We start from the raw sequence: 72,089 nt of genomic DNA on the forward strand, positions 1-72,089 counted from the left end.
AAAGGCTAAAGCAATGATCGTAATCATGATCATTGCAAGCTTTTGAAGGAATCATGATCTAAATCATGATCTCGTCTTCGTTTATCTTTGATTTTAATTCTGATGTTCTTAGATCTATTATATTGATCATATTAGTAGTCAATCGCTGTGTTTTCTTTACATAATCCGTGATCTATCAATCTCTAGTTGTTTCTCTTCTATCATACCATGCTTTCTTCAAGAATCATGACTGATACATCTATGGTAAGTTTTGTTTCCTTATTTAGATTTATGTTCTTAGATCTATTTTCTTGAAGATCTAAGTATGCCTTCCATGATATCTTCATCAAAATCAATGATTCATTCTCCTATTGTTCGTGTCTATGATTTGTATTCTTAATTCATCAAGAACCATGATTAATCTAATTATGGTAACTTTTTGTTTCCTAATTTGTAACTTGAAAACTTGATTCAAATAGTGTTTTGAGGTCCTCTATATGTTAGGATACTACCAATGTAGTTTACCCCTTGTTTAGTACCCTTTTGAACCACCAAATTCGGTTCTTTATTCTTAAAACTCTGATTTTGTAGGCCACTGTCTCCATTGGTTGACTGATTGGTCGATCGGGACAAGAGACCAATCCAATCGACCAATGAGTACAAAGCAACTCGGATTTGGTCTGTTTTGGATGTTTTGATATCTTTTCTTTTAGGGATCTTTCCTAATATGTTGTATACACTTGTCTCGGACCTTCTTCTCAAGTTTGTCAAGATCTTACTTGATTTCTTAAGATTCCTTTGCAAGTTATAAAAGGTAAGGATGGTTACTTCCTTAACAACATAAATTGCATATCTTAGTTTCTATATTTGAATCTTGTTAATTTATTTCTTTAATTAGATTCTTATAATGTTATACTACTGTGGTACTGTCTTGATATCAGTAGCATTACTTGTTTATATTAAATTGACTCATGTATGATTTACTTACCAGTTATACACAAGTTGATTGTAATTATTGATTTCTTTCCATATATGAAGTTACCATATATGTGATGTTATGGATTGATGCTTGTGAATGCTTAAGTATGGTTTGGAAAGGAGAGGTCTTCCTTTTGACACTTCTGTCCTAGGACTACTACGGGAATATTATGGGATGTTTCCGGAGATGCCCTTTGGACACCTTCCTAAACTGTTAGATGACATATTTAGGACTGTCTAGTAGTGTTTGGCTAGGATGTCCTGTTATGTCAGACCCTAATCGGAGGGGTATTGAGACCGAACGACCCGTGGTAGCAATGGGGATTCATGGGCGCTCAAGACCGGTAACCAACCCGTGAGAGGACATGAATCACATTGTGGGGACCATTTATTGGTAGGGTTGCATATGGTTAGACTTGGGCTCACGGGCGCTTAAGACCGGTAACCAACCCGTGAGAGGACGTGAGAGCTTCCCGTTTACCATATGTGGATAACCAATAGGGTTGATGAGTCCGTAGTCAGGGACTATGAGGACTCTAGTGTGAAGGATACCGGAAAGGATCGCCAGGGGCGAGGAATGGACGTATCTGGATCTGACTTGATGTAGCTGAGTAAAAGACTTGCATTTGGCTATGCTTTAACCCTGACATGCGCCGGTACTTAGACCAATGGTGATGTGAGAGAGTGGTGACCTATACCCCAGCCATGGAATATCCTGAGGGATGAAGGACCCATTACCAACTGATGATGAGTGAATGAGACTTTCCTAAAGAAGTACGGTGCTATGACTTAAAGCATGTCTGCCATTAGAGACCAGCATACGTAGAGTTAGATTCATACATTCATTGTTTGTCTCATACCATATTGCAGTTATGTTTGTTTTATAATCCTGCCATTTATGTTATTATGGATTTAACTGCTTTACTGAGTTTCTTTGAAACTCATTCCTTTTGTACAATGTTTGTTAGACTACTCTACAGGTTCTGAGTATCATGACTGCTCGTATGAAGAAGCACAAGGAGAAGAGGCATATCTCCAAGAAAGTGATTGCGGTTACGACAATTACACTGAAGATTCCGCGAGTGGTTATGCTCCGTACGATGCTTAGTCCAACCATAGAGTGGAAGCGCCATTGTGCCATTTATGAGATTTATACTTATAGGGATATTGTCTATAAGATTGAGAACAATTTAGTTACCTATTGTACCGGCTATTTGGATTAGATTTCATTCTGTTTCTTCTCTTTTAGAACTACATTTCCGCTGGTTGTAGAGTGGGATTTCACCTCACTTTGCTTATTTGATTTAGACACTCTGATTATATTTAGTACTCTGATTTATATATGATTCATTCTTTCCTTATTTGGATCTATGGTTTATCTTTCGCACATCGATTATTATTGTTCATGATTATGTTATTGTTTATGTGGGAGGTTGATTACTCGATACCTGATCTTCGGACTGTGGATCACACTCTCGGGTATGCCAGTTAGGGTACCGGCTGGGAGGATGTGACACCAGGCATGCCAAAAAGATGATGATGCAATTTCTTCTTGGATTTGCAATAGTGTGCCAAGGTCTGCAACTAACCCAAGGGAATAGAGAATTTTTAGGTTGTTGTGTGTTCTATCTGCCTCAGCATATCAAGGACTTACGATGCCTTTTAGGAGAAGGCAACTCAAACTAGTGGGGTTCCTTCTTGGCAAACTTGTACCATTACACTAAGGCTATTGAAGTAGAAGAACAAAATCTAATCTAAGATAATAATAATAATAAAAAAGATAAAATTAATAGATATAAGTTGTCATTTGATGTGTAGAGATATCCCTTACAAATGAGTTTACATTGCTGTTTTTAGATTGGGGGAATAACCACCTCCTAAACTACCCAAAATTACCCTTAGGATAATCTCCCAGGGTTTTGGAGACAAGGAAGTTCAAAATTTAAATATATATAATTGGGAATAAGTGCTATAAAACTATCTTGCTTTGGATGAGTTTCGACTTCCTTGGACAAGATCCGATTTCATCGTGGACTAGCATTGATTTGGGCCACTTCTACTTAGTCTGGTTCATTTCAAGACCCAACTTATTGTAACTGTTAGGTTTTGGGAACTAAAAATTACAGAGGGGGTATTTCTTCCTCACTTAACATATATGCATGCACATTTTTTTTTTTGGTAGAATATGCATGCACATGCATACATAATGTATGCACATCTACATGTAAGAGTTTCACACATATGTATATCTAATACTAGTAGGCTTATGTGAATATGGGTTACAATAAATAGGTAACGAAGCATATATTCCAAACTAAACTTGGACATCTTTTTTCTTTTTCTTTTTTAATATATCTTAAGTGTATCTTGATCATTAGTAATTTGTCTTAATTGGCCATTAATAATTTTTCTTTTTTCTTTTTTCTTTTTTCTTTTTTTTTTTTTCTTTTTCTTTCCACCCATAATAGATCATTTGAAATCCTTGACACAAGAGTTGTCCTTTTTAAGCCTCTGTCTTGAGGTACTCATCGGGCAATCAATGCCTGGGGATCCCCGAGTCAATACTGTATCGATTGCCAGCATCATTGGCGGCTCGATGCGCACAATACCCTATTTTTATATCATCCAGGTAGATCTTATTTTGCTCACTCTTTCACCTTCCGCCTCCCTTAGCACCCTTTTGTGTCTCCCATTGTGTTCTAAGCCCTATCCACATCAAATCCATTCTTTTTGGTGTTCAACCTCACTTTTCGATGAGTTCTTCTCATTTTCTTGAACTTGTTTCTCTTCTTCTAGGTTTTTCATTCACATAATGTTAATCTTTTTTGACCATGGGTTTAGCTCTCACTGCCTCCTTTTCTCCTTTATTCTTTGTAGTAGTTAATAACTCCTATTAGTATTTGAACTTCTTCCTATTTTATTTTTGCCTCCTAGGTTATCTCCATTATCATTTTGTTGCTTGCTTCTTGTTCCCCCTTTTTTTTTCTTTTTTGTTCATGTTATGGTTTATTTTGGGTGAAACTTTGTGGTTTAGTCTTTCCCTCACCTCATTTTCACTTGTGCCTGAGGTCTTCAATTGCGGCAAGAGGTGGCAAGTGACTAGGTGATCAAGAGGGTCATGGCGGCCATGGTCTTGGGTATTTGACCCCACTCGGGTACGTAGCCCAAAGGCATTTGACCTTTTCCTTAACACCTTCAGGACTATCTCTATTGAGGGGGGAGGAGGCTGGACCCTTTAAGGTTCAAGAGCACTTCATGGCCATAGGGTGGGAGCCCATGCTCACCATGAAGGATCCTTGTTGCCCCACCCTAGTCTACTAGTTCTATAATAGCATGAGTTGCATATTGAACAAGGACGAGGACTGTGTGACAATGTAGAGTTTTGTGAAGAATATAGTGATTGAGCTCTTAGCCGCAATCCTTAACGTATACCCATTAGGGGAGCGTATGTGGATTACCTGGAGTCTAGATTCTTGGGATTGCCTTTGCTTGGAGGATAGAGCAGGAGAGATTATATCTACACTGACCAATTGCCTTAACCATGTCCATATGTATAGAGGGGCTGAGATGCTACATTTGGCACGATAAATTGGCCATGTATCATATATCAGAACATATTCCCCAAGGCGGGGCACAACAAGGAGGTCTATCACCTACATTGTGTATGTTGGCTTTCCTCTTCACTTGGATTACATCCTGGCAAGGGTGATGGTGGATCACTTCAAGGCTCATGGCAGGGCTCACCTTCCGTTCGGTTGCCACCTTACTTGTGCCTTCCACTTCTTCCATGTAGACTTCGCCGATGAGACCCCCATACCTTCTGCCAATCTTGGCTGCACGATCAGTCAATCTATATTTCAGATGGAGTTTAATGAGTCCAACTTCCCCGAGTTTCAGGGTGATACCAAGGAGGATGCTCTTGCAAATGCATTGATCTAGGTTGAAGCTCTTGCCAAGGTATAGGGGGGTTCATGCAAGTGGCGTAGCTCTAGGAGACCCTGTACCTCCTCCTTTTGATTTCCCTTGCTCCTCTTTTGAGGTTGGCAGCACTTCCCATGGTGCTCCTACTCCTACTTTGTCACCACCCCATGGTGTTCCCATTTTGTCAGACGTGTTGCTTCGGCTCAATAGACTGACCAATGCGGTTGACCGCATAAATGAGTGCCTCAAATATCACTCTAGACTAGAAGGTGGTGGCATGTATATTTCTATTCCTATGTATTGCTAACTTATGGTTTATTGTGTCCATCACAATGTTCTCTTCATTTTGCTCACCTATGACGATGGTTACGTTTCTCGGCTAATGTTTTGTGTTTATCCTCTTTTCCATGCTTATCCTCTTCTTTTTTTCTTTTTCTTTTTTCCTTTTCCTTTAAGTTTTTACTTGTTGCCCACTTAAGTGGGGGTGAAATTCTTAACTACCCACTTTAGTGGGAAATAATACTATTTGCCTACTTTCAACAAATCCTAAAATTACGCATTACCCATAGTCAACTTTTCTATTAATTTAAAATTGAATTGACCATTTTGCCCATAGGGGAGTGTTATGACTAACTTACCCTCCCAGACCCAACCCTTGGGTGGGTGACGGGATCCTGCCTTAACCCATCTTCTACCTAAACCTTGCTAGCCAAAAAATACCTGCCACTACAAGAAATCACCCATTTCCGTCCCCTACCAAATTTGTCTCTCTCATTATAATTATTCACTCGGTTTCCGGGAAATCTTGAGATAACTTCAAAACATAGTAAATGTTGATCTAACTTCCTTGCCTCTCATGCGAGATCAACGCCTTAATGGGCTTTGCTGGTGTCACTGGATTCCAAGATTCTTGGATCTAAAAATTTTTACTTTCATCTTCACAAATTGAAAGGCCTCCTCTACCGAAGTCCATCTTAGGTTGAAGATCCCAAACACACACATCAGCTTTACAATCTTTGAAGCTAATTTGCAGAATCTCATTATTTTATGAATTGATGTGTTCAACTTCTAGCCAAAACGATAACAACCTACTTCAATGACCAGAACCAAAAACTAAAAGAAATTAATTCAAAAAAATCTTCTTTTGACTAGCCATTTGTTCTTCTTGAGGTCCAATATTGTAGAGCTCTTCCGATCCTTCGAATCCATGAATCTAGGTGATGAAATTTGTAAATTTCTTCAGGAGGAGAGAAATTACAACAAATAGTTAGGTGTATCCGCTCAATCGTTGTTGCCAATAGTAGGTGATATTGATGTTCTCCTGAAAAGAAGAAAGTAAATAGAAACCAAAATTAAATCCTCTTTTTTAATTGCAAAAAAGGTAGTTGCATATGTGATACCTAAATTAGTTCAGCAAAAGACACAGCAATTTGATTGGCTTCAAACCAACCATTGGAGGATAGACTAGGCTTTCTTATCTAAGACCAAAGGACTTCCAAATCATATACAAATCATAAACTAATTTCACTACATTAAGAAAAAACTCTCTTCATTTGTCTGAAGAAAACAAACTTTGTTAAGAGAGAAGCATTTAAGCCATTCCTTAGCAAAAAACTTATGTTATTCTTAGGGTTTCCATGTTGTTTGGGATGAAGGTGGGGGGGGGAGTGGTGGTTGCAAACATGTTGTCAATGGTTGTAGGTGAGATTAAAACAAATCCATTTTAGGAACCATAAGAACTTACTAATAAAAAATTTCAGAAGGAATCAAAAAGGCATGATTTAGGGGTTTTGATATTGACGAACACCTAAAATCAGGGTTCCAGTAGGGGGAAGGTGGAGGATGGTTTCCAACAGGGGGAGCAGGGAAGGTGGGGGTAGTGGTCCCCGGTAGGGGAGCGGATGTGGTGTTATTCAGTAGTGGTAGACGGTTTTCGGCGAAGGGCATGGAAGAAGAACCCTTCCCACACCTAAGGTTTAGGTGGGGTAGGGATAGTGTGAGTGATATAGAAGGGGCAGTAACATCAATTTACCACACATAAGGGCAAATCCATCATTTTGCATTCAAACTTAACAAAAAATGGGTTTAAAATTAACAGTGAGTAATGCGTAATGTTTTATTTTGTTGATAGTGGGCAACTAATAATTTTTCCCACTTAAGTGAGCCATCAAGAGTTTCACCCCCACTTAAGTGGGTGACAAGTAAAAACTCTTTTCTTTTGTTATTCTTTTATGTCATATTTCAATTGTCCTAGACGCACCCCACATCTTATATTACTTCCAACGTGGATACTAGAAATGCTTATCGATTAAAGTAGAGTATCATGACTCTAATACCATCTGTCACATCCAGACCCTGGACTGGATCCCCCCGAAAGACAAGATTTCTCACACAAGACCCCCTTAGATCAGCCAGAAATTGTACCACAATCGATGCACATTCAAAGCATCCGATAGAAAATAGCATAAAGTTCACATTGACTAAATAGGTATGCTATTAAGAAAGAAGTAATAGACTACATTAAGCTTTATAGACATCCAAGGTGTAAATGTAAGTCAAATTTCCCAACTCTTTCTCCTCGAGCAAAACCAACCCACTCTGGCCACGAATCCTAGTAGATGTCTAATCCATAAGAACATGTGTAGCAACAGGAGATATCATGAAGAAACACAAATGGCTCCTTCGATTGCACACCACTGGACTCCTCACCTGCACAGCTTCCCCTATAGGCATGAGTTCAAGTCCTGTGTTGACATTTGAAGGGAGAGTCCCCGAAGGGATGAATTCCAACAAATTCGTGAAAAGAAATCAAGCACATTGAAAATGCATATGATGTACCCCTACATACCATCCATTACATACAAGATTGTTGCTCTCTAACTTTGGTAGTGCACCTTGACAAACACTAGTCCTCAGGGATGATTTCTTAATCCATAAAAGGAAGCACACAATTGGAGGCTATAAGGTAAGGGCCACTCTTCACACCATGACCAGGGTGAAGGGACAATTGGTCTGCTCTTATCTCACCATTAATCATCATCACTCCAGAAGAAAAAAATGCATGACTGTTGGTATGGGACTGGTGGGCATTGGGACTGACCTAACCCAATGTGAAGTCTCTATTGTTGGTGCACTCCATGGTTTGGGGATGCCATCATCAAGCATTGCTATCTTGGCTTGGCAACCTTCACCATTCTAAGAGTGTAGATCCTCAAGCACCCACTATCTTGCATATACACCCCCCCCCCCCCAAAAAAAAAAAAAAAAACCCTATACAAACTTCCTTAAGCCCCACTATCTTGGTAGGCCAAGAATACTACACTAGGGTACCCAGTGTCCCCTCACAACTTTCATTTTGTTTGTTGTCAACCACCAATACCACTACTCCATACCAAGAGTCTCCAACTCCTTGCCTTGACCTTCCCCCACTCTTTCCTCCTCCTGTATTGGTCTAAGAGTTCTTGATGAAATGGAGGCTACTTCCCATATTAGGGTTGTCAATAGGGAAATTGCCCTGGGGTTTACATATTTATCTAACCATTTTGCCAACAACTGGCTAGGTCTGGCTATCATGGGTATTGATTGCCAGTATTGACCCGCAGGTCTAATTTCTTGCAAGTGTTTCCCCAGGCCTCTTGTGGGCTCCACATCTATCCCTGTTCATCTCTATAATTCCTCTACCCATTTCTCAGTTTTCCTTCCTATACTAGGTCCCTAAGCCTAATGCTATTCATAGTATAGGCTTTTACAACAAATGACTCCTTTTGAGTTACTAGTTCCCTCTAGTTCATAGGTTAGTCTTACCCTTTCAATAGGCTAAAATTGGGGATTTCACAACGACCCTGGAAATATGGGTCGTTCTAGGGGCTTGGGTACCTTTAGTACCCAAAAAGATTGAAAAAAATCCATCAAGACTAGATGGTCTAGGGACCCTATTATCAAGGCTAGTAACAAGGTCAGATTCTATCAGACTCATGCTCCCCAATCGTCCGAAGAACCCTCCACCTCCCGAACCCCCACTAAGGAATCATGTTATAATGCATGGGAGGTGGTTGGCCTAAATGTTGTCTGGGAAGATATTCCTTAGCTATCCTAGTCTAAACATAGGATCAAGGATATGACGAACTCTAAGCTAGCTAAAGCTAGAGAGGAGCCGTTAACCCCAAAACATGTTGATTTACCTTCAAGTACTCAAGATCAGAATTTTACAACCCCGACTTTGTTAGTTCAACCTTCAATGGATTCGGGAATGTTATAATATCTTGATGATGTCGTCCTTCACATTCCAAGTTGGTTGATTATCCTTGCCCTTCTGAACATGCTTTCTATGTGGATTTCTTCCATGGTGGAGTCTGCTTCCCCCTTCATCCTTTTTATAGTCATAACAAGACATTATGGTTTTTGTCCAAGCATGATTTCGCCCAACAACTGGTATTTTTTTATTGATTTTTGCGGCTTTTGCCAAAGAGCCAGAGTTTTTCCAACCTTGCCCTTGTTTACCTTCTACATTTTCTACTAAAATAAATACAAACAAAAAATGAATAGTGAAGAAATTTAAGAAAATCAAAGACTAAAATGAACAAGAAAAAAAAAGTTACTAATTTTTTTAAATTTCAAGCCTAATCCTCACAAACAAAATGTCACCAAATAGTCAAAAACATATACTCAATCTGTATTTATACCCATTTAGAAGAATTCTATTTAAAAAACAAGTATCCAAATACCATCCTAATACGACTAAATCCGTCCGTAAACCAATAGGATATTATCGGAATTTGTCCGTATATAATCGGATATTGATATGGCATTATCACTATCTAATCTGAATCAAATCCATTTCACACCCCTATATATATATTGGTCAAGAAAAATAGAACTAATCTTATTAAGAAATGAAGAAGCAAGAGGACAACACCATGTGGTTTACAAAACTAGAGTCAGGAAAGAGGAAAGAATCCCACCAAAGGCAAGAAGTTCCAAATCTCAAAGAACCAATTCGCAAGCACATGGGCTTGAGAATTAGATGAACACGAAATAAACTAAAACAAAACATCTTAAGTATCAGGTAATAAGACTTTCATTCCCTTCACAACAATATTGTCCACCCAATCTAGGCTTGATGAGGGTATTCTCAAAGCATATATGACACCTGAACAATTGGAATTGGCAATAATAGATGAGACTCCTAGAGAGGTTGCAAGAAGGAAGATATCATGGACAACTTCAGACTCTTCCTTTTGGCATCAATCGATGTTATTATGTTTTATTCCAAAAAAAGATATTGTTGTTTTTGTACAGGATTATAAACCAGTCAATCTATGTAATGTAGCAAACAAATTTATCTCTAAATTCTTTGCTTAGAGACTTAAACCTTTCCTAGCTGATAATATCTCTCCAATGTAAAGTGCTTGTGTACCCTTTAGACAAATTACTAACAATAACTTCATAGCTCATGAGACACTTCGTTTTATGAATACCACTCGAACTAAGTCTGGTTTTATTGCCCTAAAACTAGATAGTCCAAGGCCTATGACAGAGTGGAATGGAGAATTATCCTTGAGTCCTGTCTTTCTTAGGGTTCAGCTAGAAATGGTGCCACTTAATGGATCACCTAATTTCCTCTACAACTTTCTTGTTAAGTTGTAGGGGATGCCCTACATATGGTTTGTTGGGACTAGGATTGTCCATTGAGCTCCTACCTCTTCCTCCTTGTGATGGAAGTGTACTCTAGCCTCTTAGTGGAACGTAGATCCTTGAACCTATTCAAAGGTATTAAAATTGCAAGACATGCTCTTGATGTGACTCACCCCTTGCTTGTTGATGACTGCTTCTTGTTCTATCAAGCCAATTGTGAGGATGTGCTAGCTGTTCAAGGTGTGATTGATCTCTTTTCTGACCTCACTAGCCAAGGTTATCAATCTGGGAAAGAGTGAGGTATTTTCAGTGGAAATGTAGGCCCTAATGAGAAAAACAAGCTCCTTAGCATTCTAAGGTTTCGGAAGATATAGAAGGATGCCTTTTGTTTGGGCATCCCCTTATTCTCTTCTAGGGATAGACTAAGGATCTACAACCTCTGCTTCCTAAAATGCATAAGAAACTTTCAATGTGAAAATCTAAGTCCCAGTCCCTTGCAGGCAGGGGTGTCTTGCAGCAATCAGTAGTACAATCTCTTCTTGTCTAACATATGAACTATCTTGCTTTTACCAAACTTGTTTGCCAGTAGATGGATAGATTGTGTCGACGCTTCTGGCAATGGGGGGGGGGGGGGGCGGAGCTCCTCAAGAAGTTGAAAGCTGGCTCTTATGTCCTGGGACAAGTGTTGTTGTCCTAAATCACCAGGAGGACAAGGGTTCAAGAAGATGGAAGATTTCAATAAAGCTCTGCTGCTGTGACAGGGACAAACCCCTAAGCTCTTCGGTGCTAGATTCCCAAAGCCAAATGCTTTCCCTCTTCTTCCATATTTGACCTAAGGTTGGTAGTAAGTCTGGTTTGAAAACTTGGAAAAGCTTATAATGTGTGGGGGATGGGAAGAATACATCCTTCTAGTTTGACCTGTGGGTACATTGTATTTTGGATCACATGATTGGTCCCTGAAATTATAATTTCCAACCACAAAGTGCAAACGTTGCAGATGTGGTGGAAAGTTAACATGCTCTGACTTTGGATATAAACTCTTCTTTTGATCTGTTGAATTCTACTAGGAGTTCAATTAGAGTTTGTATAGGAGTTAAATTAGAGTTTATATTCATGTAAAATTCTATTCCTTGTAATAGTGTGTTTTCCAATTAATTATAAATAGAGGGCTTAAGATCATTGATCAATAAGCCATTTACCACAATCGTTTCTTTCAACATGGTATCAGAGCCTAAATTCAATAGAATTTTTTCTTCTCTCTTCTTTCTTTTTTTCTCTCTTTCAAACCCATCGCAAACCATCGCAATTGGGTCACCATCGTTCTTCAGTTACTACCGATGCCTATCTTTTCTGTTGCAAACCTCGAAGACCAGAAGAAAAAAAGAAAAAAAAACCACACTTCATATTACCGCCGATGCTTCTACCTGTTACCACCGTTGCTGCTACCTGTTACCACTGCTGCTACTAACACCACTGCTGCTTCCAGTTACCACCGCTGCTGAGGTACTGCTGTTGCTTCCTATACAATCGACAGAAAAGAAAAAAAAAAGGAGGGGAAATAGAAGACGCAAAGACCCTGCTACTACTGCTGCTGCTTCCTGCGCATAACAGGGCATATTTGTAATTTCCTAAAGTTCAAAAAAAAAAGAAAAGAAAAGAGGACCCATTATTCTTTGGACCGTGTTTGTTTTCTTTTCGGGTATCCTGTAAATGTATATTGGGTGATTAAGTGCATATTTAGGAAAATTTTGTCTAAGGAATCTGGTATTTAAGCGAACCGGTTGTGTCCCTCCAGTCTTTCTTGGAAACTTTCCTGTACTTTGGTTCAACAATATACTAATTGGAGGTAACCTGAGGAGATACTTTTCACGTGTTATCATTACTTATAATTGTCTTGGGTTGTTCGGCTATTGTATTCTGCGATGTTTCAGTTATTTCTGAAAGGGTGAAGACTGAAGAACTGTAGACAATTTTTTCAACATGGCAACTACCGATGGTATTACTGCTCTCATTGGCTCCGAACATTATCCCACTCTTCATCCTCTTTCGGTAACATTTGATGGGATAAATTATTTGATCTGGTCTCGATCTGCTTACCTGACTATTGCTGGAAGAGGACTAGTTGGACACATTACGAGCACCACTATCAAACCTACTACAGCAGGTGTTTTACAGGATAAATGGATATCAAATGACTCTCTTATTATGTCATTCATTTTGAATTCCATGAATCCAACTATTGCCCGGGGTTATCTATTACTTGATAGTGCAGCCCAAATTTGGAAGGCTACTACCGAAACATATTGACAGTTGGGGAATGATGCATAGGTTTATGAGCTACGAAAGAAGCTTCATGAGAGTACCGAAAAGGAACTGATTGTGGCCTAATATTATGCCATGTTGCGATCTCTTTGGCAGGAGTTGGATCATTATAGAGATTATCATCCCACTAACCTAGATGATGTGATTACTTATAGAAAGCACATTGATAAGATTCGTGTATATGACTTCTTGGCAGGTTTGAATGTGGAGTACGATCAGATCAGAGTGCAAGTCTTAAGTTGTTCTCCCTTTCCTACACTAGAACAGTCTTATGCTCTTGTTCAATGTGAGGAAAGTCATCGATTAGCCATGCTTCATACTCCTATTATGGAGAAATCAGCCTTACAGTTCGTTCACACTAAATTTGATCTGGCTAAGGAGATTGTCAAGTGTGAGCACTGTCACAAACCATATTGTTGGAAATTGCATGGGAAGCCTGCTGATTTTGAGCAAAAACGAACACAAAGAAAGGGAAAACCAAAGGCGAATCTTTCTAAGACAGTTTCCACCACACCCTCTGCAGACGTTGGTTTTTCACAGGAGGAGTTCACTACTCAGCGACATATTCTGCAATCTTCTACTACCGATACAGCCTCGACCACTGCTTCTTCTATTACCCATACCAACTCCTACCTTGCTACTTCAGGTAAAACTTTTACAGGCTTTCAAGTTTCTTTAGTTTCTACTCCTTGGATCATTGATACAGGAGCCACAAATCATATGACAGGTTTATCCTCATCTTTCTTACAATATTCTCCATCTTTTGGAAAGGATAAAGTTCAAATTGCTGATGGCTCCTATTCTTCCATTGCTAGAAAAGGGACCATTCAGCATTCTCCATCACTTTCTTTGTCTAAAGTTTTACATGTTCCCTCTTTCTCTACTAACTTGCTCTCTATTAGTAGTCTTACACATGACTTGAATTGTAAAGTGATTTTTTCCCCATCTTACTGTGTCTTCCAGGATCTGGTCACGGGGAAGGAGATTGGACATGGTAAACTAGACAATGGACTTTATTTGCTCGATCCGATTGGAGGATCTGCTTCTGCTTTGACTAAATCTTCTAATCTAGTCCATTCGATAATATCAGACCTTCATCAGTGGCACCGTAGGCTAGGTCACCCCCTATAGGAACTCTTAAGAAAATATTTCATGATTTGGTTTCTTCTTGTAATGAGGGTAATTTTTTTTTTTTTGTGAAGCCTGCATTTTTGCGAAGCAGACTCGTTCTACTTATTTGCCTTCTCTTAATAATAGAAAAACTATTCATTTTATGCTAATTCATACTGATGTGTGGGGTCCCTCCCGATGCGTGTCTATTACTGGCCATAGGTACTTAGTTACTTTTATTGATTGCCACTCTCGTTCAATATGGATTTATCTTTTAAAACAAAAAAAAATGAGGTTTTTCGATGTTTTCGTGATTTTCATAATATGATTAAAACCCAATTCAATGCCACTGTGAAAATTCTGCGCAATGACAATGGCACAAAGTATATTGATGGTGAATTTCAGAGATATATCTCTGACTCTGGCATAATACACCAGACCAGTTGCGGTTGATACGGCTGCCCAAAATGGGGTTGCCGAAAGGAAGAATCGGCATCTCTTAGAGATAGCCCGTTCCATTATGATTTCTATGAATGTACCTGACCAATACTGGAGTGATGGTATACTCACTGCTTCTTACCTTATAAATAGGGATGCCTAGTAGGATACTTGGTTTTAAATGTTCTAATGAGATTCTTTAGGTAGCCTCTTCTTGTGTTATTCCCCCAAAGGCTTTTGGATGCGTGTGTTATGCCAGAATCACAGCCCACCAGAGTAAGCTGACTCCCCGCGGCTTACGCTGCATATTTTTGGGGTATTCTGCTACTCAAAAAGGGTACAAATGTTATCATCCTCCTTCCAGGAAAACCATTGTATCCATGGATGTAATTTTTAATGAGTCTTGCCCTTACTATACACCTCTCCAGGGGGAGAGTCCTAGAGGAGAGGTGTTCTTTTCGACTCTAGATCTTCCTATCACACACCAACACAACTTAAGAGTCCCAGAAGAGTTTCCTGACCAGTTATACCGAGGAATCTAATCCTCCCCCTTCATTTTTTGAACCATGTGAAGAACCTAGCTAGGGGGAGACCACTCCTGTGAGACACACTGTTGGAGTCTTTCAAAACCAGATTGACCAGAATAAGGAGGTGTAGACTTATCAGAGGAAGAATTACAACCGGCTAAGGCAGGTGGAGAAAGGTGATACATTACCACTTCAGTCTCCTGCTCTAGAATCAGATTCTACTGTTCCCCTTAAGGTATTTTCTTCTGATCTTCCTATTGCTATTAGAAAAGGGGTCAGATCTTGTACTCAACATCCCATTGCTAAATATGTTTCTTATAACTCTTTGTCTGATTCCTACCGTGCTTTTATATCCTCTCTGTCATCTGTATATGTTCTTAAAAGTTGGCAGGAAGCCTATGCTGATAAGAGATGGAAGGCAGCTATGGTAGAGGAAATGCAGGCAATGAAGAAAAATGACACTTGGGAGCTGGTTACACTTCCTCCAGGAAAAAATCCAGTGGGCTGCAAATGGGTATTTGTGGTTAAACAAAATATGGATGGATCAGTCAACAAGTTGAAAGCTAGACTAGTTGCAAAGGGGTTTACCCAGACCTATGGGATTGATTATCAGGAGACCTTTGCCCATGTTGCGAAACTAAACACTGTCAGAGTTCTGTTGTCTATAGCTATGAACAAATACTGGAACTTGCACCAACTAGACGTAAAGAATGCCTTCTTACATGGGGAATTAGCAGAAGAACTCTATATGGAAATCCCACATGGTTTCTCCAATGACAATACGGCAGGGAAAGTTTGTCTGTTGAAGATGTCAATTTATGGGTTAAAACAGTCTCCTAGATGCTGGTTTGGACGCCTCCTGAAGGCAATGACTTCTATTGGGTACAAGCAAAACAATGCTAATCATACACTATTTTTCAAGAAGTCAGGTACTAAAATCACACTTCTCATTGTCTATGTAAACGATATTGTCATCACAGGGAATGATGGTGAAGAAATTCAAAAGTTGAAGGACTTTCTTGGCAGAGATTTTGAAATTAAAGATCTAGGTAAGTTACAGTATTTCTTAGGGATTGAGGTGGCTCGATCAAAGAAAGGTATATTCCTATCCCAAAGAAAGTATGTCCTAGATCTATTATCAGAAGTGGGAATGTTGGGGTGTAAAGCAATTGATACCCCTATTGAAGCTGGAGCTAAACTTGAAGAAAAAGAGGGAGAACCAATGGACAAAGGGAGATATCAAAGGCTGGTAGGGAAGCTTATTTACTTGTCCCACACCAGGCCAGACATCGCTTATGCTGTAGGGATAGTGAGCCAATTCATGCATGATCCATATATAGCTCATATGAAGGCTGTTACTAGAATACTACAATATTTGAAGGGAACTCCTGGAAAAGGAATACTTTTGTCACCCACTGATAATCTAAAAGTAGAAGCATACACTGATGCAGACTGGACTGGATCTCTAGACAGGAAGTCAATTTCAGGTAATTGTACCTTTGTTGGAGGTAATCTAGTTACTTGGAGAAGTAAGAAACAGAATGTGATAGCTTTATCTAGTACTGAAGCTGAATATAGAGCTATGGTTCGTGGAGTTTGTGAGCTACTATGGTTGAAAAGCTTGCTGCAAGATATTGGAGTCCAAGTTCCAAATCCTATGATGTTATATTGTGACAACAAGGCTGCTATTAGTATTGCAAATAATCCAGTGAAACATTATCAAACTAAGCACATTGAAAGTGACTGGTTTTTTGTCAAAGGAAAGTTGGAACAAGGGCTTATCTGCATGCCTTTTGTAAAATCTGGAGACCAAGTAATAGATGTTTTCACTAAGGGTTTGAAAGAAAGAGATTTCCTTCCTATTGTAGGCAAGTTGGGCATGATTAATATCTATCACTCAACTTGAGGGGGAGTGTTGGATTCTACTAGGAGTTCAATTAGAGTTTGTATAGGAGTTAAATTAGAGTTTATATTCATGTAAAATTTTATTCCTTGTAATAGTGTGCTTTCCAATTAATTATAAATAGAGGGCTTGAGATTATTGATCAATAAACCATTCATCACAATCGTTTCTTTCAACATGATCCAACAATGGCTAATTTAGTCTTTTCTATCTCATTAAATGTATCTAATGACTATTGGATGCCTACTATCTCCTCTTCTAACATTTTTACTTCTAAGCTGGTTGGGCAAGCTCTTTGTTTACTGAAGCATTCTTCTATTAATTATGAATTTACTTCTTGGTGAAAATTCTTTGGGAAGTTAAATATCCATCCTATGTTTAAAGTCTTCTTTCAATGGCTTCTGAATGCAGGCCTCCCAATCTATTCGACCTTACCGCAATGGATCCAAATTAGACCTACTTGTGTTTGAAGTGGAGGTGGTACCGAGTCCCTATGGCACTTAATTCTATCTTCCTAATGAAGCAAACGTATATGGGCAGTGGGACCTCTTAGTCTGAGGCTGGAGTTCTTCACAGGGAGATCCATTCTTCATTTATGCAACACTATCTACTCTGATCTTGCTCTTGACAAATCCTCTTTTCGATGGATGTTTTCTGTCATTATTAACTTGTTATTTTATATGGAAGGAAAACATTAAAGTGCATTTCAAGAATGATATCCCCAACCTAATCTCTGTTCTAAACAATATTTCATTTTATATTTCTGAACTTAAACTCTCACCCCCAGGTTTTCTAGGGGAGGCCCAGCTGGAGACTCCTTTGAAGCACATCCCTGACTGTCTTTGTAACTTTCCAAGAGATGGAATTGACCGCTCTTAATGAATTCAGTCACTTATAGTCAAAAATTGAAGCAAACAGACTGGTGCTTTGGCATGTACTGGGGATCATAAGTTCCAGTATATTGAGCAGCATACAGGATTGACTAGGAGTTTCTTCCCTGACATGCTTCAATGTATACGAAAGGGCCTCTCACCATACTAGCCTGTGTCCAAGATAAGTGTCTAGTATTGAGGTCAGGATCACTGGATAAAAGATACTCAAGCTGGTCTCTGTAAAAAAGAAGTTGATAAGCCAACATATATGATTTTGTTGGGAGCAGAAAATATGGTAACAAAGAGAGCATCAACCCAGAAAATTGTGAAAACCCACTTAACTTACCTATTGGATCTATGAAGAGGACTTGTGGAAATCCAAGCCATTGCTTTAAACCTGTCATGCAATTCTATTGTTGTTTTGTTTCAAAAGGGAGTAACAAACAATGCCTTATCTGGGAGCACAATTTGCTCAAACACTTGACTGTCAAAGGGTAGCCACACCCTTGATAATTCCACACTAGAAGAGTTATGGCTCCTACGGTGGCTTTTGGGTAGAGCTAACCAAACCCTCAGAGAGTCCCAACCAGAAATTGGGGTTAGGGAGCTGAAGCTGAGAATGATTTTAGTATCTTTGCTTACTCAATCCTTACTCAAACACTTGAGATGAGGTATTTGGGCAAGGGGAGGGTCTAATGTTCTTAGGTTGAGAGGCTGAACCAATACTATACTGAATATCTTACCTTATATTGATCTCATCTTGTATTCATTAATGGGAAAATTTTGCAGATGAAGATTTTAGAAATAATTTACTTAATAAGATAATTTTAAAAAAGGCCTTACTTAAATGGGTCCTTCTTCAAATTCCAAATTTCAAAATAATTTTTCCCACCCAACTAACATTCTACCATGAACTATCCAAATTACCCTCAAATCTTTTATATAAAAACTTGCAAGAAGTGCTTACCATCCCTCAATCTCTTAGCATTTCTAGGGCCGACAACAACCTGTCTTTTGTAGCTCTCAGTCCTCCTTTCATTCGTCAGTTTCATCATTTACATGAAAGACTTGAGGCCAAATTGGGTAGTTCATAGTGGAATATTAATTAAGCAGGAAAAATTATCACAAAATTTAAGATTTGATAATTATTTTCAAAAATAAAATCCATTTGACTACATTTTTTTTTAAATATCTTGTTGAGTAAATCCTTTTTTAAAATCTGACAATCTAGGAAATTTTCCTTCTTTAATTTGGTACAATAATAATGTCTCGCTTATACCATCTAGTATTTAATACATAATTAGTATACAGGACAGACATATTTGATACCGTGCCACTACCATATATCGCCTTGACACCGACACATGATGTTTTGATTAATATAGCTAACACTGCATCAGACAACTTGAAAGAAAGGCTAGTCAATTTGAGGAGTGGAAAGAACAGGATGAAATGGTCATGAGGAGCAGGAAATGAGATGACAGGTATGTAGAGTAATTGAACCTAAAGCAATGCAGAAATGGACACTAAAAAGTCTGTTGTATACAATTGAATGAAAAATATCTCATTGCTCTCAATAAGACAGACCCAATAGCACATTTCATTGCGTGATCAGAAGCAAAATCTCGACCAATTCCAGTACATGAGTGGTCTTCATTGATGGTCACAGATATCAAAAGGTATGTCACAAGACAAGCAAGATACAGTTAGTCAAAAATTAACTGAACAGACTACGTTGAGTAATTTTCATTCCACCCTGAAACTGAAATCATTTATCACTGCACAAGTTGTGACTCACAAACAGAACTATATAACAAGAGATCTAGGACAACACATATCATAATCCTTCAAGATCTGGAATGATCTTTATAATGATTCAGTGGTACTTACTGCATGCTTTGATGTTCATGCAATTTCCACCTGTTTCGCTTCTTGATTGCATTTCTGAACATTGAAGTTCCAATACATTCTCTATCAGTTGTACATGAACCATACTCCTTGCTTTGCTGAAGTATCTTCTTTTTCAAGTATTCGGATGTCTGTACCTGAACTGTTGAATCACCGCACAAAACACAGAAAGTTACCAACTGGATTTAAGGCTCATAAGGTCTGCTGAAAATAAATAAACCACAGTACAAAACTCAAAACTATCAACCAGGAAAATAATAGCAGAACTTTCAGAGAACTCACATATAATCAGTAAGATAAGATTGGACTTTATGTTATCTTTATATTACCTTTTCTAATCAAATAGTGAACATTTTGATAGAAAGAACACATCAGAAGACAATATCTGGCAAACATGATTCTTATAAAGAGAACCAATTAAGCATGAGAATAACAAAAGGCAAAACTGCAGCACAAGCTGAAAATTCAACATGGTATCAGATCATTCACCAGAAGTACCTTAGATAGCACATCTACGTGTACAATCAATCCAGTTGTGCCGGTCAATCAGAGACCACAAGTGACTAGTGTTTAGGAATACGACACATTAAGAGTTTATGGATGTGAATGGCTTCATATACCACTTGTACCCCTCCACCTGACAGCTTTAGCTTTTGGATTGGAAAGTTAAATAGGATTCCACACTTAACTCATATACCAGAAGAATAAAGAGTAATCTCCCAACCTTCCCAAAGACCAAAATTAACAAGGGGCTCGATCTGCCAACAAAACCAAAGTATATGCAATAATATAGTCCAGTCAAACCAAATAGTGTATGGAATTGACATGAAACAATCGTAAAGATAGTTTCCGCAGAAATTTAGGATTCAATGGTAAAATTTGCATTGCATGATTAAAGAGCAAGAAGCAACAGGAAGAATCAGCAGTACAAAAATAAGAGTGAGGCAGTAGTTTCGAGTAACATCAGACACTGCCACATATTCGATGTCCACTTCTCTGCTTACTAGATCATAGCTACAAACGTGGAATAATATATTACAAACAAGAGTTTAGAAAGGAGACTTTGCAAGAGAGAGAGAGAGAGAGAGAGAGAGAGAGAAATTTAATTAATTAAGTTGACTATGATTCCAAGCAATGAATCATTAGTTTTCTATGACCCTCTCTATTTGGGGGGTTTTCCTAGTGGAACACCGCCTGGTGTCCAATATTCCTAGTAGCAATCCTTGTATATATAACAATCTCCACATGGGGATTCCAAATTTCAGATTAGAAAGGCTTGGTGTCTTCTTTTTTTGTGGCGCGGGGGGGGGGTGTGCTAGAAACTCTTCAACTATCTACCTTTGCTCTTTGGGTGTTGATTTCTTTCTGTTAACAAAGAACTAATATCCTTCCATGAGGTCCAGCTCCTCTCCCAGCAACTACGACTCTGTAACTCAACACATGCAGGAGACTACCCTCCTTCATTCCAGTCCTTGTAAATTGAAAACCTCCTCTGCTACAGTAGCCAAGTTCTATAAAATGGGAACAACCTGGAATATGATTCACAATTTATTGTGAAGCAGAAAAGGTTTCAATCCAAAAGAAGTGATGACTATATGTACAACAGTATAAAACGCAATGGAGGGAATTTCAAATGTTATGGTCTCAGATTTGTGAAAACACCTAATGTCTCTAGCAACAAGTTTCGTCTCTATTTGAAATATCATTCATGTTGTTAAAAAAATTCCCCTTCTATTCCTTAAATGAATAAGAAAATTAAAAAAGAGAACATAAAGGAACACAAGTTAAATCTTTGAGACAGACCAGAATCAACAGATAATGGAGGTAAAAATAGGTTTTCTTAGTCGGTTTTGTACTTAATGGGTATTTGGTTGGTCAATCCAGTTGCTACGTTGATTACTCGCAGGTTTAAGTTAATTCTAGTCATATTAGGTGGACTCAAATTTTATAAATCTATATATATTTACGTAAACCAGCCATCAAAGCACAAGATTCCAAGTACAGAAAGCTTGGCTTCAGCCTACATTGTTCTGTGGCAGTATAACTCTCTCTCTCTCTCTCTCTCTCTCTCTCCCCCCCCCCCAAATTCTAGTATGTTTCTTCAATTTTTAAAAAGTTGAATTAACTTTCTGAGATCTAATTTTTCTTACCTGTTATGCATCTGTTACTAATGAATACTCCAGTACATTAAATACTATATTTCTTTTTGGTTGCTTCGAATATGGTTATTGATTTCTAGAATCCTACTTCTGAGTTCTGGCAGGATTATCCTATTGATCCAGCATCTGGGAAAAGCATAGTATGATTCTGGATTATCTTGGATTTTCTCAAACTTATTCCCTTAGGCTTCTCGAAATAAACCTCCCCCCCCACCCAAAAAAAAGGGAAACATCACCATCTTCTGCAACCTAGTTAACTCATTTGACAATCATTGGCCTACCTGTTAAGTCACCAAGGGACAAGAAGAAACAGTTCCACAACATAAATATTTTGATTCTTCTTAAATGTGGTAACGGCAAAGGAGGGCATACTGGAATTTGATGGACCTAATGCAAAAGCAGCATCCTTCAGCTTCTTGATTTGATTGATAGCTTGCAGATCTGCAAAGACGCAAGAGTTGGGATCAACAATGCCACTTGGCTGCAGGCATAAGAGTGCATGTTCACATCCCTGCAAAATCAAGAGATAAAATGATGATAAACACAAAAAGTGCAGAAGTCATCAACCCTAGTATCATGATACAACATATGAAGTCCAAACTACAAAAGAAGAAAACTGTGATAAACACAAGACAACATAGATCTAAACTTTCCCTGAGCTCTTTAGGATCTCCAATAAGTTTATTTAATACTAAAGGCTATAATCCATGCAAAAATTGATTATTCACACCCCTTTTCGAATATACAGAATAACAGGACATCATGCCTTTTAGCAAGTCAGACAGATGACGACAAAGTTTTGTGTTAGAAAACAAGCTTTAAACAATCAAAATAGCAGTTGAACTTGAACAAAGAAAAGAGAGAAGAAGAAGAAGAGAAGAGAGATGAAGAACTAGTAGAAAAGACCTGTGATTCTTAGCTAAAGAGTCTAGAATCACAGAGCACTTTTATTTATAGCTTCTAATGAATCTAATACAACTTGAGAGACAAGTAATTGTCCTCTAGAACAAAGAAACAAAATATTACAGCTTTAGTAACTTCCTAACTCCTAAAATAGAAAGTTCTGAAAATAGAAACTACCACCAAAATAGAAACTATGCTTTCTAAAAAACTCCCAAAACTTATGTAGCAAGATTCCCACATTAGAAATAGAAAATATAATCAAAACAACAGCAAAATACTGTCCACGTAAACAGTAAAAACACTGTTCACGTGAACAGTAACGTGAACAGTAAACTCCAAATTTACGTATACTTCAACACTCCCCCTCAAGCTGGAGCATACAAATCTCCCATGCCCAGCTTGCAACAGATAGACTAAAAACTTGGTCTGAGCAGAGCTTTGGTGAACAAATCAGCTAGTTGGTCAGTAGAGCTCACAAAAGGAGTTGCTATAAGCTTCTTATTCACTGCATCACGCACAAAGTGACAATCTACCTCTATATGCTTCGTTCTCTCATGGAACACTGGATTACTAGCAATGTAAGTGGCTGCCTGATTATCACAAAACATTTTCATAGGGGCAGAAACCGGAAATCCTATTTCCTCTAACAATGAACCAGAAGCCACATCAATTCAGCAGTGTGTGGGCCATAGCCCTATACTCAAAGCATCAGCACTAGATCGAGCAATGGTGGACTGTTTCTTACTCTTCCAAGTCACAAGATTTCCACCAAGAAAAGTACAATAACCTGTGGTTGACCGGCGATCAATGACGGATGCAGCCCAATCTGCATCAGAAAAGCAACCAAGTCCATACTCCGATTTGGTCGATAGATGAGCCCTTTTCCAGCGCACTCTTGAGGTACCGAAGCACTCCCATCGTTGCATCCCAATGAGTCTTCCTAGGAGACTGCATAAACTGACTCAACACACCAACAGAATAAGAAATATCAGGACGAGTAACAGTAAGATAAATAAGTTTCCCAATAAGACTCTGTAACGATGGACATCATCTAACAAGTCACCAACATCACGTCCTAACTTCAACCGAGGATCTATGGGAATGTCACTAGGTTTAGAAGCAAGCATGCCGGGTCTCACTCAAAAGATCTAACACATACTTTCTTTGTGACAAACTTACTCCTTTTTTACTGCGGATCACTTCAATCCCCAAGAAATATTGTAGATCACCTAATCTTTGGTTTGGAAAGATTTTTGTAAATGTGCCTTAACTGTATGGATTGCATCAACATCATTGCCTGAAAGGACAATATCATCAACATAAACTGACAACACAATCACCCTGCCGTCTAACAAACATAGAGTGATCAGAATAACATTGTACAAAACCAAAAGACTCAACACTCTTGCTAAATTTCTCAAACCAAGCCCGTGGAGACTGTTTGAGTCCATAAATCGCTTTATGAAGACCCCTGAGCAACATACCCTGGAGGTTGCTCCATGTAAACTTCTTCATAAAGATCACCATATAAGAATGCATTTTTTATGTCAAGCTGAAAAAGAGTCCAATCATAATTCACAACCAAAGATATCAAGACACTGACACGAATATTAAGTCTTGCCACAGAGAAAAAGTCTCAAAATAATCTACACCATATGTTTGTGTATAGCCCTTAGCCACCAAGCGGGCCTTAAGCCTTCCAACCGTACCATCAGAATGATACTTAATTGTATACACCCACCGACAGCGGACCACATCTTTCCCAGGAGGTAAATTGACTAAAGACCATGTATGACGAGAATGTAAAGCATCCATTTCCACATCCATAGCGGCTTTCCAGCCAGGAATTTTAAGAGCTTCGGTATGATGGGTTGGAATATGAACGGCAGACATAGACAAAGCAAGGCAACGAAAGCTAGGAGGGAGATGAGAGGTAGAAACAAAATTGGAAATAGGATAAACAATGTTAGAGTGTAAAGTGCAAGTACAAGTACCTTACCTTAAAGCAATTGGTAAGTCATCTGAAGGCAGAGTGGGATCTCCACTAGAAGAATCCGCCGGTGGAGAGGATGAAGAAGGAACATCCGTAGGGCCAGCTTCAGGCTCCACTAAAGGAGAGCCGCTAATATTGTTAGGAGGAGCTCTACTATCCACAATATGTTCTGGCAACTTATGTCTTCGCTGATAAACCTGTAGAGGAACATTGCTAGTGGAAGGAACTAAAGAGGGAATAGGAGGAGTATCATCCAAAACATTTTCAACGAATACGATTGACTTAGATAATAAGGAGTGTCTTCAAAAAGGTCACATCCACACTTGTAAATTGTTTGCGAAGAACCGGATCATAACAACGAAAACCTTTTTGAGTGCGTGAGTACCCAAGAAAAATACACTTAATAGAACGGGGGGAGAGTTTATCCAAAGGATGTGGTATGTGAACAAAACACACAACCAAAAATTTTGGGTGGAACTGAAAACAGTTCTCTATTGGGAAAAACAATTGAAAAAGGAGATTTTTCAGAAAGCAAAGGCATAGGCATGCGGTTAATTAAATGACCAGCAGTCAAAATTGCATCACACCAAGAAACTCTTTGGAACATTCATCCGAATCAAAATAGCGCGTGCAACCTCCAAGACGTGACGATTTTTGCGTTCAGCCACTCCATTTTGTTGGGGAGTGAATGAACAACTGGTTTGATGAATCATTCCAAGAGAATCACACAAGGTAGATATATCATGTTGCACATATTCTAAAGCATTATCAAACCGAAAAATTTTAATAGGAAGAGAAAATTGAGTCCAAATTTCATGAATAAAACTTTTAAATGTAGTTAAGAACTTTGTCCAATCCTTTAAAAGATACAACCATGTAAGACGGGAGAAATCTTCCACAAAAGTAACAAAATATCGAAAACCATGCCTATTACTAATTCTACAAGGGCCCCAAATATCGGAATGAACAAGAGAAAATAAGGACTCACTAAGAGATGATGAGCGTGGAGGATAGGTGGCACGATGATGCTTCCCTAACTCACACGCTTCACAATTTAATCTGGACACTCGATTTAAAAGAAGGAAATAAAATTTTTAATCTAGGTAAAGACAGATGGCCTAAACGACAGTGCCACTGGAGAGCATCTACACAATCATCAGAAAGAGCCGCAATAGGGGTAGCATAGTCCAGATAGTAGAGTCCGTTCCTTTCACACCCTCCACCAATCGTCTTCCTCGTGTGAAGGTCCTGGAAAACACAATAAGTGGGAGTAAAAGTCACATAACAGTTTAGTGCTTCAGTTAATTGACTAACAGATAATAAGTTAAAAGGAAAGTTAGCAACATGAAGTACGAATGATAAAATAAGAGAAGGTATAGGAGAAACACTTCCAGAGCCTAGAATAGGTGTGGAAGTCCCATTAGTTATGACAACAGAATTTTTAGTGGTAGATTTAGAAAAAGAGCTAAAAAGTGATGACTTACCAGTCATATGGGAAGAGGCCCCTGAATCGATGATCCAAGGGGTGGGAGTAGAAGTGAGAAGTGTTGTGTTACCTGCATGAGAAAGTGTGGCAGCAGAAGTACTAGTGGATGTGGAAGCGCCAGTTACAATAGTTTGCAATCGGCGAAGGATTTGGCTTACATCATCTCTTAGAGTCTTAGACAAGTCCCCTGAAGAAGATCCAGAACCACTATCGTTGTTTGCTACAGTATCAGTACCACCATCAGAAACGGCATGATTGGCAAGGTGCTTGGCCCACTCTGGTTTTCCATGTTTGGCCCAACAAGCTTCCACTAAGTGCCCTGTTTTACCGCAATGAGTACAAAGTCGAGATGTCTTATCAGACAGTTGAACACCACGACCTCCAAAAGACCTACTAACTCCCCCTGAACCACGACCACGTCCCCTTCCATAAGAGGTAGTGAAGGCTAAATTTTCTCCTTTAGAACTTTTGTGTGGAGAACTCCCTTCAGGCAAGGCAATACGTTGAAGTCTAGAATATGCTTCACTAAGATTAGGGACATGCTCACCAGCAAGAAGATGTCCTTTGACAGATTTCAGTTCAGGGTTCAATCCTGCAAAAAACTTAGATACAAAAAATTCATTCCGTTAGGCCTTTAGCTTCTCTATATCAGTGGTGAGAGGTTGAAAGACATTCAACTCCTCCATCATGCCTTTAAAGGAGTTGTAATAATCCTGCAGAGACTTGTTAGCTTGCTGAAATTGAAATAGCTTTTCATAAATACTAAAAATCCGAGTCATATTTTTAGCTTGGGAATGAGTCTCTTGCAAATCATCCCATATTCCCTTTGTAGTCTTATGGAACATAACATTCGCTACAATATCAGGTGTCATACTATTCCACATCCAAATTTTGATGATTGCATCATCTTAGATCCAACTAAAATAGGATTTGTCAGTCTCAGCAGGATGAACTTAAGCTTACCTTTTGCAAGTATGTACACCCGTACCGCTTGTGACCACAACAAGTAATTAGAACTACCTTTGAGCTTGATAGATGTAATTTGAACGTTTACATGATCTCCTTGAGATCCTTTTGATTCAGCCGTACTCATGATTGAGTCACGTGTAAGTGAAGACATTAAACTGAAGTAGATAGCACTCAAATCAGTTTTCCAAAACTTGAAGTAGAATGAGCAGAAAAAAAAAATATTTGCAACCTTAGGACAGAATAGGAGAAAAAAAAGAGAGAGGTAACAAAGGTATCCAAGTTCTGGAACATGTAAGAGTAAGGTAATAGGTAGAGAAGATCAGTTCACATGAATATCTGATCTAACAGTCCATAATATACAGCATTAGGTGGCTGCACACCAAGGAAACAGGAAAAAAAAAAAAAGAATTTCAGAAGAGAATATTGAGAACAACACTATTTTGATTCAAAAAAGCTCTGATGCCATGTTAGAAAACAAGCTTTAAACAATCAAAATAGCAGTTGAACTTGAACAAATAAAAGAGAGAAGAAGAAGAGAAGAGAGATGAAGAACTAGTAGAAAAGACCTGTGATTCTTAGCTAAAGAGTCTAGAATCACAGAGCACTTTTATTTATAGCTTCTAATGAATCTAATACAACTTGAGAGACAAGTAATTATCCTCTAGAATAAGGAAACAAAATATTACAGCTTTAGTAACTTCCTAACTCCTAAAATAGAAAGTTCTGAAAATAGAAACTACCACCAAAATAGAAACTATGCTTTCTAAAAACTCCCAAAACTTATGTAGCAAGATTCCCACATTAGAAATAGAAAATATAAGCAAAACAACAGCAAAATACTGTTCACGTGAACAATAAAAGCTGTTTTTACTGTTCACGTGAACAGTAAACTCCAAATTTACGTATACTTCAACATTTTGCAACAGATATTTCTATACTTTTTCTCTGCTGCTACTTCAACAATTTCCAAAAGTTTCACGTATATCAGTTTATGCAACTACATGCACTCCCATTACATTAAATATATGGGAAAACATATTAAAAAAATCTTAAGTGAACTTTGATGACATCTTTGCATCAAGTATTCCATGAATGCAAGGAAACAAAAGAAAAGATGAAAGTACGAGGTTGAAGAAGAACAGAAAATGGTGCAAGGTTGTTTTTTTGGAGTATCGTCTCCAAGACACCCATATTACTCACTAATAATATATGAAAGGAATTACATAATAAAGCAGCCTAGGGAGGTAAAAGAAGAAATGAAGAAAATATAACCAAAGGTGTAATTAACAATCTAGTTTCTAAAGCATAGTTGAATATTTCGTTTCGTTTTGCCATTTTGCCCTTGGGCGAAATGGGCAAAACACTGAAATTTCACCAAGAGGAATTTTGGCTAAATTTCAGAAATTTTTCTTCAAATTCCGATGCCATATTTCGTTGGGTTTATGGGACTTTTTTTGGCATGGTTTTCAGTGTCCAGCCTAATTTGAGGTCAACAAATACCATGGAATTGTTATTTTTGCCTAAAACCTAACCCAAAGTAAAGCTTTGATCGGCGCATGTAAAGGTGTATGTGGGCAAAATTGGAAGTTTGGAACATGAATTCAACAAATGTAAATATAAATATTATGCAAGAGAACACTAAAATTTTCACTAAAATGGAACAAAAAATACAACAACTAGAATTCAATATACAAGTGAAGTATAGTGTAGAATGCAGTAGTCAGTATATGGTTAAAACAGTATTAACAGTAAATGAAGAATTAAAAATTACAATATATGAGGAAGATACATATAAGAATTAAGAAGTCCACAATTATAATACACATTAGACCTACTTTAACCCAATAACAGCTGTTGTGGCAGGCTAGGTCCATCCTTAGCCCCGAACCCATGGAGCTCTGCGTATACTAGACATAGTGAGGGCATGACATAGTATGCCTACAATTGTCCCTGAAGTCAGTTGTTGCCCTTCTATAGGTAACATCATTCAAATAAAGTAGCCATCCCATCCTAAGCCATGTGTCATAAGGAAAATGACTCGGGTACTATGGCTTTGGTCATAGAGGTGGCTATGGTACAATATAACCAAAAATGGACTCCACAAACTATGCGGATCCATCCTCAAACCCATGTAGCAGACCGGTGTGATCCCATATGTAGCAACACCACCCATATCAACAAATGAGCCACCATATGCCCCACCATATACTCTACCATATGCTCCCCCCCCCCATATCCATATCTATATCTGTAGCTAGGCCCATAAGCCTCACATAGTGGAGACCACTCTCCCCGGCATCCAAGCTTATGGATCCTATCGAGTCTGCCAAGCTACTCAAGTTTGCATCCATCTGCCCCGGTGGGTGGAACCAACCATGGCCGTCTATAGAACCCCTAGATGTTGAGCCCCTGGTCCTATAAAGAGGTACGCCACTATGGTGGTCATCTTGGGTGGCATGCATGAACTGTGACTCTCAAGTGAATCTAATGGCGCTCAGTTGTGTCTTTGATAGTGGAACCACCATACACTCTAGAACTCCTCCACCACCACCAACATTATCATCATCATCATCATCACCACCACCATAATCATCATCCTTAGCCTAACAAGGAGGTTGGGTCTTGTCCAAATTCTGCGCACATGTGGATGGCACAAGGGCATTAACCAATCCTTGTCTGCAATAGTAGCACCAGCTGTCTTATATGCATGTACTCAACCCTTGTCAGTCATGAACTCATCTGTCCACTTGGTGAGTAACATGAGGGTCAAGCCTCCCTCTATACTGGTCCAATACTAGCTCACCCTTGTCCTTACCCAATAAACGAGGGGTCCTCATCATCTAAAGTCACCTGGAAGATATTTGCAAGATCCATGACGTCTGCTACACTTAACCCTCTACCTGAGTCCGTACGTGTTGGAGCTTCAATCTCATGTTTCAGTAGACGAAGACAAGGTCATTTAGGGACTCAAACACAATATGTTCCTGATGTAGGATAACCAATATGGAACCAAGACAAAGTGAACCAGCAATTGACCAGGCCAACTCAAGCCAACCAATTCAGTTTAGATGGTCTTCTAAAAGGCCAAAAAAGTATTCCACGTGAACAGCATCACAACCCATTATTTGGCTTGTCAGGAATTTTGCATAGAGGATTTGAGGGCCTAAGATCATATTACATGAAGATTTTATTCTTGGGAGATTTAAAACGTTAGTGTTGGGAAATGCCATGTCAACATTGCCACATCAGCCTCTATTAGTTTTGATTATAACAAACACAAATTACTAATGTCTACATTAAGTTGTGATTGTCCAGCTCATTACTAAAACAAGTGGACCGAATTCAACTCATTAGACCAAACTCACCGGATGTTCAAGCCCAAGTCAAGATCAAGTAATCTTAGACAAGGAATCAAGTCAAGATGAGCATCAAGTTCAAAGCACAAGAAGATGCGAAGATCAAGTCAAGTTCAAGACTTAGATGATTTTAGGACTTAGGACACCTCCATATGCACTCACATATAATTGTATTAAATTATGAGCATATCATGTCACTAAATTGACCTAAGACATATTAGGAGTGTATGAAGCTTAAGTTTGGCTAGAAATACCAAAAACCCAATCAAGTCCAAGTCTCAACTTGCTTGTGCACTCTATGTTGCGGATGTCTGTCTGGCTATAATAAGCAAAACGGACATCTATCTGGTCCTAACTTAGCCTAACTGCTATTTTTTAACGGCTACAATTTGAAATAGATCTCCGTCTAGACTGAAATTTCACAAAAAAATTCTATCCGTTGGGAGGTTGGGCCAAGCAATTGAATGCCATCTTTATAAGCCCAACCATCCCCATTTGAGAGTCTCTACCTTGCTTATTGAGCATTTACTATTTCACAACTCTCAAAGCTCTCAAATTGGTGAACAAGCATTGATCACTTGCCTTCCAACTTCACTCAACTTTGAAGAACATTCCAAAGTTATCGAGCATACTCATTGGAGTAAAGATTGGATTGATTAAAGGCGATTGGGACTTCATTAGTGGTGCATCTCTTCAATTGAGCATTCATATCATTGCATCATACTCACACAAGGGGTAATGTGTCACACCCCTTGTTAGGTACTATGTTCCAATTCTTTAAATTATATTGATTGTTCAATTCTCGTCTAGGTTGATTAAAATTGGTAGAGGGTGCTCTTGCCCTACTTAGGACAAAGATTGTAAAGGGTGCTCTTGCCCTATTGAACATAGATTGTAAAGGATTTGATCTCTACCCATTATATTGAAAGAGAATCACTAGTGGCCAAGAGGGTGCTCTTGCCCTACTTAGGACAAATATTGTAAAGGGTGCTCTTGCCCTATTGAACATAGATTGTAAAGGGTTTGATCTCTACCCATTGTATTGAAAGAGAATCACTAGTGGAATTCTCTATTAAGGCCAAGAGAGGAGTGGACGTACACTTGCAAAGTCGAACCACTATAAAATACTTGTCTTATGGATTGATTGCATTACTTAATTATCATTGAAAATCTACAATTTACTTTGTATTTGCAATTAAACCGAAAAATTAAGCAAGTCCACTAGTTGCAACCAATGAACTAAATATCGGCACATTTCAGGGTTTCGTTGGCTGGCAAAACCAGCGAAACCCCGAAATATCGACGATATTTCGTCGATAATTTCAAAGATCATTTTAGACTCTCGATCAATTCACTGGAACGTAACTCACCTTTTCAGAGTTCATTTTAAGAATTCACGTGAAGGCTATTGATGTATTATAAAAAATAATATAAAATAAAGTATGAAAAGGGATTTGTGGTGTTCACGCTCTCCACACATTAGAGTGACGACATGATGATGTAAGCAGCATTTATTGATTGAATGCAATTTCTAGACATTTCTCAAAGGGTTCCACGCTTCCACACATGATGATGTAAGCAGCATTCATTAATTCATTTTATTTCAATTCATTTGAATCGTTTCTAAACCTTTCTCCTGAGTTCACAGAGTTCGTCGGTTCAAAATAGAGAGTTCACTGATTTTGTCCGTGCTACAGTCTACAGAGTTCGTCGGTTCAAAACATAGAGTTCACAGAGGTCGTCCGTGCTAGAGAGATAATTCCACTTCAGGTGGTGGTTCTTCACTTCCTTTGCGTTTGGGATAATCGAATTTCAGCGGTGATTCCTAGTTCCTCTATGCGGTGGTGAAACCTCACTTCCTCTGTGTGAGGTTCTTCTGTGCCTGGTTCCTCTGTGTATGTTAAACAATTTATATTATTCACATCTTCGCCAGTTCACACTTCACTGAGATTTTAAAGAAATAAAAAGAGGAGAACCAGAGTGTGGTTCCAGCATTAATTTCTATTTCAACAATGGCTTCAATGATTCCAGCGTTGAGAGAAGAGAAGAAGTGAACAACAAGTGAACGATGAGGCATATTTCGCATCTTCTTCTTCTTCTTTAGTCTTCTACTGTCAATTTTGGTCAATTTTCCGGCGATATTGAGCGATTTTTGGGCGATTTTATGTAATTTCGATTTCGGTGTAGGTTTTGGTTCGGTACTCACTGCACTGGGCGAAATTCGCCAAAATTTCGGCGAATTTTGCCGAAATGTTTTTCCATGGTTGCAACCTATTCACCCCCCCCCCTCCCCCTCTAGATTGCCTTAACGGTTAGTTTAGTTTATATTTTCGTAGTTTCCATTTTAGTTATTTATGCATATGGCTAAAATATTAAAGCCTAATAGTTTCTAATTTTAATTGGTTTGTATCCATAAGATTTTATTATCACTAGCTACTAGGATATTAGTTTCTATTTCCAGTCCATAAAAGAAAATTCGACCGAAATTGTCTAAATTTCAATCAAAATGTCTGCATTTTTCAAAAACGAAACGAAATTCCAGTTATTTCAAAAAAGTGTCAAATTTCGACTGAAATTTCAAAGATTTCGACCATTTCAAAGGTTTCGACCGAAATTTTGACAATTTCAACATTCCAACTTGTTTTCCTTAGTTTTTGTTGAGTTCTATCCCATTTTCACCCAATTTCCACGACTCCTTTGCCTTCAAACACCTCTTTTGCTCATTTTTGCCTCCAAACACCTAAGCCACAACAACTACAAAGGAAACTCCGGCAACAATAGAATGTGAAGCATGAGTCATACCCAATAGTTCCAAATTTCCCCCTTTTTTTATTTTTGTTTTGTCCATGCCTTAAATGATCTTGTATTGCCTTGAAATTAATAAATGTTTAGCCTATGACTATGATCTATAATTGTGTTTTGTTAAACTTATCTTTTTATTATTTGCAACCATTTTTTCATTTTCTTATTTTAATAATTATTTTCTAAAATTATGTATTTTATATTATGTATATATGATATATAGGCTTCAACTTAATATATGTGAGACACCATCACTTGATCTAGTCGGTCATTTTATTTTGTTGACTTGTTGTATATGTAACCATTCTACCAAACAATTCATGTATGCTGATGAATCTATACCTGTATGCAATACAGTTTGCACTTGTCGGAACCAGTCATTTGTTAGTATACTTGAATGATAAATTTTCAATGATTGTTTTTTTACAAAATACTAGTTCCATTGTGTTTATTATGCTTGAAATAGGTAGTACGCAAGAATTCAAATCATTTTGAGTCCATATGAGGCCTGAAATTGAAGTTTTAATTTTTATAAAAAAGTGTCCAATTTCAACCGAAATTTCGGCCTTTTGCAAGGTCAAAATTTCTATTTCGGTTGAATTTTCTTCCTTGTTCCAGTCTACTAAAAGTTTCTACTTCTTATAAAGCATTACCAAAGCTATACATAACCCTTTAAATTGCAATAAGAAAAAAAAGACTTTGAAAAAGAAAGAGAGAGAGAGAGAAAAAAAAAAGATGAATTTAGTTTTAGCATTGGGCATTTGCAGCCCCCCTTTTTCTCTCTCTATCCTCTTCTCTTCTCCATCTTATTAGCGCTCTTCTCCTTCTTCCCCTACTTCAAGTCTAATTCTTTTCAGATTTCCCCTTCTTTCCCCTATCTTTTTTATCCTTCTTTCTTCTCTATTTTGTCCCTCATTAATTGGTATTAGAGCCCAAAACTAGGTAACTCTTAACTATTGGATTCTTCGCTCTCTTAAGCTTGCTCTCGATTTTTTTCCTTGCTAAGTTTGTTCTTTTTATGTTCTATCTCCCCTACTAAATCTTCTTCTCTTTGATTTGTCTTCTCTATTTTTTTCTTCTTTCTGTGATCTTCCTCTTCATTATTTCTCCACTTATTCACTTCCACTTTGATTAATATCCCCATTTTTTTCTTCCTTCATTATACAAATATAGAAGTAGCCAAGTACAACTGTACAACTATACAAGTGTAGAATATGAAATAGGAATAACCTAAGCTATATTGCTGCCTAATGTGCTATGGTGGCTCCATCATCTCAATGCCAAGTATTGTGCCTTGGTGAATCCATCCCCTGTCTCAGGACCAAGCGTGCCACTATGATCCTCTCCTCCAACAACAATACATAGTCATCCCATGACATGTTTTGTTGAAGGTTGTCAATGTAGTCGCAAACTGCAACTCTATATGTTGCGTCATCCATAAGAGTGAGACACCTGACTGAGGGAATGTAGAATAGGGATAAAGAATAAAAGATGACTTTGGTCAGTGTAGTGGTGCTGGTGGTGGTAGACCCCGTCCAAAAATGGACTCTGCAACTAACTTTACCCTTAAGCCCAACCAATAATCACTGTAATCGCCACCAGAAGGGATACTCATACCGTAATGTCCATAACCAGTAGGGACATCATAAGGACTATAACCGCAAGCCCCATAAGTAGATGTGGAGACTCTGGATTCATTCAAGTTCATGGATCCCACTGAGCCTATCAAGCTGGTCACATTCATAGGATGGTAAAAAGACCCATATGATGAGGTGTCATCCTCATAGCCATGTCTATGCTGCTTTCCCCTCCCCTTTCAATTGTAGGTTAGAGGATAACCACCATGCGCTTCCCCACCATGATCCGCATCTTGTGTGGCATGTGTGAATTGACTCTCCCCGGTGTATCTCTGGGGGGTAACTGTGTCTCTAGTAATAGAACCGGTATACGCTCTCAAAGTCCTCCACCACCATGATTGTCATCGTCATCATCACCATCATCACCTCATAACCTGCAGTCTCACCGTCATCCCCACTATCCCCCTCATCACCACCATCATCATCATAAGTCTGACTTGAAGCAAGAGCGTCATCTAGATCTACCAGACTTAGCACCGAAGGCATAAACTCACCATCGTGCGCTCCAGGGGCCATCATCCAATCCTCATCCACAATACCAGCTGCCTCCTATGTGTGTGCCTGCCCATCCCGAGATGCCATGAATACATCAACATCAGCCTCCACAACTCAAGCAATCTCTGGGTCAAGCCTCCCTCCAGGCTTGTACAACGCAAGCTCACCCCTGTCCCTTACCCAATCAATGAGGGGATAGTCACCAGCTTATTCCACCTCAAAGATATCGGCGAGGTCGATGAAATCTTGCTGCCCCCACCCTCCTCCTAGTCCCTGGTGTGTTGTAGCTTCAACCTAAGATTGTAGTGGATGAAGACCAAATCATTATGGCGCTACTCCCCAATCTACTCCTCTTCGAGTGGATCAAATTGAATGTACTCCAATTCCTTTGGAAACCAAAGGTGGAGCAAGTCAAGGAGAGGACCCTAATAGCCAATTTCCTAAGGTATAATGCACTTGAACCATATAGAATCCACCACTCAGCTGCATTATGACAAAAATATTAAGTTAACACTTAACAAATAATCTATTAATCTATAAAATGTAATAATAATAATAATAACGCATCTAACCTGGATTGGAGTTAATCCATCTCCTCACAGCACCATTTGAACCAAAGGACCAAAATGTGTCCCTTAGAATCTTTATCTACAATCATTTGTAATGATAGTTAGCTAAATTATTTCAAAAATCAAATGCAAGTCCTAAGTCATAATGCCTACTATCTTCACCTCGTTGTTACAGAATGAATGGAGCATCGAGTTTGGGTCCAACTTTGCAATCAACTGCATCACGGCCTCAAGTAGGTCTATGTCCAACCCCAAAAGTCCGTTGTATTGGTTGTTGGGTTAAGATAATAGGCTGCGTAATTCACAAACTCACAATTAGATTTAAGATTTTCATTAATATAAGAGCGAATGGATTACCAACAAGGCAAGAACCCAGGATATTTAGTTACCAGCCTTATGCAGAAGATGCACAAGATGTTGGTCCATCGTTTATCGACAATGTTTAGGAAACCCTTGTAGCATTTTAGGTTTGCTTTCTTTATAGCAATCTTCATGAGCTGAATGGCTACATACAGGTGAGGCATAGTGGGGCCCTTCAAAGAGGAGTCATCCATATGCAGGACCTTTATAATGGGCTATATGGTCTGCAAAACTCACCTATCTCCATAAATCATCCGATGGAATGTTGTGCCGTACAGACGTGCAGCACGCCAATAGTGCTCCTGACTTTTGACAAAAATATTAAGTTAGTACTAAATAGATAGTGTAGTAACTTGTATTATGAAATAATTGAATAAAATTCACTTATCTAACTTGGATCCACTCCAATCAAACCACTCCTGGGATGCAAACATTGATCTCAGGCCCATCCTCTTCTCTATGATACTATTGAGGGCAATGTAATTTGTCGCAAATCTTGTAGGACCAAGTTGTACTCAGTCACCACCACATGATCTCCTCATCATGTCAAGAGCGTAGACATTATTATACATGAGATTCGTCACCTGTATAGCCTTCTCTACTATGCCCTCAACAATGCGGATCTTCCCAATATCCTTCAAAGTGAGGTCGATATAGTGGGCCATGCAGGGTGTCCAAAATTGATGATACTTAGCTGACATCATCATCATCTCACCCGCTTTCTTAAAGTTGGAGCCGTTTTCAATGACGATCTACACAACATTCTCCAGCCCCACCTCCTCCACCACGTTCTATAGGAGTCCAAAGATATAGTTGTGGTATTTCACAACACCATTAGCATCCACATATCTCAAGAAGACAGTCCTCCTATCACAATACACTATGATGTTGGTAATGGATCTTTTTGTTGGACCGATTCATCCATCAGACATAATAGTGCATCCGTACATCTACCAGAAGGGTCTTATACCCCGAATCTATGCCTCCAACCCATTCTGTTGTGTCAGGTAAGCGGTCATAACCTTTTTAAGGGTGACGCCAGCATATCCAAGACATGCCGATGCAATAGTGTCTATCATCTTCTTATAGTACAGTCCCTATGTTGAGTTCGCTAGAATGGTGTCGTGCAACATCCACTTTCCACTGCTTCTTTAACCTTCCCCTTCATGTTCTTCCATGCACCTATGATCTTGGGCTGCTTCGTTCCCTCCTGAAAACATCAAGATCCTACTCTAGGATTGGGTCTTAACGTTGTGAATAATCAACTGCAAATGGAGGGGCCTTTGACATTGTGACCGACTGAAGATGCTAAACATACCACCCCTTGCCCCTGACCAAAATGCTCTAATCCCAAATCCAAATGCTTTAGCCCCTACAGCCTTGGAGGGACCAACTCTTGTAGCTCCAGCTCTGGCCCTCTCCTACTCCTGCCAATACGATGCCCTGCTCTTTGCCATCGCACGCCTCATCTCCCTCTCCTTCTACTCTCTGCCCACATTAACGGGGTCAATATACTTCTAAGTATCGAATCAACTTTATACGCCAAAGACTGCCTCATCGAGTGCTCTATCCACTCTCCTCTTGTCAGTTTTCTTTTAACCCTGCCCTGTCTCTATTGCCTTCACTACCTCTGCTAAAGCCTTCGTGCATGTGACCACATCATTCTAACTCACGGTGATGTGTGCCTTAAACCTATTAATACCACCTCCCAAAAACCTCCTACCACAGAAATTTCACTATCTTGATTTTGTTTTCATCCACTGCCAAGCAATAGTGTCATACAAGTTAACCCTTCCTCCTACTCTTTGTGCTTGTGCCTCACCCTCCCATGCATCTGTGGCTGTTGTACAGCCTCACCGTGCCTCTATTGTGCCTATGAACCACGCGCCTCCTATGATCCACCTTGCCTCTAACTCCCACTCCCAGACACAATCACTACCACATACAAAATGATGTGTAAGCCACTTAAGAACACCAAAATAATTTTCTCCAACCAAAGAAAAAATCGTGTACCTAGTTAGTAATTTTCCCTTAACTATGTATTTTTTTCTTCAATATAAAATAAACTTTAAAAAAATTTTGGCAAGAAAATAGGCTGCCCATACCAAAATCAGCATTGAAACCTTATAGATAACACTTCAAAAACACAAAGAGCCATTACATTTTTTTATATAATTTCCAAAACCTTTTTTCCTATTTTTCCATAATTATTTATGTATAATTTTTAGTAAATAAACTAATTAGTTATTGGGTGGAAAAATATTTGACTCTGTGAGATCGTAGATCTGCCCATAGAGTTCAACATATATCAAATCCATACTCAAACAAGGCATATATCATGTATATCTTTTTCATTTTAGTATAAGAAAACAAATTTCTTTTATACCTAAAAATAAATAAATATATTACTTTGAGGAAAAAAAATTTCAACACCGTGAGCTTGTAAATCGGCCCACGATGTTCAACATATATTAAATCCATACCGTCAAGCAACATTCTATCATAAATTTTGTAAAAATCAAGTTTGGAGAAGTGTGGTAATATCTGAGATGAAAGTATACAAGATTCAAGTGAAATGCTATTTGATCGAAGTGATGCAAGCGTTCACGGCAAGAATCATGCAAAAACTATCCCCAGATGTTGAAGATCGACTCAAAATTGGCAAGAATCAAGCTAAAACAAGAGAGAGAACCTCTGGAACCCAAATTGAAATTTCGCTCAGAGGTGGCAAAATTTCGATTCTGGTTTGCCTTTTAAAATCGAAATCTTGGCAATATATTGCCGAGAAATTGACCTTATCACGATATTATCACTCCGCGGTCGAAATTTCGCTGAGATTTCAACCATTGGGCAATATATCAACAATATTTTGGCAAAATTTTCAACTTACCATTTTCAAAGCTGTTTTCATTTCGCCAAGTAGTGAAACAGCGAAATTTAGCCGAAATATAATACTATGCTGGATGTTGTCCCATGTCCTAGAACAACGCTTCCTCTTAAGGTTCTTTTGGGTTTTACCTCCTTTATAGTCCCAATTAAGGTGTTTGGGTGTGTTGCCCTTGCTCAAAACCTCACATTCATGGTAAATTTGATCCTCGAGATTTACGGTGTATCTTCCTTGGGTATTCTGCCACTCAAAAAGGGTTAAAGTGTTATCATCCACCTTCTCGATGGTTTTTGTTTACATGAATTTGGTTTTCCAGGAGAACATTCCCTATTTTTCACCTACACCTCTTCAGGGGGAGAATGAGTCTAGTGAAGAGGTTCCAGTTCTTATTACCCCAATAGCAATCCCTTTCAATATTCCTACTGATGATACCCATTTAGAAGATGGAGTAACCAAACAGGAATAATGGTTGATGGACAAGGATAGTGATGTGCATGGGGAGCAACAACTTACATTGCAATCTTCTTTAAAATCTTATTAAAGAACAGCAGTGATAGAAGCTCCCTCTATGGTGCCTAGCATGTCAGATGTACCACCTCCTGGGCCAGCAGAGAGTAGCCCTGGTAAGTTGATTCCTACGTCAGTTTCTAATCCCTAATTAGACTTACCAATTGCACTTAGAAAATAACCATGAGCATGCACTTAGCACCCTATCTTTAACATTGTGTCATATTAGTCACTATCCCAGCTTTCCAATGCTTTCTTTCTTCCCTATCCACTACTCCTATTCCTAGCACCTGACAAGAATCATTAACTCATTCACACTAGAAAGAAGCCATAGATGAAGAGATGTGAGCATTAGGAAGGGGGAAAAGAATTTTAAAAATAAAAATAAAAACTAAACAAGGGATCTGGTGAAAAGGACTTCAAAGTGTAAATGGATGTTTGTCACAAAACACAAAGTTGACAGTATTGTAGAAAGATATAAAGCCAGATTGGTCGCCAAAGGGTTCACTCAAACCTGTGGGTTTGATTATTAAGAAACATTTGCTCCAGTTGCATAAATGAACACAATCCATGTGGTGCTCTCATGTGCAGTGAATTAGGGTTGGTTTCTTCAGCTACTTGATGTGAAGAATGCCTAACTCTATGGGCAAATTCAAGAGGAGGCATACATGTATTTACCACCAGGGTATACATCCACTGAGACTCATGGGAAGGTATGCAAACTTAAACATGCTCTGTATGGGTTGAGAAAGTCCCCAAGAGCATGGTTTAACGAATTTCACAAAGCCGGTGTCCATCGGTTATAGGCAGAGTAATGTTGACCATACCTTACTTATTAAGAAGATTGGTGCTCACATAATACTATAATAGTACTCTAAGTTTATATGGATGACATTGTCATCACAGGCAATAGTGGAGTAGACATTTCAACCTAAAGGCATTCATGGGGGCTGAATTTGAAATCAAAGTCATGGGAAAACACATATTTTTGGGGCATTGAACTGGCATACTCGGCTAATGGTCTCTCTCTTTCTCAGATGAAATATACTCTAGATTTACTGACAAAACAGGGATGTTAAGATGCAAGGCTACTGAGACTCCCATTGAGCCTAACTTACACTTGAAGGCTAAAGACGGGAAATTTGTTGAAAAGGCCAGTTATCAAAGATTGGTTAGGAAGCTGATTTACTTGTCTCATTCTAGGCCAAACATCACTTTCGTTCTTAGCTTGGTGAGTTAGTACATGCATGATCCTCATTTCGCACATCTAGTGCTATCTACCGGATTCTAAGATATCAAAAGGCAGACCCAAGGAAAGGAATTATGACCTCTCCTCATGGGAACTTGAACATCGAAGCATACACAGATGCGGATTGCACAGAATGCCCAAATGACAGGAAATCTACCTCTGGGTACTACACCCATGTGGGAGGAAACTTAGTGACTTGGAGGAGTAAGAAACAGGTAGTTGTTGCCAAGTCCAGTGCCGAAGCAGAGGTAGAGCAATGGCACAGGGGATCTGTGAAGTATTGTCGTTAAAAGGGCTTCTTCAGATCTGAGTGTAGAGTCAAAAGCTCCAATACAGTTGTTTTCAGATAGCAAGTCAGCAATCAGAATAGCCCATAATCCGGATCACATGACAGCGGCAAACATGTAGAGATTGATAGACAATTTATTAAGGAGAAGATCAAGTCTGGACTGATTGACATTTCCTTTGTCTCATCTAAGAACCAAAAGGCTGATATCTTCACTAAGAGACCAAAACCTAGAGCTTTTGGAAATATTTCTAGCAAGTTGGCCATAATAGATATCTATGCACCAACAAGAGGGCAGTGTTGTAATTCTAACAAATAAAGGGTAGACTTGTCAATAGGGAATTATTTGTCATAGTCCCACATCAGAAATTTTCTTTCTTATTACAAATAAAGACTGAATGTGTCTCATTGACACAAGCCAGAAGTTCTCAGACCATTCAACAGTATATTTACTCTCTATGCTCCATCTTGAGGGAGAGTGGTCGAAGGGCATTATTGGAAGAATAGGTCATGGAGGATCTGGAGTTGGTGCTACACTGATTCGAGAATCCAAGTTACCTTTTTGGTTGATTTCCTATGCTAGATGTAATTGTTAGACTTTCCTATAAATAAAGGTATTGGCTATAGGAGGCTTACACATGATGAGTCAGGCATCCTAGAATCTTCTCTGGTTTTCATCTTCCTCCTCTCGCCATTCTGTTTTCCCTTTCGTTTTTCACTAAACTACAATTCAAAAAGTCAATAATTTTCACAAATTTCGTTAAGACGTTTAAAACAAATCTTAAATGGAACACTTGTGCCTGTATTGACTAAATGTTATTTGTTAAAGTTGTTCCTGAACCTGGGCTCTTTCCATCAGCTTCAACACTTATAATTAAACCATGTGTGAACATATGCATCAGAGGATAACCAGTTACCTTAACTGCGATAGTGTAAAATCCATTATCAAATGAACATTCAGCAAATGATAGCCACTCCTTGTATGAAACATGAAGCCAGAGATGAGTTGTGGAATTACATTCCCGAAGAATTAAGGCCTCATACCTTAACATCAAGCAACTCTGGAACACAGGATGTACAAATCACTATGGACCATCAATTCATAATGGATAAAGCAAAAAATACCTAAACAATTTTAGTTCATGGAAAGTAACATGCCAAAAATTTGAAATTCTGATAGAATTACATACATAAACTGGAAATAGATGATGAATCTAAGCGTTACATCCACCACCATTACCACAGATCATTCTTTTCTGCTTAATATACCAGCAGTAGGAACGTGGTAACTAAAAACGGAATACATAGTACTAAGAGAGTTAATGCATTAAGTATGCAAACAAATCAGTCATAAGCAATAGTCACAAAGTTTGCAAGTAACCACAAATTTATGGAATTGATTTCCAATGGAGGTGAGATTATAATTTAGAAGAGTGTCCCTCTGTAAACAAAACAAAGTCACCCAACCATCACACATAGACTGATAATTACACAAATGGATCAGACATCAAGTGCCAGTATTTTGTGGTAGCTTGTTTTCTCAAAAATCTTGGGTTAGGACTTCACATCCATTCATACTTCTGCAATATGAAGTTCAGATACTAAGGAATAAGTTTTAAATTTTACAACTGAAGGAGAACTAGATAATAACAGCAAACAAGAGGAAAGAGAATTATGGAAGTCTCAAGACTCAAGCTACTGAGGCAATGTACAGTTCATTAATGTGGTCAATTTTGCAACATTATCCAATGATAATGTCTTTGCACAGTTCTGAGGTGGCCAGTGAAGAGGTTCCAACGTCCATGCAGGAGTTTGATAACAGTTTAGTGAACTTGGCAGTTTATGTATAGACAATTTACAGGCTTAGCTGGCAGCAGTTGACATCATCTGCAGTAATTTGGTGGCTCAAGGGAATCTTGGTGCAGTTGAAAATCTGTTGAAATGGTCAGTAAGTGAGGTGATCTGAAACTTGTGCCCAATATGGGCCCAATAGTTCGTTGGTGATGAGTTAGTGCTGCCAAGTGGTAGGTGAGATGGCAGGCCAGGAGAGAGGTGGAAGGAAAGGTGGGCCAGATGGCACTAAGGCGGGCTGTAGCCAGATTGTGCCGCTGGACAGCATGCAACCAGTTGCTGGTCTTCTGGTCACAGCTGCAATAGCTGCAGCTAGGTTGCAACCCCAGCAGAAGCATAGACAACCTGTTTGGGCAAAGCAGTATGCTGGTAGAGCTCCCTGTGCATATAAGCTGGCAAGGACAAGGATAAGAATGCTGCAGATATAGATAATGAAAATAGGCAGCAGCATCGTTCCTGGGTGTTGCATGGCAGTATAAAGAACAGTCATCTACTCCAGTGTAGCCATAGGTACATCGGAGTCATGCTTGGATGCCATTGTATGCAACATGAGAAGGTTGACTGTATACTGCATGATGCAGTTCAGGCCTCCCTACACCTGCTGCTAAATGGTGGGCATGGTAAGGAACTCTAAATGCATATCTGGTTCCCGAACTCACTAGTTTTGCACAAAATGCATTTGGCTTTGAACAAGAGGAATGCTTCTGCCGCTGGCCTGGCCTTTCTTAAATTTAGGTGGGAGTGCACATGAAATGCTTGTAGCTGGGAAAATCAGATCACTCCAGCCAATAGAATTTTCACTACAGTTCTCCAAGTTCAGAAAAGATGATATAGCTTGTCTGTCAAACTTGCTCACTGACAGTAAGAGACCATGACTAGCATTGGAATCAGTCCACATTCACAACAGTTCAGTCTAAATCATCAGTGCCAGGGTAGAGAACAACCTACTGGAGAACAAATATGGATGGAAGATGAGTTTGCAGGTTATCATATTGGTAGAGTCCTTTGGTTTGATGAGAAGCACAGCCCCTGATGAATATAGCCCCTATTGTATAGCCTTTCTCTATCCTATTTTGCTTATTGGGTCAATGTAATTCTACATGGATCAACTGGAGTTGATCCATAATTCCTTCATGGATTGGAGTGCACGTTGATGGAGTTCTTCTTATAGTATAGCCAAATGGATTTGTTTGGGTTTATTTGAGTTCAATCCGGATTTAAGCAGTCATTTAGGTTTTAGTTTGACCCATACATTTTAATCAGCCCATGGATAGTCTTTACTCATGCACTTTCTGAATTTCCAGAGTGAGCCTTAGTTATTAGGATATCACAATTGAAGAAAGGAATGAATTAGAAGAAAAAAAATTGAAGAAAGCAATGAATTAGAGGAGAAAGAGAGAGAGAGTGAAATCCCACCTAACCCTAATCCGGAAATCTATATTGTAGGTCCGAATACCCGAAGTGAAGGAAGAAGACAGTTGTGAGCCATCCCAATTTGAACCCTTTAGGTCTAACCTAGAACCCTTGGAGGTAGATGATGATGATCCCAGTATGGAAACCCCGAGTGAGTTTGGAAGATTATGTGATTAGAATGAAGATTGACTAGAAAGGCGGACCAAGAATACAGTGATGACACCTTTGGAAGGTCCTATAAAGTCAGGTAAGACCCTTTCTTAAGTTGGTGAAGGACCCAAGTGGAGCTTGTGGCTTTCGGAGACCAATAATCTTATTTTTGGCCTTACTGTCAAGCTTGTTCGCTTACCCTTGGTTGCTTTAAGCGACCAACCCTCCCAGGGACAGTTTGGTCACTTTTTGGAAAATTAGGTTTTTGAAGCCCTATATATTCCAATTTCGTTCTAATTCGTCCCATAATGTTCTAAAGCCTCTAGAGAACGTGAGAAGAACCTTAGCGCCTCCTCTTTGAAGCCAAGGAAGATCCTCAAGCATCTGTCGAAGTTTTTATCCGTCGATTCTTCTTCTACAAGGTTAGTAATCGATCTGTTTCTCGTTAGATCTTCCTCTCTCTTCTGTTTCTACCCAATTTCATGATTGTGAGGAAGATCTAATGCTACTGTAATGACCTAATCTCTAATCCTTAGTCTTAAAGTGAATCCCCATTCACTCTATTCTTTCCGTAGTCAATACGGTGTGATTTCGGTGTTTAACCTAGCCTGAGACCATAATCTATTCTTACTGTGGTTATTTAGTTCTAATATATTCCTAGGTTGTTTTCTATGCATGATCTACTGTTTTCTTATCTCTAAAATGAATCCCCATTCATTCTAGTCTTTTTGTGAAATCTACGGATCGATCCGCGGATTAAGCCTATTATGTGATCCGATAGATTTCTATTCCAAAGGCCTTGTTAAATGCTTAGATCTTGCTAGATAGTCTTTTTTACAGTTATTGATCTTCCCTTTTAATTTCTAAGTGTTCCAATCTCAAACCAAAAGTTTCCGACCAATTTTAGGGTTTTATGTTCGTACAGCAGAAGGTTGGTCGCTTGACCCTGTTTGCTTTAAGCCACCAACGGAGTCAGTGACACCAACTTTTCTCTGGTTTTGCTTCGTTTTGTCTCCGATCATTAGGGTTTGTTCCTTATGTTCTATACATGTTTTTTTAGAGTATTTTGGTGATTTAGGACTTGCCCTTTGATCCCTTTCTCAAAGTTTACGAAGTCAAATATAAGGTGAGTACGTTCACTCACAATTGACATCATTATGTGCTATACTATGATAAGATTTGTATGCATATGTTAGCTATTGTTTTAGAACTTTTTCTTTATTGTTATACTTTTGTAATTACAGTATACTATCCATGATGTGAATTACATGTTGGTTTTGAATATGAATGATTGGACTGTGAATGGATATTGCTTTGACATATGTATGGAATCATAATGTAATGTGATTGCCTAAGTTGTGATCAGGGAATGAGGAATGCCCTTTTGGCATTTCTGACTTGGGATACCAATGGAGTAGAGTGCGATATCTCGGTGAAGTTCGCCGGTTCGCCAAGGAACAAGCGAATTTCAACAACTTGTCACCAATATTTCAAGTGGGGAGTTCAAGCATATCGCCGGCAACCGAGGCGGAGCTGAGATGGCCGGTAATGAAGGCGAAGCTAAAGAAGCAGAATCGTAGAGATAGATTTCTTGGATTGACTCTGTGTAAGCTTCTCTTATACATTTACTAGAAAATAATCATTTTCAACCGAAGCAAACCAACGATATTACAGGAAAATAGATTTAGTAATCATTTTTCCAGCAACAGAAGGAGTTGCAGAGAATCGGAGGTTTTTCTCTCGTTCTTTGGCTGTCGAACCTGCGAGGCTGCTGGAAAATAGTGTATTTTGCTAAAGCTTTAAATTTTGCAATATTTTTCACTTCCTTTTTTAAATCGCCCTCTGTCGAACTCGACGAATATTGCTGAAATTTCAGCGAAATTCGCCGATATGTTTTACCTTACAATGGAGGTGGTATGAGACGCTTTCCTATGGTGCCCCTTGGTGCTTTCCCTGATTACTGGTTGACATACTTAAGACATGTCTAGCAATGTTTGGCTAGGAGAAACCCTGTCATATCCGACCCTATCAGAAAGGGTATTGAGGCCGAGTGACCCGTGGTAGGAGTGGGGATTTGTGGGCGCTCAAGACCGGTAACCAACCCGTGAGAGGACGCAAATCACATTATGGGGGCCATTCATTGGTAGGGTCGCACTTAATAAACTACTGCTCATGAGCGCTCAAGACCGGTTGTGAAATCCAGCCCAAACCTAGCCAGGTCACCCTATTTGTTTTGGGATAAAGAAAGGCTTGTTTAATGTTAGACCTTGAAGTCGGACCTTGATTTCAATGTTGCTATCTTTGAAAGCCTTAGAAGGTCATGTCCGACCTTTTCCTTAGGGTAGATCCAATGTCCCGAAGTGAAGGAAGAAGTCCTTGTGGGCCCTCTTTATAGAAGACATGGTGTTTGACCCAAAACCCATGGAAATTGACGATGATGCCCCTTACTTAAGTACATTGTCAGTGTTTAGTGAAATTCTGCGCATCGAAGAGGGGTGAACTAGTTGAAGTACCTAATGAACTCCCGTGCACAATCCTAAGGTATTTCCTGAAACTAGACTTCTTGATTGACTTGCAGAAGAAAACCCCACTTAATTTGACCCTGTATAGCCCTCCAAATCCCTGTCCGAAGTTGCTGAACTATTGCTGATTTTTCTGCTAAACTATGCTTGGTTGATCCTGTTTGGTCAATCCCATCAACCAAGGAGCATCAACCAAGGCTGCCCAGATTCGAGTTAATGGTTCCTTTGGAATATTCCACACCCTATTTAGCCTAGCCTCATGTTTTGAACCCTATTCTAATCATTGCAACACCTGAGAACGTGGAGAAGGTTCCCCAAAGCTCCTCCTTGATATTGGTGAAGGATATTCTACTCTAATCATTGCAAATCACTCTCTCTTGCCTCCATTATCAACTCCTAAGGTATGACTCTCTCTCTTGCTCTCTATCCTACTCACTCCTCTTCTTCTTCTTATTGTTGAGACCATGGCCAAGGTGCTGCAACCTTGCAAACACCTTATCAAGAGTGTCTCCTCCCATTTACATTGATTTCCCTTCATTCTTGCTATACCTCACTTTCATTTTGATATGCCTTAACATGATTCCTTGCTTAACAACTTGATTTCTTGTCCTAAACTAAAATGTGGAGTATAATTAGTCTAATTAATAGCTTGCAAATGATTGTAATCTTGTTCCTAACCCATTCCCCAACTAATTCCCTTGCTTCCCTTTCAATTACATTGATTTCTCATTTATGCTATGATTCTTGTCTCTATAACTTAGTATTCCAATTTGGGGCTTTCTAATTAAACCATTAGATGATGTTAATTATTTGCTTAGATGTGTTCTTACATTGTTATTAATCATCCCTCCAAGTTTCGGATCGATCAGAGCCCCGGAAGACCGATTTCGGACCAAATCACCAAAATACACTATGCAGCCCCGAGACTGTCCTTGGTCGATCCCATCAACCAAAGAGCATCGACCAAGCATGCTGCTGAATTGTGTTCTTGGCCGTTTTGACCCGTTCGACCCCGATTTTCCCGATTTCTTCTTTAATCTTTCATTTATGTTTGTCTAGGGTCTTAATACCATCATTGGATCATTCTTTTGTGACCTTTGGATCATCATCATCACAACTTAAGGTAAGGATGGTTATCGCCATATAACATAGACTGTATGACTTTTACACTATTGTTGGCAACTTAGTAAGCTTAGTTTATTAGTTGATTTTAGACACCATATGACTACTGTAGTTACCTTATGACAGTAGCACCATGCTTAATTACTTTGTTTATCAAGTTTATTTATTCTTATCATTTACTTATACACTTGATCATGTAATGTTATGACATATCTTTCAATATGATGGTATCGTTGATATATGTTATGATGGAAATAAGCATGTGATTGCTTAGGTATAAATTAGGATTTGGGAGTGTCCTATTGACGCTTCTATCCTTGGACATCGGAGGGAATAGTATGGGATGTTCTCCAAAAATGCCCATCGACGCTTTCCCAGATTATTGGATGACATACATAGGACTTGTCTAGTAGTGTGGCTAGGATGTCCTTGTCGTGTCAGACACGAATCGGAAGGGTATTGAGACCGAACGACTCGTGGTAGCAGTGGGGATTTGTGGGCACTCAAAACCGGTGAAATGATCCGTGAGAGGTCATGAATCACATTATGGGAGCCATTTATTGGTAGGATTGTAAATAGCTAAACTTGGGCTCACGGGCACTCAAGACCAGTGAAATGATCCATGAGGGGACGTGAGAGCTTCCCGTCTACTATTTGTGGATGACCAATAGGGTTGATGAGTCCGGTGGGTATATCCGTGACTCTAGTGTGAAGGATACCGGAAAGGATCCCAAGATATCTTAAATGGTTGAGGAGGAATGGAAGTTTCCGGATTGAGTTGACATGACTGAGTAGATGACTTGCATTGGGCTAGGCTTTATCGTGACATGCGTCAATACTTATACCAAATGGTGGTGTGAGAGAGTGGTGACAAAATCCCCAGCCAAGGAATGTCCCAGAGGGATGCAGGACCCATTACCAACCGGCTGCTCAAGATATCTTAAATGGTTGAGCGAACCCAAGATATCTTAAATGGTTGAGGGTGTGAGCGGACCTACCCAAAGAAGTATGGTGCTATGACTTAAAGAATGTCTACCTTAGAGACTAGCATTCATAGAGTTAGAATCATACTTGCATCATGTGTTTCATATCATATTGCATCATGTTATGGCTTGTATTCATATGGCTTATGTTTTATGGAATAACTGCCTTGCTGAGTTCTTTTGAACTCACTCCTTTTGCAACACATTCTGTTAGACTTTTCTACAGGTACTACTACTATTGACTATGATGGTCAACACTATGAAGACCAAATTGATGACTCACACAATACTGATCATGGTGACTACGTCGATGAAGACTATCAGTTCGAGACTGATATTTGTCAGGAGCAGATTCAGCTTGGTCTAGTTTCTTATGATTATCTTATTGAGGAAACATTGTATAAGTTAGAAGAAACTGTAACTTAGTTAATTACCTTTTTCTTTCCCTTCTTTTGAGAACCGGTTGTAACCTTTACTTTTACTCGATCTACCTTCCGTTGTTATTGTAGAGTGGGGTTCCCCCTTCATTCCGCTTTTTGACTATGTATTTTATTGGTATCTTTTCCGCACTCTGATGTTCTTTTGTGATCCTTCTGAGGTCTTTTCTTGACTTTTGTTATTAAAGTAATTGAATACAAAGATTTGTTCTTGCTTTTGATTATTGTGCTAAGTGGCTATAATCGTTCCTAAACTTGATCGGCGGGACCGTAAATCACTCCCCCGGGTAATCCAGATAGGGTACCCCTTGGAGGATTTAGGGTGGATGTGACACCAGTAACCAACCCATGAGAGGACGTGAAAGCACCCCGTTTATTATTTGTCGATGACCAATAGGGTTAAAAGTCTATGTAGCCGAGAGGGAGACGGTGACTTTAGGGGGAAGGATACCGAAAAGGATCGCAAGAGGCAAGGAATGGAAGCGTCCGACCCTAAGTAGATGTGACTTAGTAGATGACTTGCATTGGGCTAAGTATAACCCTGACACGTGCCAATACTCATGCCAATGGTGGTGAGCTATAATGTTGACCTAAACCCCAACCATAGAAAGTCCAAGAGGGATGCCCTAACCCAACTACCGCCGAGAACCCAATAGACCTAGAGGGTTAAGGGGAAAGTGACTGAGACCTACCCAGAGGAGTATGGTGTTTCATCTTAATGTGTGTCTACCAATAAAGACCAGCATATATAGAGTTAGAAGCATACTTGCATATTGTTTCATATCATTTGCATTTCATGCCTTGTTCTTGTTCTTAAGATTATGATTGTTGTAGTTGTTTATTGTGTTTGAACTGCTCGCTGAGTTCTTTTAAGCTCACCCTTTGGGAAACATGTTTTATTAGATTGTGTTGCAGGTACCGATGACTGCGAGATTCCAAACTATGAGGCCACTGCTTGTGACTCGTTTGGTTTCCAAGATATTGGTGACTACGAGAAATACAGTGAAGCATACCCGCATGATGATTGAGCATACCAGAATTAGCCAGATCTTGGAGCTAGAGTGTTATGTGTGATGACGAAGACATCTAAGTCTAGATTTTGTTTGATGGATATAGATACTCGTTTTGTTTAGCTTTAGAATGATTCTTAGTTTCTTTATTTCTTTCAGTTGTAATACCTTAGAGTTTCGATCTACCTTCCTCTTTGGTTTATAGAGTTAATTTCAACTACACTCTACAATTATCTCTTTGATTGGTATATTTTATTCCGCACTCTGATATTTTTTTGTGACCCTTCTGAGATCCTACTTGATTGTTTCTTAAATTACTTGAATACAATGATTTGTGCTTGCTCTTGATTATATTATTGTGCTATGTGGGTATATAATCGCCCTAAACTTGATTTTCGAGACTGTGGATCACACCACCGGGTATTCCAGATAAGGGTACTGGCGTGGGGATGTGACAGAGAGAGAGATCTTTATTGGGATCTCTCTCTCATTACATGAAAAGGCTTCCACCTCCTCTATGATATTTCCTTTCTCTCCTCCTATTCTCTCTTGTTCGAAGCAAGCCACCACCACCACCACCACCATACACACACACACACCCCAAAACCCCCCTGTTCGATAGTCCTCTACCGTTATTTTTTATTTTTTTCTACCACAGTAATCCTATTTTCCTGCCCCTTCTTCTGTGAAGGTAAACCAACATCTGGCCACCTCCTTTCCCCCCCCCCCTCTCCCCGGCAAACCAAAAAAAAGGGAAGAACATTTTTGTGTTTCTCCCTTCCCCCTTATATATTGTGCTTCTCTTTTTTCTTTTTTCTTTATTATTTATTTATTTCACCCATTGCTGCTGTGCAGCCATCCCATGAAAGTGGTTTTAGGTATGCTATGTTTTAACTCTTTATCCATTAACTCAGTTTATTCTCAATTCTTTCTATGGTAGGATGAAATTTCCGTTACAAAGTAATGATTATTTTTTGTCATTTACTGATTGTTCTCTATCATTAGCTGCATTAAAAACCAGGGTAGCATTTGTTATTTTCAAAACTTTTAATAGGCTTGCATTCGATATGTGTTATGCTTCACATAGCCATGATCCCAACACCCTCATATTTTCCAATTAAAATTCTGTTTAGTCTTTGCATATTAGCTTAGGATTATGTTGAGCATTGTTTTATTTATCATGAAAAACATGCATGTTTGCAATTATATGCAGTCACCCCACCCCCACATTCATTTAATGTTTCCCTTTAGGACATTAGTCCCACCAAGAGTACACCTAACCGCCTTTGTAGGATCCATAATCCCTAGAGTTCCCCCATCCCTAGAGTTCCCCCACATCAATTGGTCAACAAATTGGATATTGAAAGTAATCAAGAACCAATTTATAAAGAGGACCAGGGAAAGGAGTTCATGGTACCCCAAAACTTTATACTATGTTAAATATGTAAAATAAAAATAAATAAATAAATAAATTTAGAAAATGGAGGGAAGGAAACACGGCAATTTAGCCAAAGAATGGCACTCTCCTACTGAGTGGTGAACATGCTTGTTAAGAATGCTCTCCTTTAGGACATTACTCTCACCAAGACACCCAACCAGCCCTTGTAGGATCCATAGAGTTCCCCAACATCAGTTGGTCAACAAATTGGACATTGAAATGGTTATTGAAAGTAATCAAGAACCAATTTATAAGCAGGGGCAAGGCAAGGAGTTCATGCCTTCATGGTAACCCCAAAACTTTATACTATGTTCGAAAGAAAAGAAAATAAATAAAATTACAAAACAAAATAAGAAAATGGAGTGAAGAAAACATGGCAATTTAGCCAAAGAATGGACACCCTCCTTATAAGTGGTAAACATGCTTCTTAAGAGTTTATCTAATGAAGGTGCTGGTGTAGATTGACAACCAATTTGGGCTTTTTCTCAGTTGACTAAGCCAGGGGATGCTGGTGGGGCTGTAAGGCACTGCCAAGCCCTTTGGGCCCTCATTAGGTGGTGCAAACAGTTTACATCAACTGCAGTGACATAGGGATTTAATGAACTCAGTAGCTTTTTATGGAGGTCTAATAATGCATGAAGGGAGAGATCAACTCTGGCTTTTGCAGGTAAAGGAAAACAGCTTTAAGTATTAGCTATAGAAATGAAAGCAATCTATGAAGGCTTGGGTATTCGATCTAATCCAAGTTGGCATTAGACATTATTAATGGAAGCTTCCAAGGTAATGGGAAGTCCATCCTTTGAAAGGGAAAATAAGATAAAAGTCAGCTATCCTTCATGCAAAGGATTTGTGTATGTTTGGAGGGAGCAAAACCAGCCAGCTGATTTCATGGCATTCAGTCGACACAGCGCCAGGTCTCGCGATTCTCTAGAGGAGCTAGTCGACCTTATTCAGAAGGATGTAGAAGCTCAGATGTACTTCAGATTGTAATTGTATTTGGGTATACTTTCCTGTTTGGGAACTTGGGCAGAAGTGAATGCCCTCTTTTGATGAAATCTCTATTGAAAGAATTGTGAAATCCTAACTTGTGTCTGAAGGACAAAGCAGGAGCTTTATTTATACTAATAACTTTCCAAAAATACAACCAATTAAATCTCCCAGTGTGGGAATATTACGAGAAAGAGAAAACTCTATAAGATCCTAACAAAACCGAATAAGCAAAATAAAGTAAAAAAACAACATGAGGATTTGGAGATATCCAAATTTTTCTTATTTTGGAGGGAAAATAGGGTGACAATAATAACAAGGATGGACAGATGAAGGTTTTGGTTGGTCCGTTTAGGGCTGAAATTGGGATGGAAGGTTACTGAGGTTGAGGGGATGATGATGAATATTAGGTCTCTAGAGAAGTCCAGATATTCATTAAAAGGGTTATAGGGTTAGAACCATGGGTTTTGGCTGGTATTTTGATATATACTCTTGACTGGAAGAAGGGGATGACAGGTATAGGCTATGGGGTGGATTTCTCATTGATTCTAATGGCTAGTTTCAGCTGGAGATAGGTTTTGATGCCTAGAGTTTAAGGAAAACAAAAATAGAAAGAACAGGGAGATTGGGGATCGGAGTAGAGGACAAGAAGAAAAAGAAGTCACTGTTATTGAAGAACAGCACAGGTGATGCTTGAATCAACCGTTGAACTTTCAGAATTTTCTACAAGCTTGAAGCTTCTTTACTGGACATTGATTGGGACAGCATAGGGGAATCATAGGAGAGAGATAGGGGATTAGTAACACTAACTCACAAAGCAACAATGCTCAAAATAATCTTCTACTAATAAAATCGTAGGCTCAACTGAGCTATCACATCAATATATATTGCCACATTGGCTAACATATGACTTAGACTCAAAGTAGGACTCAATTAGGACCAGAGTTACTATTCATGGTTACTGTTTCACGCAAACAGTAACTTCAGCTTCCTAATGGAATTACAATTTTAAGACTCAAGTAAAACAGTTAATAGGATAATTAAAAATGAAAATATATTAAACATAACCCACGATTTTTGCTGCTGATGTAGGGGAACCCAACACCTAATGGTGCTGGTGTAGGCAGGATTGCAGGAATGCTTACACCTGAGGCAGTTTTTAGACAACCAAACTGCATCAAGCCCTTTGAGCTCAACCAGGCTAACGAGAAAGTCTTTGCCCCCATACATCAGTTAGAAATGAAGTTTGAACTCAAGGAGAATTCGATTCTTTTGTTGGCCCACATAATTAAGCTCTTTTTATTGCACATAACAATATTGTAGATTTATCCGTACTCACTTGCTTTCATTTATTTAGCAGCTCTTCCAATTCCAATGATTAGCTCTAGCCTGCTACACCCGTTCCTCAGTATTGTGCATTCTCCGATGATATTGCCATCTACAGGAAAACTTTAGAGGAGCACATACAACACTTGCAAGGTATTAAGGGACAACTAACAATAGAGTTCCAAACCTTTGACAAGGAGGTTTTAACTTCCTTGGCCACTAGGTTATGAGTGGAACATGTTGAACAGATGAAAACAAGGTGCAGGCTATCCAAGAGTGGGAAGCATCTACCAAGGTACCGAGCTAAGTACCCTTGGAGAAATTGGACTTGTTTGGCATACCTTTAATTTAACTTCTTTTAGGCAGTCAAGTATTTTAAGGTAAAGTGATCATGGAATAACAAAAGTTCTTGCATTAAGAAATAATGGTGCCAACAGTGCAAGGCCTAGACAACTACATAGAATTCCTTTGTCATGTAAGGAATTTCGTTGCTTCTAAAATAAGGAGTAGAATGTCTTTCTAGACTTAGGACACCACCAATTCCAACACTAGATGCATCATAGTTTACTTTGAAGACTTTCAAAAAGTCTAAAAGACAAAGGGCTAGAGCATCCATCATCAACTTCTTGATCTCTCTAAAGGCCTTCTCAGCACTTTAATCCATTTAAACTCCTTCCTTTTAATGCAATCAGTGATAGGCAATGCACTAGAACTGACCAGTAATAAACCTCCTATAAAAGATACTCAAGCTACAGGAGCTTCACACCTTATAGATATTAGTCAGGTTAGCCACTCAACAATAGCTCTCACATTCTCGGGATCAGCAGATTCTTCCTTGCGCTAAAATATTAAACTCAATGAAAATTACTTGTAACCAATATAAAGGTTTTCTTTGTAAAACACTTGAAAGACTTGGAGTAATTGGTCCAAGAGGGAAGATGAGGATGTCATCAAACTAAACCACCAAAAACTTGTCATTGGATGGACGTAGCACTTCATTTGTTACTCTCATGGAAGCACCATGTAAGGCATGACTAACCATTCAAAGAAGCCATTCTTTATGCTGAAGGCTGTCTTCCATTCATCCCCAAGTCTACCCTAATTTGGTGATACCACTGCTGAGTATCAATCTTAAAAAGAAATTGCCAACCATCATATCCATATCATCAAGTTTAGGTATAGGAAACAAATACTTTTGGCTTCAATATCAACTCACATTTTTTAAGTGACATTCCTTCGGACAGGGGCTAACACTCTCTTGTACACAACCCTTTAGAATTAAGTCATCTACTTGCTACTTTGATTCAGCATGATCTTTGGGATACATATGGTAATGGGGGTCGTTTAGCAATGAGGAACCAAGAATTAAGTCAATTGGGTGATGGATTTGCATGAGTGATAATTCATTTGTTAGTTTTATGTCACCAGGAAGTACCCTGCCCTTTTTCCCTGCAGCCCTCCATGAAGGCCGAACTCGACCAGGGACATATTGGTCATTTTGCCCTCTCTTTTGGGACCTAATGGGTCTTATTGGATGCAGAGTATTGTTAGAGCCCATATCTATTTTTATTATGGATGAGTCCCAGTCAAGTTAGAAGTCCCAATTAGAGAAGGATTACCTTAGTTGCGGTCACTTTCTACAAGGAGTCCAGATCTACTTTCTTTTTTGAGTTTGTCTCCATGGTTAGCAAGTTATGATAGAGTCCTCATCTAATTAGGAGTCCCAGTTGGAATCCTGTTTTCAATTTATTTTCCTTCTTAAAGTAGGAAGTTTTAATTTTGCAAGTCTTTTCTAGAAGTTCATAATTAGAAGTCCTCTTCTAGTTGAGTTGCTTCAGTAGAATTTTAGGGTGAGAAGGAATTCCACTTCAAATTGAATCCTTATTGAGAGTTGAAACCTAAGTGGTCTTTTATTTTGTTGAGTCCTAATCAAATTGCCTTCGTGCAAGAGTCTATAAATAAAGCCCCACTTAGCTGCAACCGATAAGACTTGATAATTAATTGGATGAATTGAGATTCAAAGGAAGAGTAGGAATTGCAGGTTCCAAAGAGGAATCCGCAAGCTGTGATGGTTATTTCTGAAAATTCAAACTTCATTCCCACTTCTTCAAGCTCGTGGCAGCCTAGAGATAGTCAAGTTCCAGCAGCCTTCAAGTGAACTTCCATCCTAATGAAGTAAATTCAATCACCACCCCACCCTAACTCCCTTCCCAGTCCTTAAGCAACACTCCCTTCCCCTTCTTCCTTGTGGCAGCAGCAGCCCTAACCCCAACCATAAAACCCTAATTCACCTACCCCTCCTCTCTATTACCTCCCTTAGGATCGCAGCTACCTTTCCCCTACAATTAACCTTCAAACCTCATCACAGTCCCTATCATTCATTAGATTACTAAAACCCTGGAATTCATGTTCTTCCTTCAAACCCTAGAAATCCTAAAACACTAAAAACCTAACGACTCTTCAACCAATCACCCAAAACCAACCCCCTTTTGGATTTAACAACCCAAGACAGAGCCTACCTATACTCAACTCTAACCCTAACCCTAACCCTTACCCTATCCCAAAAACTCAGAAATTACAAAACGCTAAATTTCTTACCCTAGCTTGAGGAATAAATCTGTTGAAAAATCTGTTGAAAAAGAATTATTTTCTTCTAGTTCCAACACTAATTCAGCCTGGCCAAACTGTAACTTCCCCTCCAAAACCACTCCCCTCTTAGCCCTACAACCCCTAACCCTAGCCGCAGGAGTTGGAAGTCAAAACCCCCTAGCCGCAGGGTATAATTGATTATATCAAGCTGCTGTCCACCTGTGATTTGTCCTACACAGCAAGGTAAAAACCCTAAATTACTGTTGGTCCTCTAAAAGAGGATCTTGAAGATTGACCATGACCTAGGATTACATCAGAATTCCTCGAGAAAAAAATTGCTCAAACTCCTCTTAAAAGGGTTGTGCTTCTCTAAGAACCTCAATGAATTTGGCAACTAAGCATAAGCAAGTCCTAACTCCTTGCACTCATCTTCAAATTATTATTGACCTAATACTTTTTGCATTTCAGATTGCTTTGAGGTATTACCCCTATATACTCTACGACCTTAGGTTATTTTAAGACCACTAAACTCAATCTAATCTTCCTTAAATTCAAAGAATAAATGTTAGATCTACCATAACTGACCACAACTTTGTCATATAACTATAGCCTCCCAGAAATAATGTGAGCAACATCCATCTCCAGAACATTAAATCACACTCTCTCCTCATAGCCTGCAAAGTGAAAGGGAATAACTAAGCACCTAAAAGTGATTGGGATGGTAGACTAATCTACCTAAATAACCTTGTATATTATGGAATGAGCCTTTAGTTTGAGTTCCAATTTGGTAAAGCCACTTCAGGTAACTACATCCATGAAGCTATCCTTAATGGCAACATGATAGTTCTTACCCTAATGGCAGGCGTAAGTGACGAGAATATTGATCTGTTACCAATCATTGTTCTCCTTAGGTTCTAAAGCTATACACTGCATAACTCAAAGCTTAGAACCATTAACCACATCAAGTTGCTCATCTAACATGTTCTCATCTGGTTCATGGTCCTCGTACAAAGGTTTCTAAGTATCATCTTACTCAAGATTTCCATGGTAAAGACTTCTATTGGGACATTCTATAGCAACATGTCCAAATCCCTAGCATTTAACAGATTGGTGTTGGACAATTTTTCGTGGGGGCAGCAACCAAGATGCCTTTACCCTTGCTGGTGTCAAATTGACATTTGGATTAATAAGATTCCCAAATTGATTGTATTAGGGATTGACCTTCAATAGTTAGATTCCCTAGGCTAGAAGCTCTTCTTTTGGGGTGAACTCCCTGTAGATGTCTCAAATTCAAGAGCTACCTGAAAGGTTTAAGGGGCATCTTGCTCCTAGTGAAGTGCTAGTCATGACAAGATGTCGGAGTTGAGCCCAGTAAGGAGTCTGAATAGTGTTTGCTCAACATCCTCGCGAGTATAGCTCCTAAGTTATAGTTAATTACATTTGGCCATGTACTCAGTCACTAACAACTTACCTTGCTTCAGGGTGTTCATGTCATTTAACAAATTCAGCCCCACAGGTGAAAAGCAAAATACCCTTTTAAAGCCTTTCATGCATCTGAATCCAATGACCACTAATCCACATTCTCATGAACTTTAAGGAAGATACTAATACAGCTTTCTTCACTGCATGATATAAGAAGACTTTCTACAACATTATTTGGTGACTCTCAAAATCTAAATCATTGGCTAACATAAGGTATGCTTTCTTAAAGTGCACACCTAGAGGGATATTGAAGTGGAATTCCCTATGTTGTCACTTGGTAAATTACTTTTGCTTAAAATGTGTGGACACATTAACGATTCAACCCAAAAGAGTTCATATGGCACAATAAATATATCACCTTTTGAGTATAGTTTACACAACTAATTATATGTGGGAAAGGGTAATTCCTGGATCCTCTCCTAGTTATAAGCATTATAGAATATCCAAACCAGATTAAAATTGAAATAGGCTAGAAGAGTCTGCCAGTAGCAATTCTAGATTCTTCACCAGAAATGATTTTTCAAATGGAAATAGTTTGACAGTGATTAATCTTTACAAAAGGTTAACTCAAATATAGAGTTAGCAAACTGAAATCAACGAAAAAATATGATTTATGATGAATTCATTTCTAAATTGCTCCAAGTATCGTTAGTCAACTCAAAGTATCCAGCCAAAAAAGCAGGGAGTTAAATCCACTCCAAAAGAATAGTAAAATCTCAATTCACCTAAAATAGAAAACTAAACTGCAAAGTACGAGGGGAAAGGAGAACGAAATAAGTTCGCAAAACCATGAAAAATTTCACGGACGGAAAGAACACTTGCCTCCACATCGCCTGCAAGAGCGAAGGTACGAATGAAGAATTCAAGGACGGAAAGCTTATGTTCGACGGATTTCTCAGCGATCTCTTGAAGAATACAAGCAAGTTCACAGTTTATAAATTTTAACAAGCCGGATCGAATTTCAAGCAAGGACTTGACATCTTTCGATGTCAAAACAGACTCCAGAATTCGAAGAGTTCCGTCGTTTAACCTGCGAAATAATCCGCAGAGATTTATAAAGACGAAGTAAACGAAGAATTTGAATGGGAACCTCGAATAATGATGTGAAGGTACAGACAATAATTGGAGATTCGAAGCAAAAGAAAGAGACCTTCGGTCTTCAATTTGGGAACGAAAGAAGGATGTTCTGTCCGCGACGGTTCCTGACATTTGAAAAGTGTCGAGAGGGAATTGAACTTTGCCGCTTTTTCGCTTTCCATTTAAATCAGTCGGCTGGTCATGGGGAGTCTGATCACCGCCACGTCAGGGAAGGGAAGGGCAATGTGCTCTTTGGGCGCGTTCGGTAATCGTTCTTAAAAAATGTTTTTGGCATTCTTCTTCTGCTCTTTGAGAACGGAAGAGTGGTGTAAAGATGTTAGTTAAAACGGTTCGTTCTTCTGATCTTTAAGAACAGACCGATCAGAAAAGTATTATAAGTAACACAATTTGCAAAAACATAAAAAACGGAGGTGATGTTTTTACCAAAGAACAAAAGAGGAGATGATAAAATTGGTTCAAATTATCAAAAGCCAACTTATTCTAATAGTGTGCTGAAAATATTTTTAGAACGGATTTATCAAACGCCTATTTTTAAGCAAATAATAGTATTTTAGCACAGAAAGATCAAAAAATGGTTTTGCATAAGAGTTGGTCTCTCAAAACGGAAACATTATTAAACGCATACTTCCTCACCCTACAAAAGTGGTGGAGCACACCTGCAAATATTGGAAGAAAAAAATCAAAAGTAAAAATTTCATTTCAGGTCATCTGTGGGGCCCACCCCCTACTATGTGGTTTAAAAGCATCAAGCGAGCGTATTGTTCTCCCCTAACGGACCTAATCCAGTCTCATTATTGGGTTCCTCTACCTATGAAGGTAGAAGACTACGTTCCTCTTAAATTGGGATCCTCCATCTCATGGTGCTCCCTGAATATCATTCTCCATATATTTAAAAGGGAGTTCACATTTGAGCATTAATAGAGTGAACCACAAATGCTCAGAAACAACCTTTCTACCTGAGTGTGAGGGAAGTACAATTTTCTACCCATGGAGTTAGAATATCTTGACTCCTTCCCTCATACTTCTCTATTACATATTTATGAGCACGGCACCAGTAATCCATCTTGTCAATATTTAAAAGTAGACTTCCTCCTAAATATGTATAAAAATTAAAATTACCTTCTAATATTAATGTCATTTTAAGATACAAGTTTTCTAATTAAGGTGATTGGGATTATCCCAAATATATATATATATATATATATATATATATATATATATATATATATATATATATATATATATATATATATATATATATATATATATATATATATATATATATATATATATATATATATATATATATATATATTTGATTATTATGAAATAAAAATTTTATCAAAAAAATTACTTTGATAAGGACTTAAATTACTTTGATAAAGATTTAAATAATGAGACTTTAATAATAAGTATTTTGTTGGCAACAACTGCCCAAATAAAGATACGGTATCGAAACCTTGTGGATGCAAAAATCCCCGCTGGGAGACTCACCCACCACAGCCAGGTGTGCGACCCGGGTCAAACACCTGATTAGTCAGGGCAAAGCCTTGGAAACCGGGGTTGGCAAACCAATATATATATATATATTATATGATATACCAGAAGAAAATGTAGGAATAACCAAATACAAAGCTCCAGGAGTCCCAGATACAGTTATCATAGTTCAGAATAATATTGAACTAGAGATGCTCAAGACTATCATAGAAAAGCTTGATAGGATAGAATCCAGGATTAGCCAACCAAGTATTGTTTCAAGTGCTGAAATTGACAACTTGAATTCGTCCTTGGATAGGTTAAAGGTTACTGAGAATATTATAAAACCTAAGGGAGATTTTATTAAGTATTCTCAAGATAAGACCTTTAGATTTGGTCCATATTTCTCAAAATGAGTATTAGACCATTTATGGGAAGATCCAATTCTGTAAAAAGATCAGGATATGAGTCAAGTGGCTCAAACAGTTCTGAGACTACCATAGGAAGAATATTCAGAAGATTTAGATCTTCTAGCAGTCAAAGTCTTGCACTAGAAGAAGTCATAGATATTGACCAGAATATAGAAAGTTTTAGAAACAATAGATTGAGTTTATTAAAACCAGAATAGTTGTATGCTCGGAATGGTTTTCTTAAAGATTCTGGCTTAGTAAGAGCTTACCAAGAACAACCCATGAATGTCACTGGTAGCCAAACTGGAGTAATCCAGGTTCTATCCGATGAAACATTGGGGAAGTTAAGATTGAACAAGAAGATGAACTTGTTACATCTTGGTGTCATAGTTATTGGCATCAAAGGACTAACAAGAAAGAATTTAGGTACCAAAGTGTTGGTAGCCCTGACAGATGACGGATGGCAAAATCCCGCAGAATCCATTATAGCAGTTACAGAAGTAGATATGAATAACAATATAGGATTGTTCTATATTGCTCCAGATTTTATGAAAGATATAAAGGATGCTCGCCAGATAAGATTAAAGATTATGACAAAAGGCTATGAGAGTTACGTTGGACATAACCTTTTGGCATGCGTAGGATTTATGGGGAAAACCTCCAATAATTCTACAATTAAGTTTAACGTGCAGATAGATGATGTTATCCAAGGAATAGCATCAAAACATATAGCTTTACAAAAACCAGCCATGATTGACCCGATAAGATTGGCAGGATTAGAATGGGATGTCACACAACTCATCCACCAAAAGGATAATAAGGTAATTACTCCAACAGAGAATACCTTATACCAAGATTCGCAAGGTAATACTTTGCTTAGATTCCATAATTATTTAGAAACTCAACAAAGAGTATCTACAGATAGGAGAGATGAAGATAGTAGTAGCATAAGATCAGAATTTGAGTAGACTTTGATGGACAGAGAAACCAGAAAACTCTGTGAAATTAGAGAAAGAGCTATAAAAAGAAGAGATGAAAGAATGAGGTTGATGGCAGAAGATGTTCTCAGAAGACAAGGAATCATATTTGAAGATAATACCTATCTGAGAAGCTGCTTGAGATTGAATCCAAATTTTTGGCAAAAATAGATGATGAGCCTACCGAAAAAGATGAGATAAGGTCAATCCCTGAATCGACCAATGACAGCATAAGAATTAGAATGGATAAGCAGGATGAAGATTTGAATCAGATTCCTTCTGATTTGGAAGATGTTGGTGAAGAATTAGACAAAGAAAATTTTGTAGGAATGAACATGCAAGGAGCTCCATATGACCCTAGTAAGCCATATGGACCAGGTAATTCAGATATGAGGTTTGGGGACAGGCCTAGATTAAAGATAGAAAAATTAGATTATGATGTTGAACAAATTGGACCAGGAGATATAATCAGGCCTCGAGGAAGAGAAATGCCTGTAGAGCCTCCGATTAGATTAGGATTAGATACTATCACGGAACAGGAAGATTATCGAACCTAGGACACCATGATCCTCAAAGGTGGGACAGTGTCATAGATGTTTGGAAAGCAGAATGTCGTTAACGAATTCTTTAAAGAAACTCGTAATTGGACGGCGAGAAGAGATGTACGAGATATTTGGAAACCTTTTTAGGGGAATCCATGAAAGCTAATTGGGAAAGGTATAAAACAGAATACCCACAGTCATATACGTTACTTGTAAGTCTAGGAGTAAATCCCTATAATTTTACAAGTTTTATCCATATGTTATGTACTGGACAAGATCCCAATAGTGCACAAACAAAGGTTCAAGCTATGGCTTTAACTAATCTTGAACAGTTAAGCCTTCAGAGTTATAGATACATAAAGCCATTCCTTAAGTTGTATTACTATTATACTAGTATAAGTGGTAATATTTTTACTAAGGAGATAATGGACAAGTTATTTAAGAAGTTACCAGGACCCCTTGGAACAAAGATTAAAGATAGCTGGATCCCAGTAGAAGGTGACCCTGCAAAAGATAATGTGTGTATACGAATCACACATATTATTACAAAACTAGTTGAAGAATGTACTTTTATACAGATACAAAGACAGTTTCAAAGTACAGATTTTGGATTTTGTAAAGATATTTTCACCACACAAGCATTTGGTGAAAGAAATCAAGATCACAAACCAAGGAGAAAACCTAGATACTTCCAAGCACCTAGGAAACCTCAAATAGGTTATTATGAAAGACCTAGAAAAAGATCCTACCAGGAAAGGAGAAATTGGTATTTAAGAAGATCCACTAGGAGGAAGCCCTTCTTAGATCCCCAGAAACATGCTAGGAGATATAACCCAAATAGGAATTATAAGACTAGATTGGCATGTTATAATTGTGGAGATACCAGTCATCTGGTAAAAGAATGTCCCAAATTAGTCAATACAGATAGCAAAAGAGCAATGGTGGTACAAAATACCAATGAATGCTTGATTGCAGTAGATCGAGAGATGTCGGATCAAGAATCGGTATATAGTGTTATATCGGTAGAAATACCGGATATCCAAGAAGAAGATCTTTGAACCATACCCAGTTTGATTAACCGGTTGGTTAACCCTACTGATTTGTATATCAGGATGGTTAAGAACCAATGTGAAAAAGATAAACATCTGTGGAAACACAAAGGTGGTAGATACCATATTGCTTGTTCAGGTTGTAGAAAATACCCTGGATTAGATCTAAGATACCAATGCAGAAACTGCCTTGACGAAAGATGTGTTTTTTGCCTAGATAATTCAGTAATACTTGTTGAAGAAAGGGAAAGTAAAATTACTATCCCGGAATTACAAGAAAAAAGAGATTCCACTAAGTTAGAACTTTTACAAGATGAGTTAGCAATTATCAATGCTAAAATAGATGAAGATCCAGGACCCTGATATCAGATGGTTTTCTGAGGTAGCTTTGCATCCTCGAAAATCCACAAAATATAGCTTAGGATATGACATATTTATCCCATATGATTGTATCCTAGAACCCCAGAAGTTAACTATCATTGATACGTTTGTTACTTATACAATCAGTAATAAGTTCGGAATGATAGTCAAAGACAGATCTTATTACGCATCACAAGGTTTGCAAATCCTTGGAGGTGTGTTAGATGCAGATTATACAGATTCCATAAAGATTTGTATGATGAACCACAATAACAAAGAGATAGTTATCTCCGAAGGAGAAAAGATTGCCCAGATCATAATTGTACCAAATTATGGTATTGGCCCTGAAATTAAGAGGAAAGGAGGATTTGGTTCTACCAATCAACCAAGTACCTCATCTCAGATTTCCGAAGAACTACAGATACCCCTTTGCCAAACAAAAGATGATTTGAAATCTATTGAGGTAGAATGTCAAGTCAAAGTTGGTACTAAGATAGTTTCTTTAACCGGAATAATAGATACGGGTTGTACCATTAGTACATTGAATCCTAAATGGTTCAATGATCCTAAGTTTTTAGTAGCTATACCACCCACTATCAGTAGAGGAATAGATGGTATACCCCATACAATAGATAAGATGCTGAAAAATCCATTAATTAGTTTCAAAACTAATTGTGGCCAAAGTCAGTGGTTCCAGATGGGTAAAGTTTGTCCAAGACCAACCCCGTGGGATAACCTCCTAATAGGACTAAACTTTATTTTAAGCTTTAACGGTGCCTTACAAATTAACAAGCACTATGTCCAGATTAATAGACAGAGTATTATGATTCCCACTCTTCCCTACTCCAGCCCTCAGAGTAGCGAGCGAAACGTGGTGGATAAGATAAGAAAAATTCCTGATCCTGATTGCAAATGCAAAATACCAGGTTCTTGTAAGATTGCCTTAGATATTGAAGAAGATGAAAATTTTGAGTTCAGAATAGAACAAGAATTATTAGAAGAAGAATATGAGTTTAATTCTTGTTATGAGATTGAAACAGATTATTTAGATTTTAGAAGATTTGAATCTAATTTTCATGAACTTACAATTCAAAAGGTTCTAGAAAAACTAGAAACATCAAAGATTATACAGGATAAAAATCCGTTAGAATTACGGCATATAGATAAGCCAATGATTGAGCTAAAGATAAAAAACCAGGATATGAGGATTATTACGAGAAACCTAAGTATAATCCCAAAGATGATGAAGAGTTCGATAGCATCTTAAAGAGCTCAAAGAACTTAGATTAGTACAAGATTCAAATAGCCCCCATAGGTCAGCTGCTTTCATCGTAATGAAAGAATCAGAAAAGAAAAGAGGTAAAAGTAGAATGGTGATAAACTACAAAAGATTGAATGACAATACTGAAGATGATGCATACAACATCCCCAAGTAGAGATTTCCTTGTCTCACTAATAGACAAAGCAAAGATATTCACAAGTTTGATCTTAAATCTGGTTTCCACCGATAAAGGTCCACAAAGATTCAATTCCATGGACTGCTTTTACAACAAGCGAGAGGACATTACGAATGGAGCGTAATGCCTTTTGGACTAAAGAATGCCCCTTACGTGTTCCAACGCCGAATGGATCAGATATTCTTAGATTACGAGAGAATTTATTGCGATCTATATAGATGATATTTTAGTATTTAGCGAGAAATGAAAAGGAACATGTTGGGCATTTGCTCACTTTGCCTTTAGACTATTTGCTAAACATGGTCTAGTCATTTCTAAGAAAAAATTAGAGATAGCCAAAGAACAGTTAACTTTACGGGCTTAGTCTTAGGAAAGGACCCGATATCTTTACAAGATCATATTTCGAGAAAAATCTTGGAATTTCCAGATGTCCTTGAAGGAACAACCCGATTAAATCTTTTGTTGGTTTAGTCAACCAAGCCAGAAATTTTATAAAAGATTTGGGAAAAATCTTAGGCCCCCTATATGCCAAGACTTCCACAAAAGTGAGAAAAGATTTAACCAACAAGACATTAAGTTGATCCAAAGAATAAAACAGCTGATTTCAAAAGTTAAACCCATGAGATATCCCAAAGATAATTATTATCATATTGTTGAAACAGATGGTTCACAAGAAGGATGGGGAGCAATACTCAAAATTAGACCAAATGAGTATTCACCTAAATCCAGTGAAGAAATCTGCGAGATATGCCTCTGGTTTGCACCCGAACAAAAATTTAGCGACAATAGATTTTGAAGTTGAGTCTGTTATTAAAGGATTAGAAACCTTTGAACTTTTTCTTCAAAATAAAAAGATTCTTGTTAGAACCGATTGCCAAGCCATAGTCAGATTTTATAAAAACTTAAATGAGAAAAAGATCTCACAAAGAAGATGGTTGATTTTTAGAGATACCATTATTAACAAAGGTTTTGATATAACCTTTGAACATATTAATGGAAAAGATAATTTTCTTGCGGATGGATTATCCAGATCCTTATTTGGAAAATAATTTGCGGGAACTAGATTTGGCTGTTTCCCACACCCAAAGATATGGCTGATTCCCGGCCCCAAAGATTCTCAAGATACGATTGGTTCCCGGTCAAAAGATACTTCTATTGAAGAGATTATAGCTTCGTGGTTAATACCCGGAGCGAGCAAAGATAAAGTTCCTCGGATGGGAAGTGCTATCTTGAAAAGGAAGCATGTACCAAAGAAGATTATGTATGGGCGAGAGATATCTCTATACCATAGATGAAAGATTTCAATTCAAGGTTTTACTTGAAGTTGAAGAAGAAGATAGAACAATTTTAGATAATCTTTGGATTTCTCACCATCGAGTGTCCAAGAACCAGTGAGATAAGAGCAAACGTGACTACTTGATTCAGTCATGAATTGCTTGAATTATCGAGATGAACATGGCTTATTCCAAGTCAAAATCCGAGTTATAGATATTACGTTGTGTTTAAAGGAAAGCTGCACGGAATTTATACACAATGGTCGGATGTCTCTGTTTGCATCGAAATTTTGACAAGCCTCTTTACAAAGGCTATGTTGATTTATCGAAGCATTGAAGGATGCCAGGAAGACTCTTGGTATTAACTTCTACAAAGACCCGAAGATTGAAAAAGTTGATCAAAAAGATTTCAAAGGAGCACGTATGGCGTGCGATGAGTGTTCTATCACAAAGATGGAGATAAAAGATCTCACTGAGCAATGTGAGATAAACAGGGTGTCTGCACTACGCCTTGTTGAAGAAGTAAACAGCTTAAGGCTTACGAATCGTAAGCTTGAAAGCGAGAAAGTAGAGTTAACAGCACATCTACTTCGTGCCAAAGATCTCTTAGGCATGAATGAGTCAGAGATTATGGCATCATTTGTCAGAAAGCATAAGAAAAGATCAAATGAAGATTCCAAAGATAAACCTTCTACAGATAAACAGATTGTAGAAGCTTTAGAATCTCCTATCCAGCAATATGTAAAATCAATTGATGAAATCTTGGGTACAGTCAAGAAGCTATTATCGGCGGAAGATGGTGGACCCAGCTCATCCAGTCCTACAGGATCAGATGGCTCGTAGAAGGCCCTCCAGAAGAGATGAATATAATAGAAGATCCAGAAGAATAGTCCTTGCCCAACTTGGAGATATTTCTATTCTAAGATGGGTAAACAGATATGGCCAGATACTTGGACGAAGGTTCAAGAAAAATAAGAAAGCTACCTGTTTTCTGAAAAGATATGAAAAGAAGCATGATGAAAAGGTGACCAAGAAAGCTAATAGAAGGAGCAGATCCCAAATCATGGAAATGATGGATGATCAGCCCTTGATATACAACGAGACTATTGCAGAAATCATTAGCCTCGCAGCTGAAGATTTTGAAGTGGGAACAGTAATTACCTAAAAGATTCCACTCACAACAAAGATGCCGCTGACCTCATGCTGATGTCATAAAGATTCCACTCACAACAAAGATGCCGCTGATGTCATGCTGATGTCATGTAACCACTAAATAAGAGTCATTTTTATCTTTTATTAAACTACTTTTTATAGTTTTTGGATTCCACTTTATCTTTTGTTAAATTATGTTGTATAAACTTTGAAGTCCATGGTCTATAAATAGGACTTCTTGTTTTAAAGAGAATAGGAAGGAGAGAAAGAAGAGAGCTTAAGAGAGGAGTGAAGCTCTGTAATAGTAACTCTTGTAATAGATGTTTATGAAGTATCACTTTCAAATATTGCATTTGTCTTGAGAAGATCAAAGCGAAGAAAGACTGCGTCTTCTTCCGTAAGTTTCTTTTTTCAATTTCTTTAAGATATGGGCTTGTAGTAGTGTGATAATTATGTATTTCATGTCATTTGCATGCATATTTGAGGTGGATAACCGTGGAACATGCCTACAGTAGTGCCTCTGTTCTTGGTGACGACCACCACTGCATTCATGTAGGATCATTTGCATCAATAATCCCAGATGAGTAGTTTCAGTGGATAACCGAAACTAGATGTATGCTCGATGAGTACAGGTTGAAAGAGACCCAACTCCAGCGCTGTCTAGAATTGGTGAAACCCTGTTACGAAAACTGATGTTAAAAATAATCCTAAGAATTATTCAGAAGTTCAGACGACTGTTTATAACCCCGTGAAATAGTCGGTGAGGTGCCTGACGGTCTGAAAGTCTGTCTAAGTCTTAAAGAATGAGTAAAGTTAAAGGACCCTATTTGATAAAGTCAAGAGGTAAAGGCTATAACAGTCAAGGACTGGGTAAAGGCCTCAACAGAGCCGTGAAGGGCAGTAAGTGTAAGTCCCGTTGTGCCGGCAAGGTTGCAGAGGTGCCAAATGAGTCTGTTTATGGAAGCCTCTCTTGACCTAAGGAGACAAGTACCATTAGTTTGGTTGGGTTACTCCTTGAAAATTAAAAAAAATTTTTACACTTGACTTTGCATATCATTTAGACTTTGCATCTCTTCATATAGAACTCAATAAGAGTTGAGATCTGGTTGAAAGCAAACAGAAATGCATCCCTTGGCCCAAAAGGAAATGCAGAAAGCATCCCTGCTTTGCGGTGCAACTTCCAGAGAGTTTTAAGTTCAATATAATATATATATATATATATATATATATATATATATATATATATATATATATATATATATATATATATATATATATATATATATATATATATATATATATATATATATATATATATATATATATATATACATAATATCATACTACTATAATAAAAGCATGTACTCTACCTTTTTCGCAAATCTTTTTCTGTCCGTTTCTGCCCTTAGAATTTTTCTAAATACTAATAATGTTGTACTATCTATTATTTCTTTAGTTATTTTTGCAAGGATAATTTGGACATTGTAGTCATGAATTATTATGAATTTATTCTTAATTTTAATCTCTATTCCTCTCTTGACCTTTTTCAATCTATCTCAAAGTCTGTCGCTCTATCCCTCTCCCTCTCAAACTCTCTCTGAATCTCTCTCTAAATCACCACTATCTCTCACAACCCCTCTCAATCTCAGTCTCTCGCTCTCTATATCATCTCCCTCTCGATCTCTGTCTCTCATGGTTGTGAGTATAATCCTCTGTTGTGGAAGGTCTTCACGCACATCTGTGAAACCCTAATTTGGAGCAGAAAAAAAGTTATAGATTTGGGATTTTTGCTGATTCGAAAATGCTGGTTGAAGAGTGGACAAGCAATGGTGGTTCTATGGGCTGCTTTGTGTTGGTTCCTTGTGGGAATGGTGCTGCCCTTAACGGACATACATTAGGGTCTGAAGGGAATAATACTGATGGCAACATCGGGGAGTACTCGGAGTGTTCGGCAGATGGCTTACGTACTTACAAGCGGCGCAAACACTTAAGGCCGACTAGAGGTACTGAACCACAGAATAATGGAAGAGTTTCTGTCGATGCAAGAAGTCAAACGAACCAAGTTTGTTCCTGTCCATGATGTGCCTCTTCTTTCAAATTAGTTGGACGTTTTTCTTAATTGATGCAAGCCATGAATAAATCTTAGTCTCTGTTCTTGAATCTTGTGAATCAAGCAAAAGAAAATATGTGCACATTGAAATAACTTTTAAGGAAAAAAGAGGGGGTGCAAGAATGGAAGCTATAGCTCTAGATCTGGTCATACTTTTTTCTAGAGAATTTTCACAATGACTAACTTGAATATGCATGGCTACTTTGGGTTTACACGATTGTCCAAAATCAGGGATTTCTGGAAGGGATAAGACAATAGAGACGGATCTCTTTATTCATTCCCCCATCAAGGCAGGGATGAATGTTGTTGGCTGGTGAAGTGGCTCCCTTGCGGTCTCTGTTCTGAATTCTAAATGGTATAATCGTTAAGTGGTGTATGGGTTAATGTTATTTTGTGGTCTTTGTTTCGTTGTGAGGCCGTGTTTTTGCTTTCTTTCTCCACTATATTTTGTTTGATTTCATGTTTCTTGAACTTCCAACGGAGAAGCACGATTTCTCCAATCTCCCTCAATCAGTCCTGACTACTGGAAGCTTCTCAATTATCTATGGATCTTGTTAAGGACTCCAAGTTCAATATGTTAACAATTTATGTATCTTAAGTAAGAACTGAATCAGTAGTGAAAAAGTGGATGCTAATGTGCTCTAGACTTTTTGTCTATTATGGCGCTAGAGCTCTGTCTATTCAGTATAGGTATTTTAGTTTACTATTTTGAATCAGTGATGTTGCCGATTCTGAGCAATTTGGTTCGTCCTTCTTATAATACTAACTCTTTGCCTTGATTGGGTTCACTGCTTTCTTCCATTCCTCCTTCCTTTCTGTTTGCATTGCTTGTATCAATTTGAAATAAGCCACCATCTAATAGAATGTGATAAACAAACTTGAAACCTTAATTGGGCTGATAGGTGTTATGTTGTTTACTTTGCCAACTATCATTCTTTCATTTGCTTTGCTGCATTTTTTGTTTTGATGTGATTCTGCAATATATTATTTCAATCTTACACACCCTTTATTTGTGATTGCTTTCAGTTGTTCTGTTGAATAATTTGAGGACTGCATTGATTATATGATATTGAATACGTTTGACTTCATTCTTTTTATGTATTTTGTAGTTGTAAATTTGTACATTGAACCTCTAAATCTATCGTCCGACTATCTCTAGAAGGATTTAATCTTGGAAATGCAGGCGTAGAATTACTATTTAGGGTTTGGTCTCTTCATCACAGTCCGTCATAGAATTTACACTTAATAAGGAATAAGGTTGTAGTTTCTCATCTTCTTTTATAGAATTAAATTTCACACGGATGTTTGTCCTGTAATTAAAGTTTATTACTTGGTGTAAAACTTGTTTCTTTATTTTTGTTCATTAGTTCCTTTGCTATTTGCCGTTGAATTTCCTTTGAATGTTCATATGCTTTCAGGCCCCAACCACGAGTATCCCCACAATTGTGCGAGAAGACGGTAAAAGAATGCTGGGGTCTAGCATGGCTCGTACCATCAGTGCAGAGTAACACTTTTTGTTCCTTAACATCCCTCCCTTTCCCATTGGAGTTCGTCTTACAGGCCTTGTGGTTACGATAAGGCTGGGATGATCAAACATCGAGGATTTACCCTTAATTGTTTCACT

The 72,089-nt window shown here is 38.4% G+C and overlaps 1 protein-coding gene and 1 pseudogene across 2 annotated transcripts; one reads left to right on the forward strand and one right to left on the reverse strand.

Moving 5' to 3' along the window:
- Positions 1-19,278: 19,278 nt before the first annotated feature.
- Positions 19,279-59,830, reverse strand: LOC149024291 (protein DOUBLE-STRAND BREAK FORMATION-like). 2 transcript variants are annotated; one of them, XM_089142922.1, is made up of 5 exons: positions 59,711-59,830; positions 59,383-59,590; positions 42,168-42,311; positions 22,124-22,262; positions 19,279-19,734 (listed from the first exon to the last, which is right to left on the reverse strand). In XM_089142922.1, the coding sequence occupies exons 1-5, from the start codon at positions 59,767-59,769 to the stop codon at positions 19,571-19,573; spliced, it is 714 nt and encodes a 237-aa protein (XP_088999048.1). In that variant the 5' UTR covers positions 59,770-59,830; the 3' UTR covers positions 19,279-19,570. The 2 variants fall into 2 exon arrangements, with proteins under 2 accessions (XP_088999048.1, XP_088999049.1); XM_089142923.1 differs by lacking the exon at positions 42,168-42,311.
- Positions 59,831-70,156: 10,326 nt separating this feature from the next.
- LOC149024292 (putative galacturonosyltransferase 3 pseudogene) overlaps positions 70,157-72,089 on the forward strand; it is a 2,946-nt pseudogene continuing 1,013 nt past the window's right edge.

The sequence above is a fragment of the Hakea prostrata genome, chromosome 2 (assembly GCF_041222555.1).
Source record: "Hakea prostrata isolate BN-2017 chromosome 2, UWA_Hpros_2, whole genome shotgun sequence".
In the NCBI taxonomy this organism is placed as follows: Eukaryota; Viridiplantae; Streptophyta; class Magnoliopsida; order Proteales; family Proteaceae; genus Hakea; species Hakea prostrata.

Bases quoted from the DNA above. Each gene is read 5' to 3' on its own strand.
- LOC149024291 (XM_089142922.1), bottom strand. From the start codon at position 59,769: ATGTCAGGAACCGTCGCGGACAGAACATCCTTCTTTCGTTCCCAAATT. The intron at 59,591-59,710 runs GTCTCTTTCTTT...ATTATTTCGCAG, and splicing joins TCCCAAATTGAAGACCGAAG to GTTAAACGACGGAACTCTTC. The intron at 42,312-59,382 runs GCAAGTGTTCTT...CCTGTGTTCCAG, and splicing joins CTCTTGCAGGCGATGTGGAG to AGTTGCTTGATGTTAAGGTA.